The sequence below is a fragment of the Vipera ursinii genome, assembly GCF_947247035.1.
Source record: "Vipera ursinii genome assembly, chromosome: 2".
NCBI lineage: Eukaryota > Metazoa > Chordata > Lepidosauria > Squamata > Viperidae > Vipera > Vipera ursinii.
This window is the reverse complement of record NC_139513.1, coordinates 148,168,249-148,240,337: the sequence shown is the minus strand read 5'-3', so window position 1 is coordinate 148,240,337 and position 72,089 is coordinate 148,168,249. Positions and strand designations below refer to the sequence as shown.

General features: G+C 43.1%; 1 protein-coding gene across 1 annotated transcript; it reads left to right on the top strand.

Moving 5' to 3' along the window:
* Positions 1–35,026: 35,026 nt before the first annotated feature.
* Positions 35,027–50,073, top strand: LOC310635774 (retinol dehydrogenase 16-like). The gene is made up of 5 exons (XM_083355035.1): positions 35,027–35,147; positions 38,817–39,150; positions 42,790–43,048; positions 48,194–48,357; positions 49,135–50,073. Exons 2-5 carry the CDS (start codon positions 38,838–38,840, stop codon positions 49,350–49,352), a joined length of 954 nt encoding a protein of 317 aa, XP_083211161.1. The 5' UTR covers positions 35,027–35,147; positions 38,817–38,837; the 3' UTR covers positions 49,353–50,073.
* The last annotated feature ends 22,016 nt before the right edge of the window (positions 50,074–72,089 follow it).

Genomic DNA, 72,089 nt, shown 5'->3' with positions numbered 1-72,089 from the left:
CATAAGTCAGTGGGGCTATCAGCCTTTGTTATGGGGGTGAGGGAACATGTATGCAGAAAATTGCCCTTGGTACTACCTTTGCCCCCGCCATGCCCCCTTCCTTGCCCCTTGCCCCTTACTTGATTGGGACCATGCTTGGGGGCTTGTTGTTGATGGGGGCAGTCTTTCTTGAGGTGCTCCTCAGAGCCACAGATGAAACACTTAAGTAGAGCATTAATCTGCTCTGAGTTGTGGCGCCCCCTTCTGGCTTGCTGAGTGGTGACTCTTGCGTATTCTCCTGCATCTTTTCTCCTCCTATCTTCTTCGATGAGTTTCCCTGTGAGGTAGGACAGAGTCATGGCTTCCTTCGTTGTCCCCTCCAGTGAAACAATGAAGCTGCTCCAACTTCTGTCCAGGGAAGCCAGAATGACAGCGACCATGTTCGCATCAGTTACAGGGTAGTCTCTGGACACCAGTTCTGCCCTGAGTGCCTTCAATTTCCCAAGATGTTCAGGCATGCTGGCTCCAAACCTCAGTCTGGAAGTGTAAAACTCAGTTGTAAGTCTGGTGATCGAACCGACGCTGTCGCTGTTGAATAAATTGTATAATAACTGCCAAACTTCACCAACTGTGAGTCCATCTGGAATGCTGGAGAACAAGTTGCCATCCAGTGAGCTCAGCAGAGTGGTGTATGCTTGTCTATGACGCCACTCTTCTCGGGGTCCCCAGGGGAGAGGTGGTGGGTTCTGAACCATCTCTAGAGTCCCATCCTTTAATAGACATACCTGCACATCTCTATTCCAACTGTTGTAATTCTCCCCCCCAAGTTGCAGCCTTTTAAAATCGTTCGAGAGGTTAGAGGCAGGTGAAAAACAATTCTTGTCAGTCCCATTTGCAAACATCTGAGAGCTGTCCATTGAGATGAATGGCAGAGGAATCCCCCTGGTGGTTGTTAGTGGGATTTTTCTCTGATTATTGGATAGCTCCGTCTGGGCATGCCCGGAAATCATGTGATCCGGGGGTGGGCGTTGCCCAAGTGTGCCGGCCGGCAGAAGCCCTGGAGATTTTTCCTGAGGATTGCAAGATGGAGGCTGGATGGCACATGGATTGCCCGGATTGCCTGAATTGCCTTGAGAAGCCCATCGCTGGTCCTGAAGACCTGAAGAGAAGGTGGGAGGCCCCAGGGGTTCATAGTTGGGAGGCTCCAGGCTGGACCCCTCCCGGCAGTTAGGCCCCAGGGAGAGGACAGGAGGCCTTGGGTGGTGAGGGAGGCTGGCTACCCCCGATGTTGGAGCTGCTGTCCTTTTGGCTTCCAGGGCTGCAACCAGGACCTGGATGGCTGCTTCAAGCCCTGCTGTAGCAGTTTCGGCTGGACAGGCTTTACTGCCATCATAGGACTTGAGGCTTTCTGGTGGGGAGGACCCAGGGGTTTGCATGCTGCTTTGGCTGGATGCCACAGATTGCTGGGCCTCCAGGCTTAGTTGAGGCCTATCTTTATTAGAACATGTGGGTGTTCTGGGGGCCGCCATCTTGTTTCCGGTATCGGGCCATGTGGTTGCCCTGGGGGCCGCCATCTTGCTTCCGGTTGCCTCACAGTTTGACGGGAAATTTCGCGCCAAAAGCTCTGGGGTCCCGGGGTCACTCAGGGTGGCGGGCACCATATTAGGGGGCCTCGTGGGCGCAGGGGGAGGGCTTACCCGGCATCCAGAGTCCCTCTGCACTGGGATCCCTGGTGGAGAGGCTTGTGGCATCTTTTGTGTTGCAAGGAACTTTAGAAGCAGCTCTTCGCGTTCCTGTTCAGTCATCTGGCTCACGCGGCGTTTGGCTTGAGCCAGGGCAGTTTCTGCTGCATCTGGGGAGTCTTGGGCAGACTGCAAGCTTTCCATGCTTCCCTCTGTGGCGTGTAGTTGTAGGGAGGCATGCGAAGGAGTCCCTGGTGCTCTGCTGGATCCTCTAGGGGAATGGAGATCATCTGTGCTCTCACCTGGAGCGGAGTTCGCATCAGGGGCTGGATGCAGGGTTGCTGATCTTGATTGAAGACTCCTGGTCACAATCTGGGATCTCCTGCCATCCATTTTAAATGGGTTTGTGCTGGAACTCCCAGACATCTTGTAGTAGCCGCTGGCTTGGAAGTGTTGCCTTAAACCATCCTCTTGCTTCCAACTTGTGAAATGGTCTCACGAGGTCGATGGATCGTTAAGGTGCTTCCAAGTAAAAGGCATCAGGCAGAGATGCAATCATATGATCTTTATTTATCGATAGATTAGAGAGAAAGAATTACTTGGCATGGAGGCATCCATGCCTGCATGAGAGAGAGAACAAAATAAGAGAGGTAGACTAGAACAAGAACTAGAAGCAGAACTAGAACAAAGAGCAGCCCCTTGAGCAGAGGTATTTATGGGGGGTCTCAGCCCTTCCCTAACCATAAAACTCTCTCGCCAATGGGGTTGCAGGGGTCTGGGACCCCTGACTCATCAGTGGAAGCAAAGAAGCCTCTTTGCTCCCATCTGATGACCTTTTTGGGGAACTGCCATGGCTGGCACAAAACATCTAACAGAGCCAAAACACCTACTTAGTCTTTGAAGAGCCTTTCTGGCTCACATCCAGAAAGTCATGTCAGAATTTGATTTGTTCTCTTTTACATTTAATTAAAATTAATTATAGCGTTTCCTCCCATGCCATACAGTTATTATTCTCCGGTTAGTTGTTCAGACATGTTACAAATTAATAGCAACTTTCACCAGTCTCTAAAGGCATCCACCTTTGGCCTTAGGCTCTGCACCTCTGCTTTAGCAGAACAGTTGCTAATCAGTCTAACAGTGATAAAGCACCAATGAGGAAATGTTATCCTAAAATATACCTAAGTCTCTAACTTGAGCTGACATTTGCCATCCTGATACAGGTAGTCCTTGCTTAACATTCATTAACTAAGTTGCCCTTTGAATTTACGATGGTGCTGAGCAAAAGTGACAAAAGTCTGGTCTTGTGGTCACATAAACAAATTTCCAGCCCACTAAGGGCCACCCATATTTATGATTGCTCTTTGACTGACCACTTAACCACTTCCACCACCTGGCCCTGCCTATAGTCACCCCAACTGCCACACTGTGCACCATCACTACAGCAGCCGGAGTGTTAAGATATTAAATTTAATAGCTGGAACAGTGAAGTGTAAAATGGGCCAGAACACAAAATTGTAGTTGATTGGTTGGAGAGAGCTGGCTCCTGCCTGAGGCGATCTGCACTATGATTGGTTCCTGTGGGTGTAAAGGAGACTCCCTTTTTCCCTCCTGATACCAGGGTTAGGGATGAGGGGGGCTGGGAGGCCAATATTTTTTTAAACCCAAATGCTAAAATGGATGCCAGGAGAAGATTTGGATTGGAATTTCATGCTTAAAACTGATGTTGGTTGCTGTTTTTAAAAATCAACCATTTTTGGCCCCCCTGAAGAAAATTCCTGATGCCGGGGTCAGTCATTTTCAACCCAAATGCTAAAGAAATGCCAGGACAAGATCCTGGATGGAATTTGATGGTTAAAAATGGTGCTGGTGCATGGTTAAAAATCAACCATGACTGGTCCCTGGCGAAGAAAATTTCTGATGGGATCTGGGTGTCCGGGAGGCCAAACTTTTTTTCAACCCAAATGCTAAAAGAGACACTGGGAGGAAATTTGGGGTTGAATTTCATACTTGAAAATGGTGTTGGTTGCTGTTTTTTTTAAGAAAGAGAGAGAGAGAGAGAGAGAGAGAGAGAGAGAGAGAGAGAGAGAACTGTGGATGACATACATGACAAAACTTGACATGACAAATACATGACAAAACTTGAGCTGGCATAGCACAATCTGTTACACACTACTGACTATCTTTTTGTCTAGAGTTATGCAAACCCAGTGGTTATAGTTAATTTACAATTCAGTGTGTTATACAAATACAGGAAGTTGGATCAATTCAGTCAATCCATGGATAGCTGTATTTGAAAACAAACACATAGATTTATTGAGTCCTAACATCTATATGCACTTTGTCTAATTTTATTAAAAGGCATGGATTGCAACCTACTCCATCAGAGACATGGAGTCACTAGAACACAGTTTCTCAGCCATAACAGTTTGAAGATGTGTGAACTTCAACTCGCAGAATTCCCAAGCCAATACTGGGCTAGGCTGGATGCAGTGTTAAATTGGGATGACACAAGGAGGGGAAGACAGGCTGGTTGTACAGATGCAGGATACATGTGAAACAAATTTCAAGTATTTTATCAATTAAACAACTGTGATGTGCTAGAATTCATTGTGTTTGTTGAGTCCTTTTCAAATTACATGAAATCTTTTGAAGTATCTGAATTCTCACCCAGTTACAGAATTACAGAATAACAGAGTTGGAAGGGACCTTGGAAATTGTCTAGTCCAAGGGTCTTTAAACTTGGCCTTTTTATGACTTGTGGACGTCACGCTGGCTGAGGAATTCTGGGAATTGAAGTCCACAAGTCATAAAAGGGCCAAGTTTGAAGACCCCTGTTCTAGTCTAATTCCTGTTCAAGGAAGAGCCTAAATCATTCTGGTCAAATAGCTGTCCAATCTCTTCTTAAATACCTCCAGTGATGGAGCACCCACAGCTTCTGGAGGCAAGTTGTTAATTGTTTTCACTGACAAGAAATTTCCCCTTAATTTTAGGTTGGAATTAGTTGAGCTGTAAAGTCTCCTGTTCCCAAGGTGGCCACTGCAGGAGTGTGTCCTGGGAGGTTGAAACACACTGATATTACTTTGTCCTTGATAGGAGTCTTAATGTTAAATGCCCATGCATTCTTTTGTGTCAATTTTGTTCCATTTGTCTTATGTACTGTAGAATCCACAGGGTTATTCCTAGCTGGTGATAGCATATATTAGATTGGTGGAAAAGTATGTGAAGGCACCTCTGATCTTGTATGTTTACTTAGAATAGAATAGAGCCGGAAGGGACCTTGGAGGTCTTCTAGTCCAGCCCCCTGCTCAAGCAGGAAGAACCTCTACCATTTCAGACAAATGACTGTCTAGTCTCTTCTTAAAAATCTCCAGTGATTTCTGAAAGCAAGCTGTTCCACTGGTTTGAGCCTGTGATGGTGCTGAACAGGTAGGTGTGTGTGGGAGTAGATATTTGGTTTGTTGTGATGTTTGGTTCCCAAGTTAACATTGTTGTCTTGATATTTCTTGTTGCTTCTGAAAATCTGCCTCAGGCTGAATCTCGAGTGAGATTCAAGGTTTTGGTAATGGTTTTCAAGGCCCTACATGGCATGGGTCTGGAGTACCTCAGGGATCACCTGCTGCCGGCATCAACTTCCCTCCGCCCTGTGCGTTCCCACAGAGAGGGCCGCCTCAGGGTGCCACCGGTCAGAGAATGTCGTCTGGTGGCCCCCAGGGGGAGGGCCTTCTCTGTGGGCGCCCCGGACTTATGGAATCAGTTGCCGGTTGAGCTCCGGACGGCGCCTGACCTTCGCTCCTTCCGACGTGATCTGAAGACCTATTTATTTGAACAAGCCGGCCTGGCCTGATGGGGGATGTGTTGGGGTTTTTTATTGTGGTTTTTTTACATTATTATTTATTGTTTTAGCTTGGGCTTTGTATTTAATTCTTTTTTAACTTTTGTACCTTGTATTTTATATGTGCCCTGTTCACCGCCTTGAGTCCTTCGGGAGAAGGGCGGTATACAAATATAATAAACTATAAACTATAAACTATAAATTATGCTGTTTGGGTGCTGGATGGGCTTGCCGCCCAATGCTTGAGAAAGTGCAGTGTCATGGTGAAATATGGGCTGTAGTTTATTAATAATGCATTTGATTGGTTTGCACCGTGAGCTATAGGTGACAATTATTGACGTTCTGTCTGTGTTTTAATAGGTCCTCCCTGGGAATTAATCTGGCTCTATTGATTTGTGCATTGATTTTGTAGGGTAAGTAGTTTGCTCTCCTGAATGCCTGGCTTAATTCTACCATCTTTGTCAAGTGATTAGAACAAATGTGGTTTTATCAATATAGCCTGGCTATAGATTATAGATTTAAGGAGTTGTTCTGGGTGGGAATGGAAGCATGAATATGCATGGCAATCTGTAGGTTTTCTTTATAACGTGGTGCTTGTGGGTCCGTTGTGTAGTTTTATCATGACATCAGGGAAATGAACTCGTTCTATAGATAGGCTGAGGTTAAGATTGATGGTGGATGCAAGTTGTTGAAGTCATTGTGGAGTTTGATGAGAGATTCATTTCCATGAGTCAAGATAAAAACATCATCAGTGAATCTCAAGCTTATTTATTTATTTATTTTATTTATTTTATTTATTTATTTGTTTTTATATACCGCCCTTCTCCCGAGGGACTCGGGGCGGTGTACAGAGGAAGGTAGGTATACAATTAAACAATAGTAAAAACAAATGAAACCCCAAGAGCTATCAGGCCAGGCCGGACTGCTGGAACAAGTAAGTTTTTAAGTCGCGCCGGAAGCTGCGAAGGTCGGGGGCCATCCGGATTTCAGTAGGCAGGCAGTTCCAGAGGGTTGGCGCACCCACTGAGAATGCCCTCCCCCTGGGGGCCACCAGCCGGCATTCTTTGACCGGTGGCACCCTGAGGAGACCCTCTCTGTGGGAGCGCACAGGACGGAGGGGTGTTGACGTTGGCAGAAGGTGCTCCCGTAGGTAATCCGGACCCATGCCATGTAGGTGTCGGGCCTGGCATGCCCGACATTCAGAGGGGCCACGGAGCGACCTGCCCGGGCCCGAAAACCACCGCCGGCGCCCGCGGAGCGCCCCGCCAGGCCCCGAAATCAACCGCCAGCGCCCGCGTCTTCCTAGAAGGCCGGGACAATGCTCGGCCGTCCCCTCGCCTCAGAAACTGCCCGCCCAACGTCCGGAGAAGCCGAAAAGCACCCTACCGGCCTCCAGGGACTCCCTGCGGCCTCTTCCTGACTCTTCCTCCCTCGGTGGCGCCCGGAATGGAGAGCAGCGACGACGAGGCACCGGCTGCAGCCTCCCAGCCTGGGGCCCGCTTGCCAGCACGTCCCACAGCGCCGCGCCGCTCCTGCCGGCTCCCGGAAGCGACCAGTGAGTCGGGAGGGAGCGCAGTTGGCGTGCAAGGCCATGGAGCGGCCAGCTGACTTTCGGGAGCTGGAGGGGAGGGCGAGAGTGCCGTCGCGGCTTGAAAGCCTCCGAGGCCGACCAGAGGGCCAGGGAGCAGCTCAAACGGCAGGACAAGGACGGGTGCCAGGAGGGTTCAAGGGGTGGTGGAGACTGCCGACGAGTTAGGGAGGGGCTCGGGGCACAGCTCACGGCGGACTGGAGAGATGGGGGGGAAATGAAATTATGTGGAGCTCTGGGGGAAAGGACGTGCTGGCAAGCGGGCCCCAGGCTGGGAGGCTGCTAGGAAGTTCTAGGAAGACGCGGGCGCTGGCGGTTGATTTCGGGGCCTGGCGGGGCGCTCCGCGGGCGCCGGTGGTGGTTTTCGGGCCTGGGCAGGTCACTCCGCAGCCCCTCCAAATGTCGGGCATGCCAGGCCCGACAGTAGGGCTTTGTATGTCATCATTAGTACCTTGAATTTCAGTCGGAAGGCAACCGGAAGCCAGTGCAGCTCACGGAGGAGAGGTGTGATATGGGAGTATCGGGAGGCCCCCAAAAGTGTTCGTGCAGCTGCACTCTGCACCAGTTGAAGCTTCCGAGTGGCTCTCAAGGGCAGCCCCATGTAGAGAGCGTTACAGTAGTCAAGGCGAGAGGTCACAAGTGCTTTTATTATGCTTTTAATAAAATGTGTTAGTTAGACAAGATCCTAATTTTTCTTCTTTTTTGGCTACTCTAGACTATTGTAACTCTCCTACAGTCGCTGATGTGGAATGGATCATCTTCAAACATATCCTGACTAGGGGAAAAAAGACTACAGAAAATCTGACACTTCTAAAATCTCTTGGTTTCTTGCTAGTTTTTAAAACTTGAGGTACCTTAAAGACACAATATGCCCTTGTAACCACAACAATGTTTTAAAGAACTAGATCTACAGTAGATATCTACAAAGCTGACGATGTTGTTTTCCAACCCCAGTGATCTTAATCCTTTTATGTCTGAGTTCAGACCTGATTTCGAAACACAACACTTAGTCATCTCTTGCAGGAGACAACTCTTTTTCTGCTCCTTTAAAAATGACAGTGTAGTGGTTATCAACACATCATTTCAAAAGCAGTCCTTCATATCTGCCTTGTTATCCGTTCTTTTTCATGGTTACATTAAAGTGCTTGCTTCCTGCACTTGAGTTGGAAAGAAAACATTTTGAAATAAATTGGGTCTACCTCATGATTGCTGTTCTCACACGATTAATTGCAGGGTGGTTTCAGGGAGTATTAACATAATGTGCTCTGAAAAACTAGGTTAGAGACAGATAATCATGAAGAAAATCTATCAATGTGATCACTAAGAATGGACAATGACCTGATGGCATAATCAATCAAAATTAACATAGCAAGTTGAAGGATTAAGTTACATCTGCATTCATAGTACATGGATCATAGGTGTTTGCAAAGTAAAGAGGGTAATAAATGCCAAGAGGGCAGCCACATCCAATCAAAACTATCCAAGCCCTAACCCTTTGATATATGAGTTTATTTATTTATATTTATATGCCGCCTTTATTATTATTTTTATAAATAACTCAAGGTGGCAAACTTATTTAATACTGCTTCTTCCTCCTATTTTCCCCATAACAACAAACCTGTGATGTGGATAGAGTTGAGAGAATGATTGGTCTAAAGTCACTCAGCTGGCTTTCATGTCTAAGGCAGAACTAGAATTCATGGTCTCCTGGTTTCTAGTTTGGCACCTCAACCATTACATCAAACTGGCTCTGTTAACTTCACATGCGTGCACAAAAGGATGGAACTTTGATCACATGGTCCTAGCTACCATTTTGACGCGTTTTGAACCCCTGCGGATGCTACTGATATAGATCCTTTTTTCTCTTCAGTTTTAATTCACATTAATCAATGTGAATTACTGTTGTCATCACTGTTGCATTTTTTCATACATTAGTTTTTGGTTGTATTTTATTAGGCAAGATCGTTTCTAAGTAATGGGCTTTTTTATTCCTTCTATTGTACATACTATTGCTGATAAGACTATTGCTTTCCTATAGATCTGCTGCCATCTAGAGTTCTTTCAAATCCTGGGCGATCTCTTGTCCCATCAGAGAAATAGAAGAGTGATACCCTATGTCAGGACTTGGCAACCTTAAACACTCAGAGCCATTTGGACCAGTTTCCCACAGAAAACACCGGGAGCCACAAAACCCTGCTGCTTCCTCCCCCCCGCCCTCCATGGAGTGCCCCACTGCCACTGCTTCCCCCCACCACACAATGGAGTGCTCCACCACCGCTGTGGCTTTCCCCCACACACAAAGTGTCCTGCCGCCACTGCTTCCCCCCCCAAAGAAGTGTTCCGCCGCCATTGCTGCTTCCCCCACACACAAAGTGCCCCGCCGCCAGCCACTACTTCCCCCCCACCCCCCGACAGAGCGCTCCACCGCTGCTGCTGCTTCCCCGCACACAAAGCACCCCGCTGCCACTGCTTCCCCCAGTCACCCGATGGAGTGCTCCACTGCTGCTGTTGCTTCCCCCCTGCACGAAGCACCCTGCCGCAAGCCACTGCTTCTCTCCCCCCAACAGAGTGCCCCACCACTGCTGCTGTTTCCCCCCAGGATGGAGCGCTCTGCCGCTACTTCACCCAGTGGCGAAGGTAGAGTTTAGAAGGCAGCGGCAGGCAGCGGCAGGGCGTAGCCCAGCAGCAGCAGCAAAGCTCATCCTCCCCACTCAAGTGGCCACCAGCAGCTTGGGCGTTCTGCTCCATCTGAGTTGAAGAAAGCGGAGGCGCAGCAGCGGGATTGCTATCAATAAGGCGGGTACACATGAGCGAGCAGCGTACCTGGCTCTTATTTTTTGAGAGAAATCCCACTGCTGCACCTCCACTTTCTTCAACTCAGATGGAGCAGAGCCACCCAAGCCACTGGCAGCCAATTGAGTGGGGAGGAGGAGGAGGAGGAGGAGGAGAGCATGAGGCTAACTGGCCAGGTGAGGAATAGGTCAGGCAATAGTGGTTGGCGGGCTGGGGCTGGGGAGGGGGGAATCATGGCCACTCAGTGGGGGGAATCTGCCAAGCCTCATGGCAGCGGCATTGGCAGCTCCCCCCACGTGGCCTGTTTCCCTGGCTCTGTACAAGATGCTTGGCAGAAACCCCCGCCCCGCCCCCTGCCCCCCTGATTGGACGCATGTGGCATCTTTCCAGCTCCATCCCGGTCCTCCATCACTCCCAAGTTTGTGGGCAGTTCCACAAACAAAAGAAGTTTGTAGGCAGTCCCACAAACAAAAGAAGTCGAACTAAAAAAGTTCAATCAATCAATTCCAACTTTGCGAGATCTTTTTTTTTCCTGCGAGAAGTTGGAATTGATTGATTGAACATTTTTAGTCCCGCTTCTTTTGTTTGTGGGACTGCACATGGCAGCGGAGGACTGGGAGCCAGTGCAGAGGGATGAAAGAGCTGCAAGCAGCTCCGGAGCTGCGGGTTGCTGACCCCTGCCCTATGTTGAACAACCAAGACATTATTGCCAGATTGATCAGAAAAGCTGATTAGAATACAAAGCAGAGAATTCTCTATCACAGGGGTGTCAAACTGCCAGCCCATGGGCTGGATGTGTCATCCGGAAGCCGCGCCCACCCCATTGCGAGCAATGGCAAAACCATCCCAATACGTTGCGCAACGTCACGTGACGTCACAAGTTTGACATGTCTGCTCTATCAGAATTTTCTCAGTGCTATTCTGTCTCTGAATATTTATGTATAGGGAAGATCTATGGTTCTGTGTGTCGGAGGTCCAGGAGAATATAAGAAAAACTGGAAAAACATGGTCAAATTCCTTTGACCTGTGACCCCTAATGACTGTGCATATTTCATCCCAGCACAGATTACAAAATCAGCAGCTCACATATTCAGGTCTGCAGGGTTCCTATTTAACATCATTATAAGCAAATGGAGCTTCCTGTGCAGACACAACTTATTTTGGGGGAGGGGTATCAGCTATTCTTCCCTGCTTTATTCTTCTTCCAATGCATCCTAAATTTACTAGTTCTTTTCCCATATTACTGAAGGGATTAAGTCTTTCAGATGAAGCTCAGTTGAGATTAACCTTTACTTGACCAGAGGCATACATTGTTTGAAAGTCTTCCTGTTTATACACCTCAAAGCTTTTGTTAAGTGGCTGTAACTCAATAAGGACTGTGAATCGTTGTACTAGTACTGTTCTTAATTGCTGTTAATAGTTCAACCTCATGACCCCCAAATCCTATTAGGATGGGCCCTCTGCCATTGTTTCCATAGATTCCTTTGTTTATATTAACTTTAAGGATTATGTATACAGAGGAATTGTATTTAAAACAGTTTCAAAAATGTGAGCAGGGGAAAAATTGTCTTAGTAAAATACAGTTACCTTACCACTGCTTTCTCCCATGCAGTACAAAATTATGCATTTATCAAAATCACTAAAGAGAACAACCGTCCCCAGCAACTTCCTATATCTTCCTACCTAATATATGTGCCCACTTCCTTATAGGAAAGTACTATGACATATATGTCTTTTGTTGTGTATTTCTTGTAGTACTTTTAAAAATGGAACTTTCTTTACTCTGCAGGTCTGTGCATGTTTTGATTATAGAGTTTATGCCTTGAGATGAATGTAATTATTTTTCAACCTTTTCCAACCATAGTTTGTTACAGATGTACGTAGAAAGGAAGACTTTACATCTTCCAAATACTTCGCCTTGGATACCTGGGCATCAATAGACAAAGCACACATAAAGCAAATTGACTATAGAGGAACATTTGGAATCCCTTTGAAATCCTGAACCTGAGGAACCAGAGGAACTGGAGGATGAGATCAAATAAGTTCAAGTCACTTTGCACAAAAGATGTTGAGACTTTGGAAAAAGTGCAGAGAAGAGCAACTAAGATTATTAAAGGCCAGGAGAATAAAACATACAAAGAATGGTTAGAGGAACTGGGTATGGTTAGTCTAGAGAAAAAACGGACTAGAGTGTGACATGATATCAGTATTCCAGTATTTGAGGGGCTGCCACAAAGAAAAGGGGGTCAATTTATTTTCCAAGGCACCAGAAGGCAAAACGAGAAATAATGGATGGAAATTAATACAGAGAGAAGCAACCTGGAATTAAGGAGAAACTGCCTAATAGTAAGAACAATTAACCAGTGGAACAGCTTGCCTTCAGAAGTTGTGGGTACTTCATCACTGGAGGTTTTTAAGAAGAGACTGGACAGCCACTTGTCTCAAATGATATAGGGCCGTGGTGGTGAACCTATGGCACAGGTGCCAAAGGTGGCACGCAGAGCCCTCTCTATGGGCACGTGCGCCATCGCCCCAGTCGTAGGTCTTCTGCTTGGTTTTATAAAACCTTTTTGCTTTAGGCCTCTGCCGCCGTGTGCAAGGAAAAAAAAAGCTTCAATCAATCAATTTCAACTTCTGATGGGGGAAAAAAGATCTCGCAAAGTTGGAATTGATTGATTGAACTTTTTAGTCCCACCCAGTCTGCCGTTACCACTGCAGCCACGCCCACCCAAAGGGCCACACCCACCCAAAGGGCCACGCCCACCCAGCACCCAATGATACATAAGTGGGTTTTGGGTTGCAGTTTGGGCACTCGGTCTCTAAAAGGTTCGCCATCACTGATATAGGGTCTCCTGCTTGAGCAGGCGGATTGACTAGAAGATCTCCAAGGTCCCCTTTAGCTCTATTCTGATTGAAGTGGTTAAGAATGTATTTAAAAAGAGACTTCCAAAGACCAAGCAACCAAGCTGGATGCCAAAACAAATGGTGGAGATTGCAAAAGAACAAAACAGAAACCAAAGCCAGGAAAAACAAGAATCTCAGGAAAGAACTAAACAATTTCAGACACCTGTTAGAGGTTACAAGAAGCTTCTATAGATCCCCTGTGATATAAAGAGATACTTTCTAGTCATGAATAATGCCCCATGCTATCAGTTAAGTAAGCCATATTCTGGGAACATAATACCTTAGCTTCTCTCACCCATTAAATAATTTTGCTTTGCAACACACCCATTTTCTTTCAGTCTAATTACTTTCTAGATTAAAGCCAGGATGAACAAGGAGCTAGGGGGAAGGGTGTTCCTGGACCAAGCTTTCAGGAACAGGAAAAGTGAGCCTAAATAAGAATAGGACAACCTAAATAATATCTGTTAGAATTGCAAGTACTGTGAATATCCAGCCTACTATAGTTTAACAAGAAGTACAATAATCAGATACCTATTTCCTTTTAACATGTATCAAGAATTCTCTCTCTTTTTTCTTTGTCTACCTGGTTAAAACTACAGTAATTGGTAAGGAAGCAACTCTTCATTAAAATGGCTGTTTCCATGTGTTTTCTTGTGAGCAATTTCCCATCACTGATAGACTGGATTATCCACAAAGGTCGGTCAAATTGCTTTGTTGTGAGGTTGGATAGTATTCCATTATGGAAGCAGAAAGCATGGCTACTGCCAGATCCAGAGAAATCTTCTGCATAGGTAATCCTTTGCAAACATACTCATGATTGGAACATCCTTGGGCGTGTGTGTGTCTAAATAGATTCTGGGGGAACTGAATACAGGAAATCCTTGACCACAATTGAACCCAAAATTTATGTTGTTACGTGAGACCTTTGTTAACTGAGTTTTGATCCGTTTTTACAAACTTTCTTGCCACAGTTATTAAGTGAATCTGGCTTCTCCATTGACTTTGCTTGTCAGAAGATCGCAAAAGGTGATCTCATGACTTTGGGACTCAGCAGTGGTTATAAATATGAACCAGTTGCCAAGCATCTGAATTTTGATCACATGATCCTGGGGATGCTGCAAAAGTTGCAGCTGTGAAAAATGGCCATAAGTCACATTTTTCAATGCTGTCATAACATGGTGGTTAGCTTATCTGGCTTCCCCATTGACTTGTTAATAATAATAATAATAATAATAATAATAATAATAATAATAATAATAATAATAATAATAATAATAATAATAATAATAGAAGGTTATTGGAAGGTTGCAAAAGATGATCACATGACCCTGGGACACTGCAACCATCATATATACATGCCAATTGCCAAGCTTCCAAATTTTGATTCTGGGACTAAGAGGATGCTGCAATGGTCATGAAAAATGCTCGTAAGTCAGTTTTTTCAATGCTGTTGTAACTTTGAATGATTGTAAGTCAAGGACTACCTGTAAAAACAGTGAGATGGGGGTAATTCAGAAATCATTTGCCCTACTTTCTACTGCAAAATCTCCTCTGTACTATATGTGAATAAGAGCTACAAAAGGAAATACTGAAATAAACAATAATGCATGTTCTGTCTGGGTTCATTAAAATCACACTGGGCCTTCGTATAGTCCTCAGGGTGTCTGCTACAATGGATAGTGTACAACGGTAAAGTTGCATAGCCAGGCTCCATTATATTCACTTTTTTCTTTTGTTGTATCTTCTGTCTTCTGATCGGAGGGCTGCCCAGATAGTGATATAACTTCTTCAACATATAAACAAGGGCTGTTTCAGTCCCACTAGTGGATGGGATTTCTAATTGCCCCCATTCCTAAAATGGTATACAGATAATCCTTGACTTATGACAACAATTGGACTAGAATTTCCATTGCTAAGTGATATGATCATAAAGCATGACAATGTTCCTTAGCCATGAAAATCTTGCAGTCCCCGCTGCTATCAATAATTGAATGTCACAGTCATTAGGTAAGGCTACTAATTGTTGACTTCCCATAACAAAGGTCAGAGGGGAAGCCAGCAGGAATCTCTGTTGCCTGGTGAAGGAGGGAGCAAGAGATGTACAAGTAGTCCTTGCTTACAACAGTTCATTTAGTAATTCTTCAAAGTCACAACAGCACTGAAAAAAACCTGACTTATGACTGTTTCTCACACTTATGATCATTGCAGCATCCCTATGGTCATGTGATCAAAATTCAACGGACTTCTATTTATGACAGTTGCAGTTTCCCAGGGTCCACCTTTTGTGACCTTTTTACTAGCAAGGTCAATGGGGAAGCCAGGTTCACTTAATGACCACATCTCTGACTTAACAACTGCAGTGTTTCACTTAACCACTGTGGCAAAAAAGGTTGTAAAAGGGAGCAAAATTTACTTAGTAAATGCTTTACTTAGCAACAGAAATGTTGGACTCAATTATAGTCATACGTCAAGAACTACCTACAGGGGGACTTCCGGTGGCGACGCGACGCCGAAGACAGCCGTTTTCGGGCTGCCCGCTCCGCAGCTGTGTTTTTCCATCATAAACAGCGCCGATCAGCTGTTTAGATGGACTTGAAGCCCCCTCCTCGGGAGAAGAGGGGGTGAGGCCCCAGGTAGGGGTTGAGCTCTCCGGGGCCGCCTGAGCTGAGAGCTTGGGCGGCTGAAGGATGAGCCCCCCCCCCGAAGCCTGGGTTGCTCCGAGCTGCGCAGCGCCTTTGCTCCGGGATTTTTGGAGCCAGGCGTTAGCAACCACCCCTGCCAAAAGGAAATACTTTTGATTATCAAGATGCAGGCAGAGCGGTACAGGAGGTCAAGGTGAAGTGGACTCTTTATTTTTACTCTCTAGCTCAATGGATTTTATAGCTTTCCTCTCAGGGTTGGTGGTTGAATTCCCAAAACTCATGGTCTTGGGCGACTTTAACCTACCGTCCCTGGGAGGATCGTCCGATCTGGCTCGGGAGTTCATGGCTTCCATGGCGGCCATGGACCTGTCGCAAATAATTTCTGGACCGACTCATGAGAGAGGCCACACCCCAGACTTGGTGTTCTTGTCTGGACGGTGGCGCGATGATATCGGTGGGGGTGCCACGGCTGTTACGCCCCTGTCATGGACCGATCATCACCTCCTGCGGCTAGACTTCCCCTTTGCCACCCCCCGCCGTGGGTGCGCGGTGCCAACCAGATGGTACCACCCTAGGCGCCTAATGGACCCTGATAGGTTCCAGGCAGCGCTTGGGGACGCACATGCACTCCCTGCTCACAGCTCGGCGGATGCCTTAGTGGAAGCCTGGGAAAAGGCAGCCACGGAGGCTCTGGACCGAGTTGTACCCTTGCGGCCTCTGACCCGGCGCAGATCCCAGCGAGCCCCATGGTTCACCGCGGAGCTCCGGGAGATGAAGCATCGGAGACAGGGCCTAGAGAGCCGTTGGAGATCCAGTCGATCCGAATCCGACCGATTGCGATTAAGAATCCTCACCAGGTCTTATCTCGCTGCGATAAGGGTGGCAAAATCCAACTACTTTTCCACCCTCATCGCGTCCGCAGATAATCGCCCGGCTGCCTTGTTCAGGGTGACTTGCTCCCTACTGAACCAAGAGGTGAGGGAGGAACCCTTGCAGGGTCGAGCCGAGGAATTCGGTCAATATCTGCTGGATAAAATTGCTCGGATTCAGACCGGCCTGGACTCCAACTGGGCTGAGCTGGAAGAACAAGACATGGACAGTCTTGTCGACATCATCTGGGAGGAATTTGATCCTGTGACTCCTAAGGAAGTGGACAGGATTATGAGGAGGTTGAGCTCCTCCACATGCTTACTGGACCCGTGCCCTTCGTGGCTGGCTTATGCAGCTCGAGAGGGGACACGAGGCTGGTTCCTGGCGGTCATCTCTGCTTCTCTGAGTGAGGGTCACTTCCCCACCGCCTTGAAGGAGGCGGTGGTGAGACCTCTCCTCAAGAAGCCCACCTTGGACCCATCCTCATTGAATAACTTTCGTCCAGTCTCCAATCTTCGCTTCCTTGCGAAGGTTGTTGAGAGCGTGGTGGCGCACCAACTTCCTCAGATCCTGGATGAAGCAGTTTATCTAGACCCGTACCAATCGGGCTTCAGGCCGGGCTACAGCACAGAGACGGCATTGGTCGCTCTGATAAATGATCTCTGGAGAGCCCGGGACAGGGGATATTCCTCTGTCCTAGTCTTATTAGACCTCTCGGCGGCTTTCGATACCATCAACCATGGTATCTTGCTGCGGCGTCTCAGGGGATTGGGAGTGGGAGGCACAGTTCTTCAGTGGTTCTCCTCCTTTCTCCAGGGTCGCTCGCAGTCGGTGCTGGCAGGGGGACAGAGGTCGACCCTGAGGCCTCTCGCTTGCGGAGTCCCTCAGGGGTCGGTCCTCTCGCCTCTCCTGTTCAACATCTACATGAAACCGCTGGGTGAGATCATTCGCAGCTTTGGAGTAGGGTACCATCAGTATGCTGATGACACCCAGCTTTTCATCTCAACTCCAAACATCAGTGATGCCCTCGACGTGATGTCCCGCTGCCTGAAAGCGGTCTGGGAATGGATGGGGAGGAACAGGCTTCAACTGAACCCGGACAAGACTGAATGGCTGTACGTATCGGCAAGCCAGGATACTCAGAACATCCCATCCCTTAACATCGGGGACAAGTTACTACCCCCTGTTGATAGGGCCCGCAACCTGGGTGTCCTCCTAGACTCGCAGCTCTCCCTGGAAGATCACATAGGAGCTGTGACCAAGGGGGCCTTCTCCCGGGTTCGACTAGTTCGCCAATTACGGCCTTATCTGGACCTGGATGCCTTACGTACAGTCACCCATGCCCTTGTGACCTCTCGCCTAGACTACTGTAACGCTCTCTACATGGGGCTGCCCTTGAGATCCACTCGGAAGCTTCAACTGGTGCAAAGTGCAGCGGCACGGACACTCTTGGGAGCCTCCCGATACTCCCATATCACACCTCTCCTCCGTGCGCTGCACTGGCTTCCAGTTGCCTTCCGTGTGAAGTTCAAGGTGCTAACAATGACATACAAAGCCCTACATGGCATGGGTCCGGACTACCTACGGGAGCACCTTCTGCCAATGTCAGCACCCCACCGTCCTGTGCGCTCCCACAGAGGGCCTCCTCAGGGTGCCACCGCTCAAGGAATGTCGGCTGGTGGCCCCCAGGGGGAGGGCATTCTCAGTGGGTGCGCCAGCCCTCTGGAACTGCTTGCCAACCGAAATCCAGATGGCCCCCGACCTCCGCACCTTCTGGCGCGACTTAAAAACTTACCTGTTCCAGCAGTCCGGCCTGGCCTGATAGCTCTAATTGGGGTCCCAGTTTGTTTTTACTATTGTTTTTTCACTATTGTTCAATCTGTATACCTACCTTACTCTGTACACCGCCCCGAGTCCCTCGGGAGAAGGGCGGTTTATAAAAACAAATAAATAAATAAATAAATAAATAAGTGAAAGTGGGGGAAGATGGCGGCTAAAACTTCTAAAGCTCTTCGGAATGCGGGGTCTTCCCTGGTGCAAGAGACCTCATTGCAAGCTTTGCTTCCTCCTGCATCTCCCCCGGTATTGACGCTTAAGGATTTACAGGATGCTCTTGGAAAGCATGCACAATTGATGTCTGATATGATGGATGAAAAGTTGAAAAAGCTGGAGGAGAAAATGGAGGAGAAAATGGAGAAATTGGAGAAGAAGATGGAAGAGAAGTTGAGAGCAATGAGGGTGGACATCTTGTCTATGGTTGAATCCGTAGCTGAATGTGTACAACAGCTGGATGTAAAAGTGGAGGATCTCAGTCAAAAGAACTCTATATTAGAAGCAAGGGTATTAGAAAATGAAAATATAAGGGATAAAATGGACGAAGAATCGAGCCTTGTTCAGTATCATCAGATGCAGTATGCTATTAGAATCAGGGGTTTAAAGGAGAATGGTAAAGAAGATTTAAAGCAGCTGATTTCTGAGGCTCTGGAAGGGGTACTGGGCCAGCCAGCATCTGAAATTGAGGGAAATATGGACAAAGTTTTTCGTGTAAATTCATGGATTGCAAGACAGAGGAAGTTACCCAGAGATGTGGTGGTCTACTTTACAAAGAGAGTAATTAGAGATGAAGTCATTCAAGCTGCTTATGATACTAAATTGATAGTGGCTGAGCAAAAAGTTTTGGTTTTAAAAGAGATCCCTCTGAAGATCCTAAGGAGAAGGAAAGATTTTGCATTTCTAGTACAGGAACTTAAGAAACGTGATATTAAGTTTAGATGGGAGATTCCAGATGGATTGGTGGCGACGCACGAAGGTAAAAGACATCGTTTGGTTACTGTGGCTCAGGCACGTGATTTTTATAGTAATGTGTTAAAAGCAACCCCCCTATCATTTTTGGAAGCTGCAAAAGGATACGGTGTGGGAAAGCTTCAAGATGTTGCAGATAGATAGACAGAGGACAATGGTGTTGGAGGGGATCAAGTCACAGTCTCATCGGTTGCTGCAGGAGGCCAGAAGATGACGCGTGCCGCCCTAAGAAGAGCGAGACGAGAGCAAGAGCAAGACCAGCAGAAAGTTATGGAATCTCCAAAGTGTGCTTACAATGAAGATGGGGGAGGGGAGCGGTCTAAAGAAGTTTTGGGGGTCATGACAGATGTGCTCCAAAAGTTTTGGGGCGTTAAGATTGCAGATTAAAATTTTAAATTAGAATGTCAATGGAGTAAAATTATTATAGAGGAGAAAGAAAGTTTTTTTTAATATTTTACACAATTTAAGATTGATGTTATTTGCTTGCTAGAAAAGTATATTAGGGTTATGGACTTAAAGTATGTGTTGAACTAAGAATGGGCACGCAAGCTCCTAATTAACAACAAGTTGTCTTAGAGACTGCCTAAACCTTCTTTTTACACTCTTTTTATTTGAACTCAAGGATGATTTGGAACTGCGAGACATTTGGCGTGATATATGCAAGAACTATTTTTGATCATAGTTTAGTTTGGCCGGAGATTATTAAGGTTAACAGAGATAGGCGCTTTTGGCGCATAACTGAGAATTTGTTTGGAAATTAGAGAAAGGTGGGAGAATGCAAATAGCAGGTGAAAGTTTTTTTTCTTTTCTTTTTTTTTGAAGTTAATATGAATAAGGACTGGGATTAAGAAAATTTATTCTGAGTAAAGTTCTTTTTTTGTTTTCCTCTTTTTCTTTTGTACTTTATTTGTAATATTAATATTGTTTGTATTCATTTTATGTGAGCTAGAGGGAGATAGAATTTATAGTTTATTGTTGCTAACATAGGGGTGTTTACGTTTGTTTTTCGATTTTATACCCTGTATTTAGCTCTGGGAAGTCGGGGGGGGGAGGAGGGAATGGGGGAGAGGGATAGGGAGGGTTGGATAGGGGTGGGGGAGGGGGGATTAAAGTCAAAATGTATTGTAAAACTTTTTAAATAAAAAAAAAGAACTACCTACAGGGGAGTGTGGGAAAGGGTTGGGGAGGATACACAAGAGACATGACATGGGTCAGGGAGGGTGCAAGGAAAGTACAAGAGATCCACATGGGGTGGAGAGGATACCTGGGGCTGAACAAGGGTGTGGTGGAGGTTGGGGGTAGTATGTGGGGTGTACAAGTAACCAGCAAGATATAAGCACAGAGGGGTCGAAGGAGGATGGTTGTGGGGGAAAAACATACCCCAGCAATTTGTGACCTTCCCTGCTGACTTCCCCATTGATTTGGGGGGTGGGGGGAAGCTGGCTGGGAAGGTTGCATATGGCGATCATATGATTGTGTGGGTGCTGGGACAGCTGGAAATCTGAGAACTAATTATAACTACTATTCTGTTCAGCATTGTTGTTCAGGTGATCAAATGGTAGTAGGCAACCTGTACCCACATTATGTTGTGTGAAGGGGAGCAATTGCTACATTGATAGATTAAGCAATCATTTCATTTACTCCACCTCCTTTCCACTGTCCCCAAAAGATGACATGGGGACTAGAATGATCAACAGCCTAAGACCAGATAGGCCCATTATAATAACAATGCACAGATGTTAATCATTTTTCCAAATAAAGAATCATCCAGCTCTCAGACTGTTGGGGTACACAGGTAGGCAAGAAAACACACTACCTGAGGTTATCCGTCCATCAGCTGATAATTGGCAGTTCTTGGTTTTCTGTTCTAGCTATCGATTTTCTGGTATCTATATACTGAAACTCTTATCATGACCTTGAGCTGAATGAAATAGTGCATCATAGGGCAACAACATGTGAACCAAAATACTTCAAATGGGCTAACTTACAGAATATGTCTAAAGGCCAAGACCCCTGACTCCCAAGGGAAATAAAAATTGGGAAACTTGTGGGTGCTTTTCTGTTACTGGCTGCTGCTATACTACTGCTGCAGTTAAGTGATGTTTATTTTCAAAGTTCCATGCCAGTTTCCCAACCAGTCTCATTAATTAATACTTTGGGAAGAGAAGGTGAGAGGGAGGGAGGGAGGGAGGGAGGGAGAGACAGGGAAGGACAGAAACCTGGAATGGGGAAACTCAATGGTGAAACCGGCAGAAAAGTTGGAAGTCACTCACAGTGCTTTTTTGCCTGCCCTTGGTCATTCCGTTAGTCTATTTATGTAAGAAAATATCTTTGAAATTATGACCCAATGGAGCACGGGTTGTCTATCCTGTACTAAAACTAGCTTAACAAAGAGCTGGATCCTTGAATCTCTGCCTATTATCCTAAGTGGAGGCTGACAGAAATCATCTGAAATGCCCATTCCCTTCACCCATTCATCAGTGATGTGAAACAGCACAGATCCTTCAGAATACCGTAGTATAGCTTAAGAACATTCATGTGGCGATCCCAGGAACTAATTTGAATTCCTGGGAACTGAACCGCATAGTAAACAATCCACCAATTGTCCTTCCTTTGGTATAGTCCTCCTTAAACACTCTGGGTTTCTTTTTTTTTGCACCATTTTGAAGTCTACAAGCACAATCAATTCTCCTACTGATTTGAAGAATCAGAAGAATTGATTGTGCTTGCAGACCCTAAACTGGTAACTGTAAGATATACAATAGACATGGCTGCAGCGAGTTTCAGTGCTACCAGTGTGTTGACACAGGTGCATTGATATAATCGCCTAAATGCTGTCGTTGGATATTTGTATCCTAACATGTGATGCAAATGCTAACTTGTGGCATTTGGGTAATGTCACACCCAGATCTCCATGCAACCCATGGCCTTCTAACTCCAAAACACCATTTCAAAACAGGTAAACAATTTTTTTCCATTCTTTTGCATCATGTAAAATGTTATATTTAACTCATGTTTTTCCTCTACATGTAGATATATCCTTTTGCCACGGTTTAAGTGGAGTATCAATGGTCAAAACAGGTATTATTGGGGGAAAAAAGTATAGGCAAGACATTCTTTTTTTAATCACACAAATTCTCCCCAGCAATAACAATTATAATTTCTCTCATCTTAACATGTCTTTCTTAACCTCATTCCATGTCTTAACATAGTTATTTTGAAACAGCACACAATTTGTATTTGTCCTATTGATACCCAAATGTTTTACTATCTTCTCAATCGCGAAACTAGTTTTATTCATCAATTCTTTTTGATGTTCTATTTTCATGTTTTTTAACATCTTCATCTATTTGTTGATCTTAAGCCTGCTAGCAGACCAAATTCTTTTAGTTTTCCTTTTAACGTTTCAATTCCATTTAAAGGATCTTCCAAAATGAACACCAGGCCATGTGCAAAAGCCTTTAACGTATACATTTCTTTTTTAATCTTTAGTCCCACAATCCTCTCAACTTCTGTTATATCTCTATTCAGTATTTCAAGAACCAAAATAAATAAGAAAGGAGATAATACAACAACAATACCGATAAATATTCATATTCTGGCTTGTGTTCTCACAGATATTTTCAATCTCTCATTGCAGCAGGCAGTGGTCCCATCATGTTTTAAGATGGCCATCATCTTGTCAGTGCCAAAAAAGTCCACAATTACAGGCCTCAATGATTACCGTCCGGTTGCACTGACAACCACCATTATGAAATGCTTTGAGAAGCTGATAAAGGACTTTATTGTATTTAGCCTCCCACCAGCATTTGACCCGCTTCAGTTTGCTTACCGACCAAATCGCTCTATGGAGGATGCTATCTCTTCCATTCTCCATCTGAGCTTGAAGCACTTAGAGGAAAGAAATACTCATGGGCGTTTGTTGTTTGTTGACTTCAGTTTGGCATTTAACACAATCATTCCCCAGCATCTAGTAAACAAACTGGGCCTTTTAGGCTTAAACACGCCTTTGTGCAACTGGATTCTTGATTTTCTTACCAACAGGCCCCAATATGTGCGAGGTGGAACAAATACCTCTAGTACCATTTTCTTGACCACAGGGCTGCGTCCTAAGTCTGCTGCTGTTCACCCTGTTGACTCATGACTGATGTGCTAGGTTTGCCACCAACCATATTGTGAAGTTCGCAGATGATACAACAGTAGTGGGCCTTAATCATGATGACAATGTGAAAGCTTACTGCAAGGAGGTTGAGGGGTTGGTGAACTGGTGTAAGGAAAACAGCCTAATTTTAAATCCAAAAAGCCAAAGAGATTATTGTTGATTTCAGAAAAGGCAGGCACAGCCACACTTCTCTGTGCATTAATGATTCAACTGTGGAGATGGTGTGTGCAGCTAACAAGTAGGCTGGCTTGGTCGCTCAACAGTGAGAAACTGGTGAAGTGGGCACAGCAGCGCCTGCACTTTCTGCGTCGCATGAGAAAAGTTCATCTTCCTTCCCCTGTTCTGACCACTTTCTACAGAGGGACGATCGAGAGCATCCTGTCATACAGCATCACAGTCTGGTTTGGAAGCATCACTGCTTCAGACAGGAAGGCGATGCAGAAAGTGGTGAGGATGGCTGAAAAGATCATTGGCAGTTCCCTCCCTCCCATCCAGGACATAGCACAGAAGCATTGCTTGAACAGGATCCGTAAGATTGTCTGGGACACTACTCATCCTCTTCACAACCTGTTTTCTTTGTTACCTTCTGGGAGGAGGCTCCGTGGTATCCAAAGCAGAACATCCAGATTCAGCCACAGTTTCATTCCATACACCATTAACCTTGTGAACTCTCAGGCTTCCTCCTTCCATTATATATTCAAGATGGACAGTATTTAACATTTATTTGTTATGTATATGTAGGGGTGTGGGTCTATACGTATGTTGTATATAGTATGGTTAGGTGTGTGTCATGTATGTGTTCCACTTTGAGAGCGGGCAACTAAATTTCCTTTTTGGTGTGTGCCCTTGTGCCCACAGTAAAAAAAATGACAATAAAGATTTATCTTCTCTTCTCTTCTCTTCTCTTCTCTTCTCTTCTCTTCTCTTCTCTTCTCTTCTCTTCTCTTCTCTTCTCATCTCATCTCATCTCATCTCATCTCATCTCATCTATTTTCTCCAGCGAAATATCTTGTCCTTTATACTAGAAGATGTATAAAGAATAGTATTTATTAAATGCTTTGCATAGCCACATTATCACTTAATAGTGCATTAATAGTAACTGTCACTATTATCAATTAATAGTGTATTAATAGTAATTTGTTTCGGTTCCTCAGTAATCCTCAGTAAATTTTGTTTCTTTGGAGATTTATCTATTTTCTCCAGAAAGATGTCACTTGCTTTATAGAGGTTAGAATAATATTGATGAAATAGTTTTTGCATGGCCATGCTAAATACAGGACCTATATTTTGTAGTTCCAATAACATTTGTTTTTAATTTCTTTTTCTAATCCAAATAATATCTATTCTTGAAAAGGATCCATGTCTTTCAGAAAGCAAAGTCTGATCTCTTGAATTGCCATACTTCTGGTCTCCATAAAGTATGTCAACAAACTCTAAATTGTCCATCAAATCAAAGAAAACTTTTAGTAATTTGACTTGAATAATTTTAATATTTTTCTCAGAAGTACTATCTAATTTGGGGAGATCACTCTGTTCCAATCCCATCAAAGCCCATCTAAATAGCCTAATCAAGGAACCAGCAAGAACACTCCCACCAACATGGATAGACAAGCCACTGGTATATAAATATAAGAGTAAACCCCACTCCCTTCTAGCACTCATGATGTTACCTAGTTTAGTAATGAAATGTCTGCAAGAAAACCACCAAGTTCAGAGAGCATTGACCCTCCTCCCCCGATCTAGATAGCAATGGAAAAGGATATGAACTGTTAGGCGATCCAAGAGAATTAGCATGACCCTACCATGCTCTGCCTTCTCTCAGCCAAGGCCATCCTACACAGTAGCCAAAGCAATCTGTTTTCCAAAACCCATGTGGAAGCCTGGTCGACATGGATCTAAACAATTTATAGAATACAATAGGGTTGGGAGGGACCTTGGAAGTTTTCTAGTCCATCCCCCTGCTAATGGCAGGAGATCCTATAGTATTTCCAAAAAATGGCTGTCCAGTCTCTTCTTGAAAACATCTAGTGATGGAGCATTCACAATTCCCAAAGGCAAGCTGTTCCACTGATCAATTGTTCTCATTGTCAGGAAACTTCTCTTTAGGTCTAGGTTGAAACTCTCTGTTACTTTTTATCCTGCCTTCAGGTGCTTTGATGCCTTTTCTCTGTGACAACCCAAATACTGATAGACTGCTATCATATCACCCCTAGTCCTTCTCTTCATCAGATTAGATATACCTTGTTCCTTCAGTCATTCATCATGTGGTTTGATCTCTAGATCTCTTCTCTGCACTTTTTCTAGCATCCCAAAATCTTTTTTGTATCTTGGTCACCAGAATTGGATGCAATTCTGTTGCATTTATATGCAATATATATCCCTGCTACCCATAACCTTCTTGCCATCTTCTCCCATTAGTGGTTCAACATTTCCTGGACTATTGTTTCTTGTTTCTTACCAGTTGAAAGAAACTTGTTTTTTTTAGTATCGTTGGCATTTGTTGCAAGTGTTCACTAATTAGAGGAATTGGTGGTGGCAAAACCTGAGTGGGGGAGAAATGTAGCTGTTGCTGCAGCAGCAACAGAGAAGCTTTGAGAGAGCTCCGGTGGCTGAAGCTGAGTGGCTGAAGCTGAGTGACTGGCTGAGAGGAGCAGACCAGACAGCGGACTGAGCCAACTGGAAAGCTGCACGGAGGCCTGAACAGAGCAGAGACGAGCACTGAAAGGCAGAAGGGAGCCGGCAGAGAAAACAACAAGAGACTGGAGCAGCGAGCAATGGAAGTGAAGACAACAATTAAGTTTGAGGTCCCAATAGGAAGGGAGGGAAGACCCCCAGTAAAGAATAAAAAGGAATTGGAGCTCAAAATGTTTTTTTAAAAAAATAGAGGGAAGAAAAGGATAAGTAAAACTAACATAATAGTAAGAAGGTTAAATAAATAAACAGGGTAGAAAAACGAGCAAAAACAGACAGAAAAAGATAGGAAAAAAAATAGTCACAATTACCTACAACAGAGAAGGAAGAAACAAGGCTAGCAGCAAAGCACATCCACCGACTAAAAAGAGGGATTTTCAACCAACAAACTCATGGAACAGGCAACTGATACTTATTGTGGTATGCAATACATGTTCCGTGTATGTGCTTATGCCCCAAAAACATCCTGATTATATATCATTAGATGTAAACTATGTGAACTGCTAGAGGAAAAGGTAAGGCACCTAGAAGCAACTCTAGCTAAACTCCAAACTACACAAGAAAGCTACACCCAAAGCAAACCAAATAATGAACAAATAACTCCCAGAGGATTTAGCCCTACTGATAAACCCTTGGAGGAAAAGAAATGGAGGCATTTGACATATACATAGAAGGAAACACAATAAAGAAAGAAGCAGCATACATCTAACAAATCCCTACTGCCCAATCAAACCCAACCAGAAGCAGACCCATTAAAACTGAGCAACTGATTCCTCTCCCTAGATGGAAATACGCAGGCCCACAATCTCCCCCTCAAAGAAAATATGCAGACATCTAGCAAAGAAACAACACCAAACTTCCCTAAAAGAGTCACATCAACAAACACACCTGAGATAAACAGAAAAGCACTCCAGACTGCACGTCTCAAAAAAGGAAGGTGAGTGTTGGTAATAGGAGATTCTATCCTCAAAGGAACAGAATCCGCCATCTGCAGATGGGACATACAAACCAGGGAGGTAAGTTGTCTCCCTGGAACAAAAATCAAAGATGTGGCTGAGAACCTAAGCAAAATAATTAGGCCCACAGATTACTACCCTTTCCTCCTCCTTCACATTGGGATGAATGACACAACAAAGAACCCAAGTACAGTATTGAGAAATTATAAGCAACTAGGCCAGGGGTCAGCAACCTGAAACAGTGAAAGAGCCACTCGGAACCGGTTCCCTCACAAAAGGAAAAGCTGGGAGCCGCAAAAAATGTGTGCACATGCGCATACATGCGCACATGCGCAGAACAGGGTTTGACTGAAGAGTGGAGCCAAGGTGAGATATGCACCTACCCTGCATATTTGAATTGATTGGTTGAACTTTTTTAGTCGCACTTTTTTTAGGGGGGGGACTGCTCATGGCAGAGGACTGGGAGCCGCAGGAGATGGCTGAAAGAGCAGCATGAGGCTCCGGAGCCGCGGGTTGCAGACCTTTGAACTAGGAAATAAAATTAAGGAGCTAGGAGCACAAGTAGAGTTGTCATCACCAATGAAAAGCCAACCCCAATTGAGGGAAAAAGAATTCTAGAAATAAGGTAAAGGTAAAGGTTCCCCCGCACATGCGTGCTAGTCGTTTTCAACTCTAGGGGCCGGTGCTCATCTCCGTTTCAAAGCCGAAGAGCCAGCGCTTGTCCGAGGATGTCTCCGTGGTCATGTGGCCGGCATGACTAGGCACCAAAGGCGCACAGAATGCTGTTATCTTCCCACTGTAGTGGTCCCTATTTTTCTACTTGCATTTTTACGTGCTTTCGAACTGCTAGGTTGGCAGAAGCTGGGCCGAGTAACAGGCGCTCACTCTGTTACGCGGCACTCGGGATTCTTCTGATCGACAAGCTCAGCGTCCTAACCCACTGAGCCACTGCGTTCCTTCTAGAAACCACTGGCAAAAGGGTTGGTGTCACCAAGAAAACTTTGGTTTCCTGGATCATGGACTGCATTTCTTCTGCAAAGGACTCTTGGCAAGGGATGGACTGCACCTCACTAAAACAGGGAAAATGTACCTGGAAAAAGACTGGCCCAACTCATCAGGATGGCTTTAAACTAAAATTGAAGGGGAAGGGTGACCAATCTTTAGAATCTCTAGAACATAAAACCAGTCATAAATCCCAAGAAAACAAATCAAACAATGAGGTAGGAGGGATGAGAAGAAAGAAAAACTCCAAAAACAATCAGGAGATGCAAGAAACATACCCACCAACAGGCATAAAGGTCTTAAATGCTTATATACAAATGCTCAAAGGTTGGGGAATAAACAGGGTGAACTAGAAGCAATAATACATGAGGGCAGTTATGACATAGTTGGCATTACAGAAACCTAGTGAGATGAAACCCATGACGAATGTACTGATGGTTTCATACAAATTGTTCAAAAGAAATATATCTACAAAAAGAGGAGGGGGAGTTGCGCTATATGTAAGAGAACACTACATATCTACAGAAATGCATGTGATCAAAGATAAAATCCATCCAGAATGTATGTGGGTCAATATAAAAGGGGGGGAAGTGACATTGCCATAGGTGTATATTATAGGCCACCCCAACCAATCAGAAGAAATAGATGAACTCTTTGCCAACTAGTTAGCAAACGTGTGTAGGAAGCATACCACAGTAGTAATGGGAGACTTCAACTATCCAGATATTAACTAAGAGACAAATTCTGCAGCAAGTGGGAGATCAAACAGATTCTTAACCAACCTAGCTGACAACCTTATCATCCAAAAGGTAGAGGAGGGAACCAGAAGTAAAGCTATACTAGACCTAATCCTTACTAATCTAGAAGAAGTGATAGAGGGAGTTGAAGTTGCCGGAACCTTGGGTGAAAGTGACCGTGTCATGCTGAAATTCAATATAATGCAAACACAAACAATAGAAAATAATCCAAACAGAGTCTTAAACTTCAAGAGCTGATTTTAACAAACTCAGAGAGAACCTAGGAAAGATTCCATGGACGAAAATCCTAAAGGGGAAAACAACCCAAGAAGCATGAGAAACTCTGAAAAATGTGATCATAAAGCCCAGTCCAGTACAATACCACTGAAAATGAAAAACAAGAAATTCAAGAAAAAACCAGCATGGCTGCACAAAGCTCTCTCTGACAAACTGAAAGACAAAAAGGACAAGTACAAAAAATGGAAAGAGGGACACATAACTAAGGCCGATTATCAGCAGACAGCCAGAACATGCAAAGATGAAGTCAGCAAAGCAAAGACTCAGAATGGACAAAGACTTGTAACAGAAATCAAGGACAATAAAAAAAGTTTCTTCCAACATATTAATAACAAGAAAAAAGTCAAGGAAGCTGTGTGTCCACTAAAGAGAGAAGATGGCAAGGAAGTAATAGTCAGTAGGGAGAAAGCAGAGCTCCTTAACCCTTTCTTTGCATCAGTCTTCACACAAAAAGAAATTATAGCCCAACATACCAAAAAAACTGCAAAAGACAAACTAGAAACAAAAATTAAAATCAAAATAAGCAAGAAAATGGTAAGAGAACATTATCCGACCTTGACGAATATAAATCATCGGGACCCAACAGATTACATCCCAGAGTACTGAAGGAACTGGCAGATGTTATCTCAGAACCATTGCACTATATCTTTCAAAAATCCTGGAGCACCGGGGAAGTACCTGATGATGGAAAAGGGCTGATGTGGTTCCCATCTTCAAGAAAGGAAAAAATAACAGACCCAGGAAACTTCAGACCAATCAGTCTAACATCAATACCTGGGAAGATCCTGGAAAAGATAATAAAAAGACATCTGCAAACAACTAGAAACAAACAAAGTTATAACCAGTAGCCAGCATGGGTTTGTCAAAAACAGATCATGCCAAACCAATCTTATTTCATTCTTTGATAAAGTGACTAAATTAGTAGGCCAGCGAAACGCTGTGGTCATAGTATACTTAGATTTCAGTAAGCCATTTGACAAAGTAGACCACAACCTGCTGCTTATTAAGCTAGAAAAAGATGAGATAGACAACAACACCATGAGATGGATCTGTAACTGGCGGGCAAACCGTATTCAGCGAGTAGTCCACATAGAGAGAAGTAAGCAGTGGGATACCACAAGGCTCCTTTTTAGGACCAGTACTCTTCAATATCTTCATTAATGAAGAGGGAATAGAAGGGGAACTCATCAAATCTGCAGATGACACTATAAACTGGCAAGAATAGCCAACACCCCAGAAGACAAACTCAGGATCCAAAAAGATCTTGATAAACTTGAACAATGGGCCCTATCCAACAAAGTGGAGGAAAGCAAAGTTTTACATTTAGGCAGGAAAAACCAAAGATACAAGTACATATTAGGCGAGACCTGGCTCAAAAATAGTAACTGTGAGAGGGACCTTGGAGTCCTAGTGGATGATCACTTGACTATGAGCCAGCAGTGTGCAGCCGCCGCCAAAAAAGCTAATACAATCCTGGGTTGCATAAACAGAGGCATAAAATCAAGATCACGTGACATATTAGTACCACTTTATAAAACCCTAATAAGACCACATCTGGAATACTTCAACCAATTCTGGTCACCATACTACAAAAAAGATATTGAAACCTTGGAAAAAGTTCAGAGAAGAGCAACTAAAATGATCAAAGGCCCAGAGACTAAAACATATGAAGAACGGATGCAGGACTTGGGTTTGGCTAGTCTAAAGAAAAGAAGAAATAGGGGAGACATGATAGCAGTATTCCAGTATTTGAGGGGCTGCCACAAAGAAGAGGGCGTCAAGCTATTCTCCAAAGCATCAGAGGGCAGGACAAGAAACAATGGTTGGAAACTGATCAAAGAGAGAATTAAGGAGAAATTTCTTAACAGTGAGGACAATTAACCAGTGGAACAGCTTGCCTTCTGAAATCATGGGTGGACAGTCACTTGTCTGAGATGGTATAGGCCAGGGGTCGGCAACCCGAAAAAGGAAAAGAGCCACTGGGAACCGGTTCCATCACACACGCAAAAAAGTGGGAGCCGCATGCGTGCATCCATGCACGCGCATGCGCAAAAAAGTCTTGCGCATGTGCGAAACAGGTTTTTCTTGCGCATGCGCGGATGCCCCACAGTTGCCACCTTCCTGTGTGTGTGATGGAACCGGTTCCCAGTGGCAGCGGCGCTGCCGCCTTCGGCAGCCTGTAAACGTGCCGCGGCAGCTCTCCCAAAGAGAGGAGGGCGGCGGCCTGCAAACGGGCCGCGGCAGCTTTCCTCCTCTTTGGGGGAGCTGCCGTGGCATGTTTGCAGGCTGCCGAAGGCGGCAGCTCTGCAGGCGGGCCGCGGCAGCTGTTGCGGCCTATGGGCGTGACATTCGGCAGGGCCCCTCTTCGCAGTACGGCGCGAGGCCCTCACCCCCCACAGACACACCCTCCTCACCACGGGAGCCACCCCCACCATCCTCGCACACCACTAGCGCAGGCCTACCTCATCTTGGGGGCCTGCCCTCCACACACCGGCTGCATCCTCCGATCGACCGACGCCGCCAGGGAGACTGCCCGGTGTCGGGCTCGACATGCCCGACACCCGGTGAGGCCACGGAGGGACTCACCGGGCCCCGTGATGCAGTGGGCCGAGGAAGAGCACAGGGGTGGGGCAGGAGCGAGCATGCCTGTCCTGCTCCTTTTCTCTTCCAAGCGGCGCTGCTCAGCGGAGACGGTGACGACGACATCGGGGCTTGAGATCTCGCTTCCCCCCCTCTTCCTCCCTCTCTCGTGCTTTACATACACACACACACACACACACACACACACACAAAAGCACAGAGTTCCCCTTCCCCCTTGTACAAGAATGAAAGGCCCCCCGAAGGAAGCCCGGCCTCTTCACCGCACCGATCCGCTTAGGAGGTTTTTTCAAGCGGGAGACGGGCAGAGCAAGATAGCCGAAGAAGAGACTCCTCAGACGGCACCGTCTTTTTCTTCCCCTCCAGCTGCTGGCTCTGAGCCCCAGCTCGCGGGTCTGCCTGGTGGCTTTGCGCGAAGCTTGCCGGGGTCGTTTTGAAATTTACACGTGTCGTTCTCGGGGGGGAAAGGGGTACCCGACCTATTCCCCCCCATTGAACGAGCCAGGGGAGGGCAAGAGCCTCTGCGGGCAGGGAGGGAGGAGCGGCGAGAAAGGGACGTTTGGGTGTAAGCCGAGCAACCCCGAAAATCGGTTTGAGTAGAAAAGGAGGAGATTTGGCAGGGAGGGAAGTGAGGTTGGAAAAGCAGGCCGGGCAAAGGAAGGGAGTGGAGGCGGCAGCTTTGCAGATGGGCCGCGGCAGCTTTCGCAACAAGCGGGGCCGCTGCCCGTTCACGCGGAGGTACGGAGACCTGCCGACGCTTGGGGAGGTTTGGGGAGGTGCGCGCGCACCTCCCCAAACCTCCCCAAACGTCGGCAGGTTTGGGGAGGTGCGTGCGCACCTCTCGGAATGGGTAGCGGCCCCGCTTGTTCCGAAAGCAGACGGGTCTGCAAAGCAGACGGGTCTGCAAAGCTGCCGCTTTCGGCAGCTTTGCAGACGGGCCGCGGTAGCTTTCGCAACAAGCGGGGTCGCTGCCCATTCGCGCGGAGGTACGGAGACCTGCCGACGCTTGGGGAGGTTTGGGGAGGTGCGCGCGCACCTCCCCAAACCTCCCCAAACGTCGGCAGGTTTGGGGAGGTGCGCGCGTACCTCTCAGAATGTGTAGCGGCCCCGCTTGTTACGAAAGCTGCCGCGGCCTGTCTGCAAAGCTGCCGTGAATGCAGCAGGTCTCCGGACGAGACGGCGGCGGCTTTGGGAGGTGCGCGCGCACCTCCGCCCTTCGGAAAGGTGTGCACGCACCTCTCAGAACGGGCGGTGCCACTCTCCATTTGGAGAGGTGCGCGCGCACCACTGCCCGTTCAAAGAGGTGCGCGCGCACCGGGTGGCTAGGAGCCGCAGGAGACAGCTCAAAGAGCTGCATGCAGCTCCGGAGCCGCAGGTTGCCGACCCGTGGTATAGGCTCTCCTGCTCGAGCAGGGGGCTGGATTAGAAGATCTCCAAGGCCCCTTCCAATTCTATTCTATTCTACAGTTGCAAGAAAAAGTATGTGAACCCTTTGGGATTACGTGGAGTTTTGCATGAATTGGCCATAAAATGCACCAAACATTTGAACATAAGATGGAAAAATTCACAGTGCAGGGTGGAAAAAGTATGTGAACCCCTAGCCTAATGACTTCTCCAAGAGCTAATTGGAGCCAGGAGTGAGCCAACCTTGACTCCAACCAGTGTGATGATATTGGATGTGTTGCTGACAGCTGTCCTGCCCTTTAAAAACACACACCTGTTTTGGGTTTACTGGTCTCAAGAAGCACTGTCTGATGTGAACCATGCCTCGCAGAAAAGAGCTCTCAGAAGACCTACGATCAAGAATTGTTGACTTGCATGAAGCTGGAAAGGGTTACAAAAGTATCTCCAAAAGCCTTGATGTTCATGCGTCCACGGTAAGACAGACTGTCTACAAATGGAGAAAGTTTAGCACTGTTGCTACTCTCCCTAGGCGTGGTCGTCCTGTAAAAATGACTGCAAGAGCACAGTGCATAATGCTTAATGAGGTAAAGTAAAATCCTAGAGTGTCAGCTAAAGACCTACAGAAATCTCTGGCACATGCTAACATTTTTGTTGACACATCTACAATAAGGAAAACATTAAACAAGAATGGAGTACATGGGAGGACACCACGGAGGAAGCCATTGCTGTCCAAAAAAATATTGCAGCACGTTTGAAGTTTGCAAAAGAGCACCTGGATGTTCCACAGCACTACTGGCAAAATATACTGTGGACAGATGAAATCAAAATTGAGTTGTTTGGGAAAAACACACAACACTATGTGTGGAGAAAAAAAGGCACAGCACACCAACATCAAAACCTCATCCCCACTGTAAAACATGGCAGAGGGAGCATCATGGTTTGGGTCTGCTTTGCTGCCTCAGGGCCTGGACGGATTGTTGTCATTGATGGGAAAATGAATTCCAGAGTTTATCAGGACATTTTGCAGGAAAACGTGCGACCCTCTGTCCGCCAACTGAAGCTCTGCAGAGGATGGGTGATGCAACAGGACAATGACCCAAAGCATACAAGTAATTCAACAAAACAATGGCTTCAACAGAACAGAATGCGCCTTCAGAGTCCTGACCTCAACCCGATTGAAATGCTGTGGCATGACCTTAAGAGAATGATTCACACCAGACATCCCAAGAATATTGCTACACTGAAACAGTTTTGTGCAGAGGAGTGGTCCAAAATTACTCCGGATCGTTGTGCAGGTCTGATCTGCAACTACAGGAAACATTTGGTTGAGGTTATTGCTGCCAAAGGAGGGTCAACCAGTTATTAAGTCCAAAGGTTCACATACTTTTTCCACCCTGCACTGTGAATGTTTCCATCTTATGTTCAATTAAAACATGACAACAGCTAATGTTTGTGTAGTATTATTTTAAGCAGACTGTGTTTTTCTATTGTTGTGACTTACATGACGTTTAGAGCGCATTTTATGGCCAATTCATGCAAAACTCCACGTAATCCCAAAGGGTTCACATACTTTTTCTTGCAACTCTATTCTATTCTATTCTATTCTATTCTATTCTATTCTATTCTATTCTATTCTATTCCATTCTATTCTATTCTATTCTATTTCTGAGACTTAGCTTTCCTGACTTCGTCCTTGCAGATTCAGACTATACACTAGTATTCTGTTTTGGCTATATACCCCTCTTTCCATTTTATATTTATAAATTTATAAATATAAATTCCATCACATTTATAAATCGATGTAAAATATAAATTACAACTACCATTAAAATTATATAAAGTTTATATTCACGTAGCCCAGCCTTATCAAGACTCGATCATCTACATCTCTACTGTTACAGTTCTGCACAATGGCTTCATAGGTCTTGCGGTCACATTTTTGTTCTACCGTCTCTCCTCTTATCTAGTCTAATGAGTATGTTTTGCTTTTTTTTGAAAACTATTACGCAACGGATTAATCACAAGCGGGTACTGGCAGGATCCCCTGTCAGGTCTCTGCCCACTATTTCCAGTTGAGTGGGCGGGCACTGAGGGCAGTCAACACCTACTTTCACCATTTTTTTAAATGCAAATCGGCAAAACCAAATCAGACGATCGTGGTCCCTGAAACGTTTGCCGGAGCTTCGGCTAAGAGGGAACGTTTGAGAGGTATCTTCTTTTAGGAGGGGTGGGTGGGTGGGTGGTTTACGGTGATTTAAAACGGTGTGGTATTGTTGGGTGTATATCGGCTCCCCTCTTTTTTTAGCTAAGAAGAAATGGCGAAAAGAGCTCTCTGGTCGTAAAATTGAACCAGGCGGCTATTTTCAAAGTAGAGTAAAGTTGGTCTCTTTCGTCTCCCCGTCTCTCCCCGAAAACCATAATCCTGCTGCGGTTCGCTGAGCTCGCTGGAAAAGTGGGGAGAAGGATTATAGTTTTAAGTCATGCTTCAAGCCAGCGTTTTATTAATTTTTCAACTCTAATAAGTCGTCTGAAAGAGAAATCTTTTAGCGTCCAGGGTTTTGTTTTTATAAAAAAATTTTTTACTAGTTTTATATCCAGTCTTTCCTTCACCAGATTTCTTTCTCGTAGCCCAAAACTCCGTCTCAGCTGGGGAAAGATAAAACAGAAGTAGCGAGACCCACCATATGCCGCCTTGAACTCCCCTTGCTTTGGTTTTGTTCAAGGAGTGCTAGACCATCAAACTCGGTTGCAATTTGTTGTTTGCTTGTATTTTTAAATGCCGAGAGAATGAATCCGGGAATGTCTGTTGAATGTCCTACTGCTTGAAACCAGCCTTCAGTCATTTTTGGTGAGATTGAAGTTCAGTGCCTTGGGAGGGCATTCAGGTAGAAAAGGTTATGTTTATTTAATTTTAATTATGATCAAATCTTTGTTATTTTTGTAAATGGCTCAAGGTGGCAAACAAGCCTAATCCTATTTTGTTCCTATTTTCCTCACAACAACAACCCTGTGAGGTGGGTTGGGCTGAAAAAGAATGAGTGGCTCAAAATAGCCCAGCCAACTTTCATGCCTTCAAGTGGGATTAGAACTCACCCATCTCCTTAACCTGGTCCCGTAACCATTACCAAGGCTAGGCAATCTTGGCTCGTGGACTCGTGGACTTCAACTCCCTGGCTCAGGAATTCTGGGAGTTGAAGTCCACGAGTCATAAAAGAACCAAGGTTGCCTACCCCTGCATTAGACCATACTGATTCCCATATCAATCTGATTCTGAGATTATTAACCCAGTCAGTGACTTTCAGACCCTGCGATGCTTTGAATTGGTAGAGTAATTAAAAGCACCAGGCTAAAAAATGAGAGACTGTGAGTTCTAGTCCCACCTTAGTCCCGAAGCTCACTCAGTGCCCTTGGGACTTTCTTTCTCAGCCCTGTGAAAGAGGCAAGGGCAATTCACTTCTGGAAATCTTGCCAAGAAAACTGCAGTTTTTCTTGTTCAGGCGGTTGCCATGAGTCTCAACTGCCTCAACAACAACAACAACAACAATAATTCAAAAACAAACAACTGATTACCAGCTGTCCTATTTAAGCAGTTAGACATAGGCAGGAAAATGTATCCCTTTGTAGAGCAACATTTGCAGCTTCCTTGCTCAGTGAATTGAGATATTGTGTTGAAAATGGCTATACATCTTGTAGTGTAGGCTTTGGCCACCTGCACTGGTGGGAAGCCCAGGTTTAAATCTATTGGTCACCATTCACCGGGGCAGGTATAAGAGACGCCAGGTAACCCCTTTGCTCCAGCTTCATTTCTGACTCAATAAAGAAATACTACCCAGCTCAAGTGTCCGTCTCTCCGTTCAACCACGCAACATTGCACATCTGGTGCTGTGGTTTGCAAAAAGTATCACTGTTTTCTCAGGGTTTCAAAGGGAATAAAACAAGACAAAGTTACATGATCATAGCTGACCCATTTACAAATGAATGGTGGAGCTCAGCTAGCATGCGGAAATACAAACGTAATTGTGCCCTTGGAGAGAAAAGGGTGATTAACTCCTGCTCCAATGTTTGTCATTCAATGGCTGTTGTTATATGGTAGATTTATACCGAATGCCAGACAAGATGATTAAATGACAGCTGTCTCTTGGTTTGGACAGCAATGTAGGCACTTGATAGCCATAACAAGAAAGATTTTCTAAGGCTATGCTTTTATTAATGCTATATTTACCATATTATATATACCAGAAAGAGGGACGCGGTGGCTCAGTGGGTTAGGATGCTGAGCTTGTCGATCGGAAGGTCGGCAGTTTGGCGGGTCGAATCCCGAGTGCCGCGTAACAGAGTGAGCGCCTGTTACTCGGCCCAGCTTCTGCCAACCTAGCAGTTCGAAAGCACGTAAAAATGCAAGTAGAAAAATAGGGACCACTCCAGTGGGAAGGTAACAGGGTTCCGTGCGCCTTTGGCGTCCAGTCATGCCGGCCACATGACCACGGAGACATCCTCGGACAAGCGCTGGCTCTTCGGCTTTGAAACGGAGATGAGCACCGGCCCCTAGAGTCGGAAACGACTAGCACGCATGTGCGGGGGAACCTTTACCTTTACCTTATATACCAGAAAACCAGAGCTGGACCTCAGTCACCTTTCTCTGCCTCATGGATTTTTTTAAATAAGATTTTTATTGATTTTTTTCATACATTCAATAGTATTTGTTCAACAAAAGTGTTGTCTGAGTTTTACATTCACTAATACAGATTTAATTCCTAATCCTTTATTCTTTCATCTAGTCTAGCCATTGATAAAATACATCCCAAGTTTGATAATATTCTGTTTCTTCTTTTTCTTTCAACCTCAAAGTCAATCTATCCATCTCCGCACATTCTAGTATTTTTAAAAATTATTTCCTCATCTGATGGTATTTCTTCATTTTTCCAATATTGTGCGAATATAATTCTTGCCGCTCTTGTTACATGTAAAATTAAATATATGCTTTGTTCATCAGTCTTTTCTGGCATTATACCTAATTAAAAAAAACGTTCAGGTTTAACATCTACATGTTTTCCCAACATCTTTTCTATAGCCACGTATGTATTTTTTCCCCAATAACTCTTTGCTTTGGCACATGTCCACCAAACATGGTAATAAGAACCTGGCTTGTGTTCACACTTCCATCATCTATCTGACATGTTTTTTAAACATTTTTGCAAATCTTGCTGATGGTATTCCACAGAGCAGCCACAGAGATAAAGTGGTGGTGATGGCGCTGTGTGTGTGAGTGCGCGTGTGAAAGAGAAGAGATTCATGCATAATCTCAAGGGTTTTTTTTAAAGTAAGAAACAAATATAATAGCATTCTTTTGGAGTCTTTACCATACTCTATAAACAGAATGCAATGTAATTCAGCAAGGAAGGAGTCCCTTGCTAAAGTCCACTTTGTTTATTCCTGGCCAAATGTCACCTTTCAGCTGGGGATTTTGAAATCACAGCTCACCCTCTTTGCAGCTCTTGCATGCAAGGTCAGATTGGCAATGGCATTTAATTAATTAATTATATTTATTTGCCTCCCATCTCGTATCCAACGACTCTGGGCAGCTTACAGTATAGCAACATTGAAAACATTAAAAATCATTCATTATAAAAACACAGCAGGTTAAAAACTGCTTTCGTTAACAAATAACGATGCTAAGTCATCATTGTTCAGGTGCTTGGATTGTGGTAGTGTGGGAACTCTTGGCCACTGTGGTTTGTAAAACCTGGGTCATAAGACAGCGTGCGTGAATCCAAGCACTTGTGGTTTATTCAATAAATAATTGTTTATTGATTATTTTCGTCTCTTCTCCCTCCACTTGGTTGGTAATCAAACATCAGCAATGTTCTTCTTTTCCAGCCACAGAAGTATTGAAAGACCATGTGGTTTTATGTGGTGGCCTTGCTGGCGTCCTATCTCCTGTTCCGTTGGTATCGTGAAAAACAGATTTTGCCAAACCTGACAGAGAAATATGTCTTCATAACTGGTTGTGACTCCGGATTTGGCAATCTCCTGGCTCGACAGTTGGATGCGAAAGGTCTTCGGGTCTTGGCAGGTTGTTTGACCCAGCAGGCTGCAGAGAAGCTGAAAGAAGCCACGTCAGAGCGGTTGCAGACCACCCTCATAGATGTCAGCAGCACGGAAAGTTTGGACAAAGCAACGGAATGGGTGAAAAGCCAAGTGGGAGACAAAGGTTGGCACAGAAGTCAGGCACTCTTGGGTTTTCTTTAGGGTTTGAATAAAATAGAATAATAAACGTATTTATTCTACTTGTGTAAATTTGGGTGAATTTACAGAAGGGATAGCCCCACTTTTTTTTTTATCACTACAGACCTCTGAAACTGATAAATAAAAAAAAAAGTTACTAAGCAGGAGATTTTGACTCTAGCTTCTCTAGGTTTGAAGTCCATTTTCTTTATCGCTGTACATATTAGGCCATGTGACTGTTGAGCAACCCTTTTCTTTCAATGAAAAATGTTCCTTGCTATGTATCGGAGGCAAAAGTTACTAAACTGGACTGAACTGTTGCGCTATTGCCCTGCAGATGTTTTAGACCGCAACTCCCATCAGCCTGAGCACAGACGATGGCAAACAATTGCAGGAGTTGTCCATAACCCCTGCAAGGTTGCTTGCCCTGCACTACATACAGTTTTGTTCTTGCTCATTGTGTCTTCTGAGGCTGCTACCGAACTCTCCTCACAAGGGGTTTCAGAAAATGGTGCCCATTGCCATTGGCTTGGTAATAAAGATGCAAATGGCTGACCACAGGGTGAATCAGGTTGTGGTGGCCATCTAGATGTTGTGTAAGTTCTATGCAGCCCCAGCCAACACAGCCATGTGTTAGCAACAACAGGAAAGCCCAATTTTCCTGCCCCACTAATCTTGAAATGTAGTACACAGGTCCCATAAGATTAGCCTTCACTTTTATTAACATTTGCTGGCTTTAATATTAAATGCAATCCGCATTTACAGTCTGGATTTATGGTAATTTTATGACAGTTAATTGTTATGCTATATGTTATGTGTGATATTGTTATTATGTTATAGCAGGGTCTTCAAAATTGGCCCTTTTTTGACTTGTGGACAGCATGCCTGGCTGAGGAATTCTGGGAGTTGAAGTCCACAAGTCATAAAAGGGCCAAGTTTGAAGTCCCCTGTGTTATAGTGATTGGGGCTTCCAACTTCAAAAATCATCCATAGAAATGCATTAAAATAAGGTAATTGGCTTTTGATACGGCCAGCTTTGTTTTATCTAGAAAACAATATACCAACTTAAATACTGAAGTGGTTTTGCTTGCCCATCCAGATTCAATGCTAGCTGCTTATCCATTTTATTATCAGTAGTCTTTGTTTAGCAATTGCCTTGGCAGTTAGGATGATGATGAAAAAGCAATTTTGCAGCCAGTGCCTTTATTTGCAATTTTCACAGGTTTGTAAAGCAGAGGAAAGTTGAAGTAAGAACAGGGTCTCACTTAATGACTGCTTCACCTAACAACCATTTTGTCAGTTTCATTTTTTTTCAAGTTTTCGTCCTGCCTTTATTAGTTTTTTATAAATGACTGAAGACAGTGAACATACTGTACCTAATATTCCTTCCTCTTCCTCTTTTCCCCCACAACAACCCTGTGAGATGAATTGACCTCAGAGAAGCTGAACTCACATCTTCTGGTTTCTAACATGGTGTCGTAACCACTAGACCAGATTTACAGCAAATCATTCTCACTAAACAAGGATTAACTGCACTATTACTTCTTTCAGCAGCTGTGGATGATTGTCATGCCAGGCATATATCAGATTGATTAATTTCACAATATTTGGAGGCTGTCCCAATTTTTATGGACTTGCAAGAGGTGACTTCTAACATTACCTTCATTAGAAGGTTGCTGTAACAGAATTGAAAGCACATTTCCTCTCCTTGCCTTTACTTTCTAGGGCAGAGGTCCCCAACCTTTTGGGCATCAGGGACCAATTCCGTGGAGAGAGCTTTTTCTACGGACCAGATGGGGTGTGGTTTTGTGTGCTGCCTGCATCCTGTGGATGGGGCTTTTTCTTGTTTGTGCGGACCGGTTGCTGGCATGCCGCGGCCTGGTACTGGTCCACGGCCCTGGGATTGGGGACCCCTTTTTCTAGGGGATTCAAGACAGTCTCTTCTAAGACATTTTTCCACATCTCCAGTCCTTCTGTGGACGGAGATGTCTCTTATCTGACCGTTTTCCTGGCAGCAGTCTTCCTCCTCCTGTCTCCCAAGGATATTCCCACAGACGATTCCCACAAATAAGACTTATGAAAAATGACCACAAGTACCGGGAAGTTTTTATTAGTAGCTATCAAATGCCAAGGCAAATAAAAACATGTCCATCGCATTTAAGTTGGTTGCTGCATGAAATCAGCAACCAACTTGCTGATCAGATTAAGAGTAAGGTTAAGAGTAGGAAAGCCTAGCTTCCAGATTATTCTCATTTTGTGACTTTGGGCCAGTCACTCTCCTCTAATCTTTTTCGAGGATTATTCTTGTAGGGAAAAGGAAAGAGAACTCTGAGTACCCCAGTGTGAGTCACAAAACAGGCTTTAATGTGAACATTGCACATTAGAAGGAAAATGAATGGCCTTTCTAAGCAAACAAAACTCTAAAAGAAGTGACCAAGATGAATATTGCAATGTGTCTTATTGTTTACTAAGGAGATGTGCCAAAAATATGTAACCTTTCCAGGTCTGTAAATTGAGATTAGGCTTCCATAAATCCTAGCTGTTGAGAGCTAAATTGGACCCTGCATACCTTAGCTCAGTTTATTTCTCTGTGTCATATGTGTGTGCATATGTGGGTATGTGCAAAATGTTTTTTTTTCCTTGAATGCAACAAAATTTCATTTTAAAGTAAGCTGATTAGTGCAGAGTTCCCCAACATTTCTGGCTTTGTGGACCAGCGGGAGTAGGAGGGGATGGTTTGCGCAAGTGGCTGGTAAGCATCTGCACACAGCTCCATTTGCGCAAGTGGCATGTACGCACACCTGCCATTCACACAAATGGAGCGAGTCCGCATGCTCTCACCCACTGTTTATGCAAGTGAGAATGTGCGTGCGCATGCAAACTCACCAACTATTTCCATGGCCTAGTTGCAAACCGCTCATGGCCCACTAATGGACCCCTGGATTAGTGTACATTTAAAGTGACAATAAAGATTCTATTTCTATTATTTATTTCTATTCTACCCTACCCTACCCTATTAATATTGTATTGTATTGTATTATTAGTATTGTATTATCATTTACATTAACATCTATTAGCCTGGGCCTCTCTGTTCCTCACCCTACAGCTTAACAGTTGACCCCTGAGATAATATCTGTTAGGTTTGTTTGTGCTGTCTTTTTTCTCCTTACTTTTATAAACATTCAGTGAGTTTTACGTTTGATGTAACAAAGCAGAGGATGTTGAAGGACAGAAATATTTATCAGTTACTTAATTTTGTTCTGTTTTCAGGGAATACAGTTGGGTTATCTTAGGTCAGTGGCCCCCAATATTTTGGGCACCAGGGACCGCTTCCGTGGAGAGAGGTTTTTCTGCCGACCGGAGTGGGCACGGTTTCGCATGCTGCTTGCATTCCGCAGATGGGGCTTTGCTGGTTTGCGCAGACCAGTTTCTGGCATTCCACGGACCATTGCTGGTCAATGGACCAGGGGACTCTGTCTTAGATAATCTCTAAGCTGTCTTCTTCACATGTTTAAAGAACAAGATTTGCGTGCCTAATGTATAACAAGAGAGGGTATTCCAGAGGGATGCTGTAGAGGCCTTTTATCACTTAGTTGATGTCTCTTGTTTTTCTTTTTCTTATTAGGACTTTGGGGATTGGTAAACAACGCCGGTGTTTCTATCCCGACAGGCCCAAATGAGTGGCTAACCAAGGAGGATTTCAAGAAAATCTTAGATATCAATCTACTTGGTTTGATTGATGTGACCGTACACATGATACCATTACTGAGAAAAGCCAAGGGACGTATTGTCAACATTGCCAGCATAATGGGTCGATTAAGTGTGTTTGGTGGAGCCTACTGTCCTTCAAAATATGGGGTGGAATCTTTCTCTGATAGCCTCAGGTAAGTGCTGTTTTCTGTTAATCGTATTGGTAAAAATTCAAATGTTTCTGGGACGTTGGGGTACATTCTTTCATAAAACAGGGTATTTCAGAATATAAAAACTAGTGTCACAGTAATAATTACAGTATTAGTCTACAGAAGTGTCACAGGATACAACACTAGCGTAACTGCAGACTGATCAACCTTCTCATATGGCACCAAAGTTAAATACAGTATCTTTAAATATCGTACTTTTATAAGTACCAACATTTCAAAATGCTGAGCAAATTTTTACGTTCTAATCAGGGATTTTGACTCCCCCCCCAAATGCATCATTCATGACCCAATTGTTTTATTTTTTAAAAAAAAGTTAACAGTGAGAAATAAGTTGGTACATAAAAAGATGATTGATCAGTACCAATTAACAGGGAAGTTTTACCATCACCATGTTGAAATTCCTCTGCTGAAAGTAACAGAGAATGTCTCGTTAAACTGAACTAAACCTTTGCAAATGGAAGGGGACTGATTTGTGAGTAAAACTGAGCGAGCTCTCCTTTAAAAGAGCTGATGGTTAGATCCAGGTGTATGAGAGAGACATAACATACATGTAAAACATCAGTGTAAATCTTACTGGTTAAAAAGCAAAGTGGAATACATGTGGACCTTGACTTATGATCTGTCGCTTACTACCTCTTAAAAATTATGGCAGACCTTTCCAAGGCTACTTACAACCTGGATTTGAAGTTCTGATGGTGCGCGTGCACACACATACACACACACACACACACATGTCACATAATTGCATTTTAGGTACTCAGCCACTGGCTCACATTTATACCTGATTCCACTGCAATTTGTGACTTTTTTGCTGGAAAGCCATATTTACTTCTGGTTTCTGGCAAAAATACCCATTGCAGACAATGGATTCACTGAACAAATGGTGTGTTCCCGAAGTAACTATGGTGATTCACTTAATGCCCACGACAAAAAAAGGTTATAAAATCGGGTTCACTCATGTGGTGTCCTGCTTAACGACCAACACAAGTTACAACTGTAATCTCAGACTCAATTATGGTTGTATGTCGAGCACTACCTGTACCTGCAGGTAAAACTTTATTAAATATACACCAGTGCATACATTCTGAAAAATGAAGTTCACATAGCATCATAAATGTCAATTTCTCCCAAAGTTGTTACAGTGCCAACAACTTATTCCCATTGAAACAAATGTTTGTCACCCATTTGCATCCAAAATATAGAAATATTTCACACAGAATACCCTGCTTTTCCATCCAGCTTTCCACCTGCTTCAAGCACATGCTTTTCTGAAATCAAGCAATTCCCCAGCATAGGTGGGTTTTGATCTGCAAAACCATATTTGTAGTATTTGCAATCCTGTCTGCTCTAGTCATTATAAAATGCCACAATAAAATGCCTTGTGTTAGAAGCCAAGATAGGATCTGCTCTCTGGAGTGCTTAAGTGATTAGCAACTGTTTTGCTTGTCATAACTATAGCAGGCCAGATTTTTTTTGCCATTGTTAAAAATGCAATTGGAGGGTTATGTTTAAAAAAATATGACCCCTTTCATCAAAGGGCCCTGACATGACATTACAAACCTACAGCGATTGAGTTCATGCCTCACACTGAATTTCAAACAAAACACCTTATGGTTAGCACATTGTGAATCAGTGATTTTCAAACTTGGCCCCTTTTATGAATGGTGGACTTCAACTCCCAGAATTCCTCAGCCAGGCATATGTCTGTCTGTCTGACTGTCTGTCTGTCTATCGATCGATCTGATCTGATCTGATCTGATCTAATCTAATCTAATCTAATCTATATTGTATGTTGCTATCTCTCCAAAGATGGGTTTAGGTAATTTACAGATATTGAATGAAATGAGTGTAAAACATTAAAACAATAGAGATCTTAGTTATATTTCAAGTGAAATAAAATTTCAGTCAAAATAAAACTAAGCAGGATGGAGAGGGAGGGAGCAAAGTGCACACAGGGAGGGGGTGTAGTGTTGTCTATATCCCATTAGACACCTCCAACTTGCCACACTCCCATTGGGGCCCCATTCTAATTAGAATAGCCACATCTTCAAGGACTCTCAGAAGGACCAAAAGGGTGGGAAGCAGCTGGTCTCAGTGGGCATGATGTTCTAGGAGGCAGGAGCCATGGCAGAAAAGGCTCTTCTGGAATCTGCCAGCCAAAATTCCTTGGCTGATGGAGCCCACAGCATGCTCCTTCTGTCGGCACAGCTGGAGCAGGCTAATGCCATTGGGGTGAGCCAGTTTCTCAAGATAGCTTGGACCCATGGCACGAAGGGCTTTAAAGGCTATAACCAACCCCTCGAATTGGATGTGGAAGCAAACTTGCAACCGGTGCATCTCGTGGAACAGCAGTGTAACGTGGGCCATGCCTGTGCAGCGATGTTCTGCACCAGCTGAATTTTCTGGATACTCTTTTAAGGGTAGTTCTACACAGAGTTCATTGCAGCAGTCCAAGTGTGAGAGGGCTTGCGAGACTGAACAGAGGAGCTCCAGAGCCAGGAAAGGGCACAACTGGCACACAACATGAAATTGCGCAGAGGCTGCCCTAGTCACAAAAGGCCACCTACTCAATAGTTTTGAGCCATAAAGCCCACCATGGCATAGGGCCTAGTTATTCAAGTGACCACCTGTCCCTGGTTGTTTCTGCCCATCTGGTGAGATTGGTGTGGATGCCATTAATCTAGCAGTGTCATATTGCAGGAAGCATGCCTTCTTTGCATGCCTGCAATTTTCTTAAACAATCTGCTCTTTCACAATGGGCCATGCCTCCCCTCTGTAATTATATTCCCCTAGAGATTTAGGAGGTTCTCACTGGGTGATGTTCAAGAAGTTATTAAAGACCTGGCTGCCCTCCTAGAGTGTGGGGCAAACTGAAAGTTGAGCCCCTTATTCATTGAGGTTTTGGCTTTTATGTTATTTTTGGAGAGCTCACGATTTTTTTCTTTTGTAATTTTTAAAAACATTTTAATTGTAAACTATTCAGAGATGTGAGTCAGGCAGCCTATAAATAAGATAAAAATAGCATTTTTTTTAAAAAACAATGGGCCATCTCTTCTTACTTTACTATACATAGTAAGTACACATACCCATGCACACACACAAAAAGACAATACTTAAATACATCATTCCCACTCCAATTTTACATTTTTATGCATTATATCCAATTCTCACTTCCATATAATAGATTTGACAGAAGAATAGTAAATATCCTATCAAGGCACATAAATTAATTGACAAAGTCTAGTTTCTTTCTGTGTAGATATAACTTTCATTTCCCCCATCAAACCTAACTTTTGTCACTCAGTTTTCAGATTTGTATTTGTTCCATCTTATCCTTTCGTCGCCTACTTCCACAACATTTTTTTTATATCTATCATAATCATTCTGCAGTTTCTCTATCTCTTTTATCCTGGACCATTCCTAACTCCTATATTATATTCTTTACAATCCCCCCCACCTTTTTTTCAAAACACATTGTCACATTTTTTTTCTCTCCCTCATTTTTCCCCCCATCCCTCATTCACAATTTTTTTTTGTTTCATCATTTCACCAAGCATCCTTATTTAGACTTCCCATTCATGTAACACCACATACAGGTCGTCCTCGACATATGACCACAATTGAGCCCAAATTTCTGTTGTTAAGACATTTGTTAAGTGGGTTTTCACCCATTTTACGACCTTTCTTGCCATAGTTGTTAAGTGAATCACTGCAGTTGATAAGTTAGTAACCTGGTTGTTAAGTGAATCTGGCTTCACCATTGACTTTGACAGCAACCGTCATAAATAAGAGTCCTTTGCCAAGTGTCTGAATTTTGATTACATGATCGTGGGAGTTCTTCAAAGGTCTTTAACTGTGAAAGATGGTCATAAGTCACTTTTTTTTAGTGCTGTTTGAACTTTGAACAGTCACTAAATGAACTGTTGTAAGTCGAGGACTACCTGTAGGTCTGTAACACAGAACAGAATTCTTTTTTACTTTCAAGTAAAAAGAATTCTATTCTGTGCTATAGAAGTGTAGTGTATAGAAGTCAGAGTAAAATAACATTATTTTCCATGCTTTCTTTTGGGAGATTACTCCTAGAATTAATACTTTTTCATACAGATAGGGACGCAGTGGCTCAGTGGGTTAGGACGCTGAGCTTGTCGATCAGAAGGTCGGCAGTTTGGCGGATCGAATCCCGGGTGCCGTGTAGCAGAGTGAGCACCTGTTACTTGTCCCAGCTTCTGCCAAGCTATTCTCCAAAGCACCTGAAAGCAGGACAAGAAGCAACGGATGGAAACTAGTCAAGGAGAGAAGCAACCTAGAACTAAGGAGAAACTTCCTGACAGTTAGAACAGTTAACCAGTGGAACAACCTGCCTCCAGAGGTGGTGAATGCTCCAACACTGGAGGTTTTTAAGAAGAGACTGGCCAGCCATTTGTCTGAAATGGTATAGGGTTTCCTGCCTGAGCAGGGGGTTGGACTAGATGACCTCCAAGGTCCCTTCCATCATCATCATCATCATCTTCTTCTTCTTCTTCTTCTTCTTCTTCTTCTTCTTCTTCTTCTTCTTCTTCTTCTTCTTCTTCTTCTTCTTCTTCTTCTTCTTCTTCTTCTTTTTTTTCTTTTTCTTTTTCTTTTTCTTTTTCTTCTTCTTCTTCTTCTTCTTCTTCTTCTTCTTCTTCTTCTTATTATTATTATTATTATTATTATTATTATTATTCTAGCAGTTCGAAAGCACGTAAAAATGCAAGTAGAAAAATAGGGACCACTACGGTGGGAAGGTAACAGCGTTCCGTGCGCCTTTGGCGTCTAGTCATGCCGGCCACATGACCACGGAGACATCCTCGGACAAGCGCTGGCTCTTTGGCTTTGAAACGGAGATGAGCACCGGCCCCTAGAGTTGGAAATGACTAGCACGCATGTGCGGGGGAACCTTTACCTTTTACCTTTACCATACAGAATACAGAATTTGTACTTTCTCATTTTGTATTTTTCTCCTTCCATGTTCATTTCCTCTCAGTGCTTTCCTTTTGTCCCTGCTCCTGCATTTTTTTAAGATGTCACATCCATAATTGTCTTTCAGGATCTGAGGTAGATAATATTAATTTCTCCCCCCCTCCCCAGGATTGAACTCTCCCCCTTTGGAGTGAAAGTCTGCATAATAGAGCCAGGTTACTTCAAAACTTCAATCACCAATGAAAAAATCTTGCACGAGAATTTCAGGAACATCTGGGAGCGCCTTCCCAAAGAAACCAAGGAAGCGTATGGAGAGCGTTATTTTAACTCAAGTGAGTGTGATTCTCCTATTTTCTCAAAAACCTGATGTCAAACAGTACAGAGTCCGGGACTTCTAGTTCAACTGCAGGGAGCTGACCGTCTTTCTTAACAGATGGGCAGTCGGACCCTGTGGTTGTTAACTTGAATGCTTGGTTTGCTTCTCCCTTAAATGGGACTTTAATTCAAGGAGGCCTGTCAAAGAAATTTAAGAAACCTATTTCCTTATCTAGGAAATAAAATATAATTCTATTAGATGATATCTGCCTTGCTTCTGTCTCATGAGTCAAAAATTAGACCCAGTTTTGGCATGCTTGATTTTTGTTTTCTAATAACTAACTTATATGAACTATCCTAGTTTTCTGAACTGTCCTAGCTTTCTTTGGGAACTCCTGGGGGTTGCTAAGCTTCTGGGTGGATGATGTATGCCTGGGTGGGAGTTACTTAGAACCTCCCCTTTTAATTGGATGAAAGAGATTATTAACCTTCTGAGCCACATAGTTACAGAAAGTCTTCTACATATTCTAATTATGCTGTTACCCTGAGCGTTATTTCTGGCTGGATGCATTCTTACCACATTGACTATTTTATAAACGAAACCCACAATTCTCTGGATGTTAACTCCAGGCTCCTAAATTTCTAACGAGCAAAAGGTATCGTTGCAAAGAATAGGTATGGTCTGGGCCATTTGTATACAAGATAGTTAAATGAGAGGTTAGGATGGTTCTAATTTATATGTTGTGAAGGACTAGTGTATTCTTATTTCATTTTTTCCCCTTCTCTTTCTGTAGTGATCAAAGGAACTAGTAAGTTGCAAGCCAACTGCAGTTCTAAACTTTATCTGGTTACCAACTGCATGGAACATGCATTGACTGCTGTGAATCCTCGCTTCCGCTACTCAGTTGGTTGGGATGCAAAACTCTTTTACCTCCCTGTAAGCTACCTGCCAACGAGGCTAACAGATCAACTGTTTTTGTGGTCTTATCCTCAACCAGAACAGAGCTCTTAAGGTGGAGATATTACAAGGGGAAAGTTTGACACTGATGGATTGGGTTTGAAAATTTATTGTTTTTTGAATCTTTCATTCTTGGGTGGATTTTTATATGCTCCTTTTTTATTATACAATGCTTGTTTCCAGAATATATCCTAAATTATCTTTCATCAGGTCAGGGCAGTTTCCTTGTTACTTAGTTATGTGTGGGTACGTGTATTCCCACCCTCCACCTGTTCTATCTGTTATAGAAGTGATGATCATCTAGGTTTTGACTCTAAAGTATTATCAGGGGGAAAGCATGCAACATTTTCCTAAATCAAATAGGACCATTGATCTGTCCAACTTAGTAGGTTACCTTGGATCTTTGAGGTCCTGATAACTGGAAGCTTGTACCTCCAAATGTCTGTTCACTAAGCTATAGTTGGGAACTGCCATAGCTGTGCAAAAATAGAGTATAGATCCCATTGTTCAGGATGGCTTCAGACTGGAGAGGATTCCAGGCAGATTATTCCATTAGTCTGTAAGCAGATGGTCCTCCTGACTGCGTTCTGTTAATTGGAGAACTACTTGCTCTGAGAATATTTCAGGCACACTTGGGAAATTCTTACACTTTTGCACATTTTTTAAAAAAAATATTTTTAAATTATTTTTCCAATATTACAATTAACATATTTGAAAAGCAATGTGGCGGCTGAGCACAACAATTCCATCACATTTAAGTGTCATCAATATAAATCTCAAAATATTACAACAACCATTTCCCTCTCCTTCCCCCTTTATTTACACTGTCTCATATTCAAGCCAAGACTGCTCCCATTCTATCGATCAAACAGCAAACAGCTTTCTAATATTCATCAATAATGCAAACTAGTCAAGGAGAGAAGCAACCTAGAACTAAGGAGAAACTTCCTGACAGTTAGAACAATTAACCAGTGGAACAACCTGCCTCCAGAAGCAGTGAATGCTCCAACACTGGAGGTTTTTAAGAAGAGACTGGACAGCCATTTGCCTGAAATGGTATAAGGTTTCCTGCCTGAGCAGGGGGTTGGACTAGATGGCCTCCAAGGTCCCTTCCAACTTATTATTATTATTATAATCTTCAATTCATGTATATGTTAATTAATTTAACATTTCATCTTTTAAACAATCAATGACCTAATAGTTTTTCTTAATTTTGGTTTTCCATTAAGTATTTTCAAATTAACATTTATTCTTCATCATTTCCAAGTTCCAAATGACCCCAATTTCTATCACATTTCCCCCACAATTTGTAGTTCTGAATACACTTATCTATACAGACTTCTCACCGTCTAATCAACCCATTAATAATACAGATGATATTCTTATTTTCTAGTAATTCTCAGCTTTCTTAAAATCTCCAATTTAATAGCAAAAATTACTTCTTTTTTTCCCCCACCCTTATTTCATCGCAATATTTTATATTCAATATCTTTTGCACATTTTTTACTCACTTGGTTTTCTACTACAGGGTCATTCCCAGACACTTCATCATAATTTGGTCTGCCGGCGCCCTTGTGAAGGCCAACTTTACTATTTGTTGCTTAGCCTATTAGCAGCTCTTTCAGAGTTACTTTTTAATGCCGATCACCTAACCAAATTAATCTTGTTTGAGCAATTTCATAATCTGCCTTTTGTCTATACTGTTTGAATCACAATATTAACAATTTATGTTTTAGCTTCATGTTTAAATGATCGGGTTTTTTTAAAAAAAAAAACTGGTAACTTCTCATCATGGAATAAAACAGAATAATTAAATTGATGCAGCACATATGAACCTCTCTTCCTTTGAAACTGAAGCAATCTGATAACTTTAAAAATTATAATGATCCAGGGGGGAAAAAGCAGGGGAGGAAAATACAGAGCTGTTTTTAAAGCCATGCTGGTACTAGACTATAACTGAATGCAGTATGATGGACATCTGAAAACATATAAAGTGGGCTATATCAAAAGCGGTGCTGCCAGATTGCAGCAAGGACTTTCCAAAACCATCTGGGAAGGAGGCAAAAGGCAAATCATTGCTCCACATTTTCTGAAGTCTAAAATCTATCAAAATAAAATCGGGAGGGTTGGAAGAGAACCAAAACCTGTAGTTGTTTGATATCTATTAAACGGGCACATGACAGTGATTTAATAGCCAGCTTTCCTCAACTGGATGGCATTTTATTCTTAGCATTGTCAATCGATAGGTGACCAAGTGGAGCAATAAAAATGCAAGTTTTGGTCCAAAATGTTTGGCATGTACTAGGATAGATGAACATTGTAATTTTTTGTATTTGAAACATTTATATTCAAGCATAGATTTTAGAAAAATTCATATAAAATTACAGCAATGTTTCAAGGTTAGCAATAAAATTTGTGCATTTGGAAATCTAAAAGCATATGATAAAATCTCGCACCAAAAATCCAATCCTTGGAAATATTCGTAAATGTAGGATACGGAGGCAGCATATCAGTTAAAGTAAAAACAAATAACACAGATGAGACAAATATGTCCTGAAAGAGCTGCAGAAGCTAAGCCTTCTTCAATTGTCTTACGGAACTTGTGAAATTGATTGAGGGTTGTGGAAAAGCAATCTGATTGACTGCAGCTCAGCCAGTATGAACAATGGTGAAAAGCGTTGAGAACTGCAGTTTAGAAATATTCGGAAAGCCAATGTACGTAGTCCCTGACTTACAACCGGTTGCTTAGCAACCATTTGAAGTTATGACATACCTGAAAAATGGACTTACGATGCAGATGTGACGTTCCAATGGTCACCACCCCCTTGTGGTGGTGTGACCTCAGCTTGAGCATTCGGCAACAAGGTTAGGGCCACTGTTTGTAGTATCCCGCAGTCAGGTGACTTCACTTTAAGGTTTTCAGCAAAACTGCACCACAATGACCACCACCAAAAAAGGAATCACAAAATCAGGTTGGCAATGTTTTACAACCATTACAACTTACAATCACAATAGGCAGGCTCCATTATGGTTGTAACTTGAGGACTCTGCAATCCCCATTCTTTTGATAAACCTTCCCTTGTCAATGCTAATCCCTGGCTTGTGTGCTCTGATGGTGATGGGATGCTAGTACATTTAGTTCTTCGTGAGACCATACATTGCCAAACATATCAATGCTTTTCAACATTTTCTTTCATTCTTAGTTTATTAAAAGGTAAGTCATTGCGATAGATAAAATGAATAAAATTATAGATTTCTTTATGCTTCATCTTTTTTTTAAGTTAATGGGAATGTTGCAAGAATGCAGGAAATGCTGTCCCCAAGTGGCCATCACAAGGATTGGCTATCAAAATGGGCATAGACATTAGAAAACAAGATGCTGCCACATTAGCCACTGCTTATCTCAGCCTTCTTTTCCACTTTGCATGTGAGCACTCTTTCAAACAAAGCTATGGTTTTTAGTCATTCCTCATTTTTATTTTATAAAAATGCCTTTGGGTCCTATGTGCAGCTAAAGGATGGTAGCACTTTGTTTTGAAGCTTATCTGACTCTTAAAAGAATTTCAAAAATAACCTGGGAATAGCAACAGCACTTAGACTTATATATTGCTTCACAGCCCTCTCTAAGCACTTTAAAGAGTTAGCATATTGCCCCCCAGCAATCTGGGTCCTCATTTTACCGACCTCGGAAGGATGGAAGGCTGAGTCAACCTTGAGCCCGGTGAAACTTGAATTGCCAAACTGCTGTCAGCTGGCAGTCAACATAAGTAGCCTGCAGTACTGCATTCTAACCACTGTGCCACCAGGACTCAGTGAGTCTTGGCAGAGGCCAAGGGAAATATGTGTGGACAAACTAATACCAAAGAATATCTTGTTGCCTATCTATAACTTATCATCTTTCATGCCATATACCTTGAAATCTTTTGGCATTTATGACACACATGCCTTGGCATTCAGGGAAACTTCAAATCATGTTGAGCTATTTGTGGCGTGATTTAAGATCTGCCAATTCCTCTTCTGGGGCTGGAAGCGTCTGCCTCCTTTTTTCTCTTCAGGTGGGGATCAGCTGGGGTTGGGCAGCTCCTCTTCCTCACCCACAAAGGAGAGGAGAGCTGGCAGATCTTCTCCTGGGGTGGGGGGAAGGAGCCAAGATGGCGGACAGACAGCAAAGGCTGTAAAGAGCTCCTCCAAAAGTAAAAGCTTTCTTTTCTTTTATTTTTATTTTTACTTTTTAACACTGCATTTTAACCTACTTTAAACCCATTTTAACCTATTTTTAACCCATTTTAACCTATTTTTAAACCTGTTTTAACCCTTGTTTGACTTTATAATAGTCAAGACTTTTTATAAAGGATATATACTGGAGAGGCTACCTTTGTTTTACCTACATTTTAACAACACTACAAACCAGGATTACCAAGAATGGGGAAAAGGAGAAAGAGACAGTGTGTTCACTCGGCAGCAGAGTTCTTCCAAGCCACTGAAGCAGCAGAAAATGGAAGATTTCGCTGTAAATAGACTGTCTGCTCCAGTAAGTAACTTATCTATATGTGACCCATTGGAATGGGATTTTCAAACCTAACTTGAAAGCAAACAGCATATAGAACTTTCTCTCACAGAAAATAGCTCTCCTCCCTGGAATTCAGCATCCGCTTTTCCTGCACAGGATGGGATAGTAACAAACTTAGTAAGGGAGAATGAAATAGATCTCCTTTCCAGACAATGTTTGCTCACAGCTCAAACTGTAAATTCAATCTACAAACTTTTATCAATTGTCACAAATAAGGTTGACTGCTTGAATGAGTCTTTTGCAAAGTTTATCAGCAGTCAAACAAACTTTGCAGAAGGACCCAGGAGGACACATAATGACAGACATGGGATGGCTAATGCAGAAATGGAAACTAGAATAGGCTCCTCTCTCCCTTCTATAAACGAGAGAGGAAAAAATATCCACAAAGAAAACAACACTCAGATAGTTCTAGAGGTGACCATTATAACCTCACTTTACAGACCAACAAGTTTACCTTGCAAATCTATGACAACAGAAGAAATAGAGGACGTTGGAGTGATAGAAAAGCTGTTAGGCAGTCTCTGAGCCAGCTGCTCTGCTGTGAGTATACTCAGATTGATTTATTACATGCAGAGTGGTTGCCAGCAAGAAGGCAATGTATGCAAATTTTGTTATCCTTCAAGCAGTCCATAATTCCTCCAATGCTTTTTAGAATGAAGCAGTTCCTGAGCAGTTTTTCAATATTTCCAATATGTGTCTTCTGTTCAGGCAACCTGCTCCCACTCCTGGTTCAGTCTCTCCATGAGGGAACTATTGCTTTAACTCCAAGTGGCAACAGACCTCATACTGAATTGACCTTGAGAAAGCAGAGAAGTGATCTACAAACTGAGTTACCCTCAGTCACTGAATCTGCTGAGGGCATGCCAGAAGAAATGTTGATAGATTTTAACGGTGTATTGCCAGAATCTGAGCAAGCTGAGCAATACACGGATGGTTTAAAATAAGCATTGACAACAACAACTCAATCTAATGCATCAAATAACAATTATTATAACTATCTTCCAACAAGTGCTCCTATGGAGAACACGAGCTGGCTATATAAAGGCCAGTGCAAGAAAAACACTTTAAACACTTTAAACATCATGTCATGGAATGTAGCCAGTTGGTATTGATTTAGAGGCCTTAATCACTCTGATCCTCTGAAAGGTAAGGATATTATATTGGTGCAAGAGACTTGGACTGTTGATGATCTCCTGCTTAATGGCTATTATTCATATAAGCTGGAAACAAGGCCAAGCAGAGGCCCAGGAAGACGGAAAGGAGGGCTGGGTATATTTATTTCTACCAACTTGAGAGCAGAGTCCACACTTATTACCCCTTTAAACCATTCAGCTATGGTCCTTCTCCTCAAATGGACTTGGTCCTGCTTTTGATAATTAATGTTTATCTTCCTCCTTCACTAAGAAAAGCTGAAACCACTGCTGTATGGCTGGAGTTGGTATGCTACATTAATAAACAACTCATGGAACACCCAAATGCCAGGGCCCTACTAGGGGGAGACTTTAATGCCAGATTGGGACCAGATGATTATACATTATTCATGAAACATCATCATTACCCACCATTGGAGGTCCATATACAAACCAACACCCCCCTCATACGACTCTCTAAAGACATTAGAGCTAACTATGCTGGTCTCTGTCTTGCCAAGTTGGCAAATATATTTAACTTCTTCATATCTAACAGCTCATTTCCTGGTAACTATCCTGGCGAGTTTACATTTATGGCAGAGTCCAAAACTAGCACCATTGACTACATCATAACTTCTATGGACTTAGTACATTATATAGAAAAATTTGAAGTCCTGCCTTACCTAGAAAGTGATCATCTATCTGAAGCCCTTTATCAGGCAGATACCCTCCAAGGGCCATTTTATCCCTGCAATCTCTACAGCAGGCCTAACAAGATGTCGGGTCAAATGGACCCAACAACTTGATCAGAAGGTAAAGAGAGCCCTAGCAGAGGATAATTTTCAAAAAATCTGCACAGCCTTTATGTCAGCCAACCCAACTCAAGACTTATTAAAAATATATAAAAGTTTAGTTTGAGCTACAGCCATTATTAGCACATGACCGAAATTTCTCAGTTAAGAGGTCCTGCACCACCTCCAAACCATGGTTTGATAAGGATTGCATAGAAGCTAAGAAAGCTCTTAACTTGGCACACAAAGAGTACAAAAGCGAGACTGGATATGGCAATAAAGCAATTCTTAAACAGTTCTTACACTCAAAAAACAATTCAAGCAACTGACTGCATTCAAGAAGAGACAAGACAAACAAGATCTTCCTGGGAACAGCTCATTGAGGCAGCAAAGCAAAAGAACTCTTTATTTTGGCATCTAATAGCTTGCCACTCTGAAAGAATCTATACCCCATTAGATTGTCATATATCTCCTATAATCTGGGAACTTCACTTTTGGAGAAGTGAAGTAAAATGGAGTAAGATGGAGGGTTTGTTGTCACTGTGTGTTAGGGGGTGGGAGCACAAAGAGAGGCTCAGCTAATCTCAATGTACACATAGTTGTACTTTGACAATAAAGGTTCATGTCATTTCATTTCAATGTATGAAGACCCCTCCAGTGAGAATACAAGGTCTATAATGAAGGATTTATCATAGTGGCCTCCAGTTTATGAGTCTGAAATTAAATCCCACATTGGCCAACTCAATATCGGGAAGGCTCCAGGAGCTGAATTTCGGCTGAATTACTAAAGAAAAAAATGGACTGGTGGATACCCATCCTGCCAGCGTTATTCACCTACAGTATATTGACTCCACTGGACATGTCCTAGAGGATTGGGGCTTGGCAATTGTGGTCCCAATTTATAAAAAGGAAAGAGAGATGACCCTGCCAATTATAGACCAATAAGTCTACTAAATATAATCAGCAAACACCTTCAAGATAAATTAAAGGAGTGGCTGGATCTTGAGAACCTGATTGCTGAAGAACAAGCCGGGTTTAGAGAGGGGAGAGAAACCATAGATCAGTGCTTAGTTCTTCATCATTTGATTGAAAAATATGCACCAGATAGACCTGTATCATTATACACTGCCTTTATACATCTTAAGGAAGCTTTTGACACAGTTACAAGAACTAAGCTATGGGAGAAGCTGGAAGCTGCCTCAATTGATCACAGACTCCACCAACTGTTATGTGCCTTACATACCAAAACATCCCTCAAGGTGAGGTGTAATATGGAAGGGTCTCTCTCGTGGTCAGTTGAAACCCCAAAGGGGGTTAAACAGGGGTGCATTTTGGCCCCCTTTCTCTTCAATTTTTACATAAATCATATGGTTAAATGGTTAAATAATCCAAATTACCACCCCCCAAAAAATAGGTGACCGAAGCATTGCTCTGCTGCTCTATGCAGATGACACTATGATCCTTAAAAGAGCCTTGTGAACCCTTGTCCAGTATTGCAAATATAATAAACTGGACACAAATTATGAGAAAACAAAGGTTATGGCTTTTGCAAAAAGGCCAAAATGGTACTCATGTTATTTAAATAGCCAGGTAACCACCTTTAAGTATCTAGGGGTGGTCATCCATGCCACTGGCTCACAAAAGCCCATGGAGAATACGCGGCTGCCTCTGGCCAACAATCAGTGAATGCCATTCTTAATTTTTTCTGCACAAAGGGAGGACACTATGTTCCATCTGCAATTAAGCTCTTTCTGGCCAAGTCTCTAGCACAGCTTCTCTACAGGACCTTGCTCGGATCCTCAGCTTCGTGCTTTACACCACTGGAAAGAGTTCAATCCAAATTTATCAAAAAAAATTCTCCAGATGCTGCACTGTGTCCCAAATGCACTTCTGCACCTGGAGACAGGATTGATAAAAGTCGAAGCAAGAATATGTATAGCTTCTTTAAACATCTGGCTAAGGCTTAACTACTTTCTGCAAGGCCTTGCTCCATTAATTCTTCAAGATAAATTCTCCTCTTCATGGATCAAGGCAGTCGAGTCCAACCTTGCCAAACTAGGCTTCTTGTCAGCCTCAATTCTCAAATTAGACTACGACCAAGCAAAACAAACCTTGTGTCAAAAGGTAGAGGACATTGAGAGGCAAGCAGACTTAGATATAGCTCTGCTGTTTTTGGCTCCAAACTCTATTAGATATGTGGTTACACTTGCCAGGTATCTTAGTCAGTTTGAGTTCGTAAATCACTGGAAAGCATTCTCGCGTGCACGGTGCCATGTGTTTCCATCAGCCATCCTGTACGGCAAGTATAAAAAGACACCATTGGCTGAAAGACTCTGCTCCTGTGGTTCAGAAGAGGTGGAGATCATTGGACACATACTCCTTCGATGTTCCTTCTATAGAGCTATTCAGAAAAACCATATCCTCCCCATAATTGATAGGTATCCTGGTTGTTCGGAAAGTATTTATCTCCAGTGGCTGCTTAAGGAGGATCAGGCAGTGATCATGGCAAAGGTGGCTAGATTCTGCACAGCAGCATTGGGGATTCACCAGAAACATAAACATTTTAGATCTTTTTAATAATCTTTTATAATTAATTTTATTACGTGTTTTTATCCAGCATTAGACCAGGGCTTTTCAACCAGTGACATGGGTACCACCTGTGTTACATTGGTACCTGGCAGGTGGTACGTGACCATCCTAGAAAAGTGGTAACAGGGGAGGGGAATGAGCTGAACCGGTGGCAGCACCGCACATGCCTGAGCAAGAGATGGCTGGAGCTGCAGGGCTGTCAGGGCTTAGCGAAAGCACCAGGATCAGTGCTTCTTCAGGGCTGTCAGGGCTCAGTGGAAGTGCCAGGATCAGCACCAGGCTCCAGCTGGAGCTCAGTGCTGATCCTGGCGCTTCTGCTGAGCCCAGAAGAGCCCATCAGCTGGAATGTTGCAGCATCCCCAGGGTCTTGTGATTTACATTCAGATGCTTAGCAACTGATTCATATTTATGACGGTCACAGTGTCCCAGGGTCATGTGAAGTGACCAAAACCTGCTACAACCACCCAGCAGATGGGGGGAATAAAAACCAAACACCCCCAACCCACCCCCGCTGCCAATCCTCAACAGAAATGCTCACAACAATGAAAACCTCAGACTGGAGGAAGAGTGCCACTGGGCGGGCAGGTAGGTGTCTTGCTCGGCTGTGGCTTGGGGGGCACTTTTTCAGTGCCATTGTAACTTCGAACAGTCACTAAGCGAACTGTTGTAAGTTGAGGACTACCTGTACTTCATCACTTTTTTCCTTCTTTTTTTTTTGGTCATCAAGTTTTTGACACCTTGCTAGGCGACTGGTGGTACTCGGATGTTGCCATATCCTAAAAGTGGTACAATGGGTGAAAACATTATTAGACTATACTCAATGTATTTTTATTGTCAGGTCAATATGTTTCAGTTTTTCTGAAGGTAGTTAGGTTTAGTTTTACTGTCTGTAAAACTAGGCACACCTTGGTCACCCATTGATTACATCATTAATTGTAATATATTGCTATGCCTTCTTGTGTTTGGTTCTGTTTAGTTTTGTTTTATTTGAATGTTTAATTTATGTGTTGGCCTTTGGCTGTAATATTAAATTGATTAATTGATTATTTGTAGCATTATGGAAAACATCCTGTTCTTCCCAAGATACCCACCTCCAGGTATGCTGGAATACAAGTAGTCCTCAACATATGAACATTTGTTGAATGATGGTTTGAAGCACATGATCACAATTTGCAACCTTTCCAGCCAGCTTCTGCCAAGCAAAGTCAATGGGAGAAGTTCAATTCACTTAATAACCACAGTAAAAAATTATAACATTGAGACCAATCATATGATGGCTTGTTTAATGGCTGCATCCCTTAGCAACCAAAATGTTATGTACTCAGCATACATATATATATTCCCCTCACAATCAAAAGGGAATCCCGGCAGCCATTGACAGCCGTCAAAAGGCTGCCGCAGCTTTCCCCCCCCACTGACGCGGCAAGCGGCCGATTCTGACAGCTGTCAAACTGCCGCGCATGCGCAGTACACTGACAGCTGTCAAACCAGCCTGACCGCGCATGCGCAGTCCAGCCGGAGCTGTCAAAAGCTGCCAGCTGGCCCCAGCAACAACCCGCTGTCAGCCGCGCCTACCTCAGCCGGTCTCTTCCGATTGGGTGTTATCGTTAGGCGGGAGAACCCCGCCTGTTTATTGGTTCTGAATTAAGTTGTTAATGTTGTTGTTCCCTATAAATAGCGGGGATTCCCGGCGGTGCCTCACCCGGGACCTCTGCCCAATAAATTAATTCTCTGACCGTGCCTACTGTCTCCTGTCGTCCCTCAAGATAATACACCAATCCCAAATGTAGTTGTAAGTCAAGGACTACCTGTACATTTGTAATCCCTTGGCCCCTTCAGTCACAATGGGAGATTGTGGATTATGGATAGAGAATGCTAGATTGTGGAAGACTGACACACGTACATGTAAGAGATCCATTTAGCAATCCCAACTCTTAATAGTTACTTGTCAGAGCATGCACAGTGAGATAACCTGTGGGATTCAGAGACCAGTCATTGCAGGGTGTCCCAAAATGTCTGTCTGCCTACGCAGTGTTTATTGTCTTTTATACAGTTTTAACAAGCAGGAAATAATGCACAGCAAAAGCATTGTTTATTGGTGTACTCCCTAGTCCACAGGTCTGCAACCCGCGGCTCCGGAGCCGCATGCGGCTCTTTCAGCTGTCTCCTGCGGCTCCCGGTCTTCTGCCATGTGCAGTCCAAAAAAAAAGTGGGACTAAAAAGTTCAACCAATCAATTCAAATATGCAGGGTAGGTGCATATCTCGCCTTGGCTCCACTCTTCAGTCAAACCCTGTTCTGCGCATGCACGCATGTAAGCGCATGCACACATATTTTTTGCGGCTCCCAGTTTTTCCTTTTGTGAGGGAACCAGTTCCGAGTGGCTCTTTCACTCTTTCAGACTGCTGACCCCTACCCTAGTCAATCTTAGAGAACATCCGAACATCCCAGCCAAGGCAGAGTCTTTCATATCTAACTGGTTCCTGGCAGTCCTTGGCAGTGCTAATTGGAATGACATGCGGATAACAGGATACTAAGGCAGCAGTTTTCTGCACATGGTCCCTTCGTATCCTTGACCTCCATCTCTACATCTCACTCTTTTCTTTTTTGTTAGCCAAGGACTTGTAAAGAGTTAATGGATGAGTCATAATGGATGTAACTCTTGTTAATTAACTCTTGTAAAGAGTTAATGGATGAGTCAGGAGAGGAATATCCTTGCAATTGCATATACAAGGCATATACCTGACCTTGAGGCAGTGTGGGAGGGGGTTTAGGGCAAAAAGCTGTGATACATATGTTGCAAAAGAAAGGGAGACACTGAACAAAACAGCACCCATCAATCAAAATAGCACAAATAATGACTAAATAGCATAGGACATTTCCCAATAAACTTGTCGGTAGCCAAGCTCAAAGGCTTTCCCACCAAGATCCTAAAGTATCAATTTTCAAATCAGAGGCCAAATTATGTAAAATATTGAGCTGGTGCTGGATGGTTCGTGATTCATCTGAAATGTTAAAACAAAACTTTCACAACCCAAATGCTGACGCAGCATGATTTTGTAAAATACCTTTATGCAAAGCTTGCAGCTTGTCGTTGATTGCTGAAATAGCTATAGAAGTAGCATTAATTGTTCTTACCAAATTACACGCAACAGCGTTAATGTTAAGATGAGCATGAGCAGCAAGTGCTGGCACACCCACTATAGATATAGCCAAAGCTACGTATTCTGCTTTATTAAGTAAAGCTGTTTCAGAGTCACAGGTGCTATCTAGCATGACTCCTCGTCAAGAATGGTTTGAGTGAATTTTCTGTTTGGAAAGCAAAACAGGAATCAACCGGCTGAGACAACACTGTGCTTCACTGATATTAGCAGGAATGTGATTAAAAGTTTCTTGACCACATGTAAAAAACCATCCTTGCGGAAGCCAAACATGAGCAAAATTAAAGGAAGTTTCCTCAAAAGCTGTACAATTTAAAACAGGTGAACTAACACAAAAACAGTGAGGTTTTTTACTTGAAAATGTACAATTAACTATTTTTGCACATGTTATATTCTCAGGAACTGCTACTATCGGGGTGTGCAAAGCAATTACACCAGGTGGTAGATCACAGGCAGTCAACCCCCAACTAGATATAGTCCCATAGTTAAAGTTTTTATTCAATAGAAATTTGCTCAAGCCAGTGAAGTTTTGAATTGCTGCAGAAGGGGTACAAACAGGGATCAGACATGTAGAAAGCAAATTTTCCATGTCATACGATTCAGATAAGCAAAAGACTTCATTTTGTGTGATGTTAGCTAGCTGCACCCATAGGTTTTGCTTCATTCGCTGCTCAAGTGAATGTTTGGGTGAGATGACAGCTGCTGTCGCTAAAGGGCAACAATAATCAAGCATAAACAAATAATGCCTAAGGAATTGGCAGTTAAAACCGCAAAAACGGTAGTGCATAAATTCTCGGGTGTTTGCTCCACATGCTGCTTTTGCAGCACTGCCTGCGCTTTGGTGGTCAGGCTTTTCACATCTCCCCACGTTATTGGATGGCTGGTCCAGCAAGATATTGGCCACTGTGCCGTCTGTAAAGTCATTTTGGCCATTTCTGGAACCAGATTCGAGGACTGATGCCACGACGTCCTTAGCTGGGCGGATGCAACATGCTGGAATCCACAAGGGTCCTGTAGGAGCAAGCACAGCAGCGTATCTTCCTCCCCAAGTAATCAGAGGGGCTGGCCCTAACCATGTTTTGTCTGGTAATGCCCGATAATATACTAGAAGGGGAGGCAAGCTTGTTTTCTGTTGAAAGTGTCTCTGATAAGCGGTCAAATTTTGAATAGAGACATTCAACTGATTTAAGGTAAATAAAACTTTTTTAACCTGTTGTGTTACCCACAACAAATTGGGTACCCGAGATCCCTCCTTTTTTATTTGTTTGTGAAAACAGTCCTTAAAGGACTGATTAGCACGTTCCACGATGGCTTGACCTGTGGAATTGTAGGGTAGCCCATGAGTAAGAACAATATTCCAGGTTGTACAAAATTGCAAAAATTCCAATGAAGAATAGGCCGGGCCGTTATCAGTTTTTAAAGAGGGGGCTTTGCCCAAGGCAGTAATGGCTGAAAAAAAAGAAATAACATGATTAGCTGTTTCCCCTAATTGATGTGTGGCCCAAAGTGCTCCTGAATAGGTATCAATAGATAAATGAATATACTTCCAGGGAGCCAAGGAGGGAACATGGGTGACATCCATTTGCCAATAGTTGATTAGAGGCAAAACCACGGGGATTAACTCCCATGTCCCCCGAGGGGGATGCCCCAGAACATTGGGGACAGGATGAAACAATTTGCTTGGCTTGGTCAAGTGGAATATGGCAAGCTTGTGCCAGCTCCATGGCATTTTGATGAAAAAAAGAGTGACTGAAGAAAGGATCTGAAAACAAAGCGGGTAAAACATGAACAGCAGCATCAACACGACTATTGCCTTCAGAAAGAGGTCCAGGAAGAGACGAGTGACTGTGTATGTGAGAAACAAAATATAAATGCTTTCTGTCTTGTAGTAGTTGCTGTAAAGTTAAAAACAGAGTCATAAGATTGGAGTCAATCCTGGGTATAATGTAAGCACCTAGAAGATTAAAAATAAATTGACACACATAATGAGAGTCAGAGATTAAATTAAAAGGCTGGAGAAAAGGTATAAAAAGCTAAAATAGCAGCAGACAATTCTGAGCGTTGCAGAGACGACTGTATTGCAGTGTAGGACACCTTCCATGTATCATCATGAGAATCCTTGTAAGCAATCACTACTCTCATTCGCCCTCCATCTGAAACAGTCAGAGCTTGCAAAAGCAGAGAAGACAAAAGCAATGGGCGGATAGGAAAAAAAAGTCATTAAACACACAAGCCGAGGATCTTTAGGCAAATGATATACAGCCCACATAGTCAGTTAACATCTTAACATATACATCTTTAGGCAAATACAGCCCACATAGTCAGTTAAAGCACACTGAAGAGATAGGTTATTCTGAAAATAAAATTGAAAATCAGATTCCAATCAGATGGAAACAAACTTCCATCAAGTAGGTTAAAACTTACAAATCTAAACAAAACAAGCAGAGTAATTTCTTTTAAAACTCAAAACCTTAGGAATCACCTGCTGCCAGCGTCAACTTCCCTCCGCCCAGTGCGCTCCCACAGAGAGGGCCTCCTAAGGGTGCCGCCGTTCGGAGAATGCCGTCTGGTGGCTCCCAGGGGGAGGGCGTTCTCTGTGGGCGCACCTGACCTATGGAACCGTTTACCGGTTGAGCTCCGGATGGCTCCCGACCTCCGCTCCTTCCGACGCGACCTAAAAACCTATCTGTTTGAGCAATCCGGTCTGGTCTGACGGGTTTTGTTTTAATTATTGTTTTAATGTAACTTATCTTCTGCATTTGGGCATTAGGGTTTAAATTTGTTTTCAATTTCTGTATTTGTGTATTTTGATATTTATGTCACTGTTCACCGCCCTGAGTCGTTGGGGAGAAGGGCGGTATACAAATCAAATCAAATAAATAAATAAATAAATAAATAAATAAATAAATAAATAAATAAATAAATAAATAAATAAATAAATAAATAAATAAATAAAAATAAAAGTTTCCAAAAAGAATTGTCCAACAAGTACTATCTCCACCTTCCAGGAAAAAAAAAACCTGCAAGCTGAAACTGCAAGAGTGGATATTAAATTTCACATCCACCCCCCCTTTCTCAGACCAGAATTCTAAGCAGAGAGAAAAAACAGTTAAAACGACCAGCCCCCCTTCTTCTGTCTCTTTCTCTCATTCTTAAAGTAACATAGTGGGGAGGGGGGGGAGAAAGAGATTGGAGGGGGAAAAGAAAAGGTAAAAGGAATTTTACAAAAATCGCACCACAAAAGAAAAATAGCTTGCTTTCCTTCACATGCATTTTCTATAAATTCACTCACAGATCCCCCATAAAACTCTTCTCATGCAAACACAACAATAAAATCAGCAATTTACTGTTCCTGTCACAGCCTGGGACGGAGGTGGGGGTGGTAGGGTTTTGAGGCTAACACACAGACATTTACACATCAGCAAATTAACTCATTCACGTCCATTCCAACTGCTGGCATAAACAATTTCACATACAAAAATTTCATTTCATACTTTCTCCAGGCAAACCAATCACTATTATTATAATTTCAGGCAGCTGTTCACAAGCCAATGAGCTCCTTGTTCCAAATCTCTTTTTGTTTGTTTGTTTGTTTTTAAATAAGACCTTTTTGTTTATTGTTATCAAAGGGAGTTTATACCCTCTTCCAAGTCTTGGAATAACACAGAACAACATAGACAGACATATATACACAGATACTAGTAAAACAACATTCATTTAGACATATGGCTTGTCCTGCATAATGGGGATAGTGAGTTAATTGATACAGAACATCACTGTCCCCGGCAATCTAAGAAAATAGGGGAAGCCAGGCACCACACAAGTTATGCAGCAAGTAAACACAGGGTCAGTCATAAAGGACTCAAATGTCTATACACCGATGCACAGAGTATGAACAGTAAGCAGGGTGAAATAGAAATTTAGGTAAATGAGGGCAGATATGATATTGTTGCCATTACAGAAACATGGTGGGATGAAACCTACAAATGGAACACACAGCTAGAGGGATTTAAACTATTTAAAAGAAACAGACTAAACAAAAGAGGAGGAGAGTTGCTCTCTATATAAGAAATAACTTTATCTCTACAGAAATAGAGCACAACAATGACGAAAACTGTAAACTTGAAAGCATTTGGGTCAATATAAAAGGGGGGGAAATGACATTGCCATAGGTGTATACTATAGGCCGCCCAACCAAGCAGAGGAAATAGATGAACTTTTTGCTAGTCAGCTAACTAAGGTATGTAAGAAGCACATCACAATAGTAATGGGGGACTTTAATTACCCTGATATCAACTCGTTTTTTGCATCTGTCTTTACACAAAGGGAAAAAACAGTCTAACCTACCCAAACCAGTGCCATAAAAAACAGAATAGAAACGCAAGTTAAGATAGGCAAGAAAATGGTAAGTGAGCACCTGTCCAGCCTAGACGAGTTCAAATCATCAGGACCAGATGGATTACACCCCAAGGTTCTCAAGGAACTGGCAGACGTGATCTCAGCAGCAGTTTTCTGCACACGGTCCCTTCATATCCTTGACCTCCATCTCTACAATAACCCAGGAGTAAATACAATAAACAGTGATCTATATTAAATGGTGGTTTATTTTACACTATCGACAATATCATACACCAGGAATAATATACATATACATGCTAATACAGCAGGATCCAACAAAGCACAGTTACAGCAGAGAAAGCACACATCTGTGGAGTCTTCCCTTTTATACAAAGCTCTTAAAGGGACACAGACCCTGCTGAGTCATTTCCATCATTACATCATACATCTTGCATTACATCAGCTGGTTAGCTTTTAAATCATTACCTTGACACTCCTCCCATTTAAAGCTAAACAGCTGTTAACCCAAATACTTTCACACATCCTTGATGCTTGATTGCATTTAAAGGCTTAGTCAACATATCGGCTATATTGTATCAGTAGAACAATGCTGTAAGTTTATCAGTTTATCCTTTACAACAGGGGTGTCAAACTGCCAGCCTGCGGGCTGGATGCGTCATCAGGAAACCGTGCCCACCCCATTGCTGGCAATGGAGAAAAGCTCCGATATGTTGCACAACATCATGTGATGTCATGAGTTTGACATGTCTGCTTTACAGCCTCCCTGATGTTACAATATTTTATGTCTATATGTTTGCTTCTGCTTCCAATATGTTCTCCTGTTGCCATCTTTATACATTCAACATTGTCCTCAAACATTGGCACAGCTTCTTTCACATCAGTATGTACAGCTCTGAGTAAGTGGACATACCAAGTTAATTCAGAACATGCTTCAGGCAATGCTATAAATTCAGCTTGAGCAGATGAGAGTGCTATTGAAGGTTGTTTTCTGGATTTCTATCCAATTAAGGTGCCAGCAAACAATATCATAAACCCTGAGTTTGACTTTCATTTGCCCAGTCACTGTCTACATAGCATTGTAATGATAGGATATCAGACGGTCTTATCTTTAGTCCTAGGTCCATTGTGCCTTTTAAATACGGTATCTAAATATTCTTTTTATCCTCAACCAGTGGTGTTGTTTGGTTGCTGAAATGTGCCAACTCAAATTGCTAATGCATTGGCTATATCTGGTCTTGACCATTGGGATTAATACAATAAGATACCTATAGCTTATTGGTACACTTCTTGGTCACATTCTGTGCCATCTGCTGAATCATTCTGGAAGCTTGGTGTCATAGGAGTTAATAGGAGTTACAGCCTAGCATATCGTGCTTCTCTAACAGCTGTTTCTTGCTGTTTTAACCCATATATGGCTTTATTCAATTTATATACATATCTAGAGTGCTTAGTTTCATAACCTGGAGCTTGTGCCATATATATGTCATCCTCTAATCCAGCGTTTAAATATGTAGTGGTTATATCCAAATTTTATATGGTATAGCTGCATGCAACTGCTAAAGCCAATGCTAGCCTTATGGTCTCACCTCTTACTATTGGTGCAAACACTTCATCATAATGCACATTTTTCTCTGTGTAAATCCTTGCGCAACTAACCATGCCTTATACTACAGTTCATTATTGTGTAAAACCTTTTTAAATACCCATTTACACCCCACACCCTTTTTCCTTCTGTAAACACCTGATGCATATTCATAGACTCCATTTCTCTGTCCATAGCCTCCTTCCATTTATCCTGTTCTACTTAAGGCAATGATAACATCTCTTGGTAATTATGGGGTTCATACCTTACACTATATGCTCTAATGCCACTTGCTGAGAATCGATCAGGAGGTACACCTTTATTGCTATATTCAGACCTCCTCGGTATCATCTTTCCTGTGTTTCTTTTTTCCCCAATTTTGTTTATTTGTGTATTAAGCAAACATTAAGTCAATAGCGGTTTACATCACATTGCGAGGGGGAAATAAGGTTGTCCTGTTACATATAAGAAAGCAACCACAAAGAAAGGAAAAATCATTGCATATAACAAGTAATAAAATTCAATTAATAGCTCTTTTTGACATCCAATTGTACCATTGACTCCAAGACAAATAGTAATCTGTGTCCCCTCGTCCCCTTAACATCATAGTAAGCCGATCTGATTCTGCACAGTTCAATATTTTCTGAATTACTATTTGGTCGGGTGGGCTAACATCCATCTTCCAATATTGGGCCCACGCCAATCTTGCAGCAGTGGTTATATTGAACAACAGGTACCACACAGTTCTGTTTATATTTTGTGGTCTTATCCCCAATAAAAATACCTCAGGACACAATTGTATATGGTATCCCAACATCTCACTTAGCCATTTCTGAATATTCTTCCAGAAATTCATAGCCCCTCGACAGGTCCACCATTGGTGGAAATATGTGCCTTCTTTGACACCACATTTCCAACAGTTTGGAGATGTTCCCAGAAACATTTTGGTGAGCCTGGTCAGCGATAAATGCCAACGATATGCCATTTTATATATATTTTCTTTATATGCTATTGACCGTGTTAACTTAATGTTCTTAACCCAAATTTTGCTCAACCTCTCAATATCTATTGAGCAACCTAAATCTCTCACCCAGGCATGGATCAAGGCCTTCACGCCCTCCTCAGTTACTTCATAGCCATAAAAAATTTATAACACTTAGATAAGATCTTATCATCCACTCCCAACAAAATTCTATCCAGGGTATGGAGCTCTCGACAAATTCCAGGCCTCTGCCTGTCCTTCGTGTATTTACTACTAATTTGCAGATAAGTCCATCAATCTAAATTTAACCCCTGTTCCTGAAGTGATAACTTTGTTTTTAAGTTCCCATTTAAATCTAATAACTCTTTATAAATCAACTTTTTCTCAAAATTGTACAAAGTCAGATAGATCACAGCTCCCAGGGGTGAGGTCCAGGGTGGCACTTTATTATAATATATTTTCCTAATTCTGGCCCAGATCTCAATCAAAACTCCACGTAAATAGTGTTTGGTAAAGTATTCTGGGGGTCTACCTCTTTCCCACCATAGGTGGGCATGCCACCCCTGCTGGAGATGGTGGCCTTCAATTACCAACAAACGTTTACGTGCCAATATGACCCATTCACGAATCCATACCAGGATCACTGAATTATAATAGTTTTGCCAATTTGGAACCCCGAATCCACCTTGTTCTTTCAGTTTCTGCATCATTTTTAATCTAATTCGGGGTTTCTTGCCCTGCCAAATAAATCTACTGGTACTCCTATCCAAATTCCTAAAAAAAGTTTTATCTAATCTAACCAGGGCCATCTGAAAAAGGAATACCAATCTAGGCAAGACCTGGGTTTTGATCAAACCTATCTGACCCATTAGCGAAAGTTGTAGCTTACCCGATTTCTCTAAGTCTTTCTCCAATTGTCCGACCAATTTTAAATGATTATGCACCTTTATTGAGGAACATTTATTGGACAGCCATATACCCAAATATTTAATTTTACAAACTATCTTGAAGCCCAAAGTATTTTGTAGTTCTAATCTCTGTATTCCCATCATGTTTTTAACTATAATATTCGTTTTTTCTTTATTTATTCGTAATCCAGCTACTTCACCAAATTTCTGTATCCTATCAATAAGTTGGCAGCCAGAAGTTAGTGGCTCTTCTAAGACAAAGACTAGGTCGTCTGCAAATGCCTGAACTTTATATTCTTGTTCTCTAACCTTCAGCCCTCTTATACCCAAATCCTCTCTTATTGACCTAAGCAGAGGTTCTATAGTGAATATAAACAACAGTGGAGAAAGTGGGCAACCTTGTCTTGTGCCTTTCGCTATCATCACTTCATCCGACTCTTCTCCATTAACCAAAATCTTAGCCTTCTGTTGACTGTAGATGGCCTGAATTACATTCAAGAAATAATCGCCAGCCTCCATATATTTCAATTGTAATATGAGATAATTCCAATTAACCCTGTTAAAGGCTTTCTGGGCATCTAAAAAGAGAAAGCGCCACCTGCTTTTCAGGATGGGCCTCATAATACTCCAAAACATCCATTATAATTTGCACATTGTCTTTTAGCTGTCTAGCAGGTAAAAAACCATTTTGATCAGTATGAATAAATTCATTGAGGTATCGCTTAAGTCTAGCCACCATTACAGCTGCAAAGATTTTGTAATCAGAGTTAAGAAGTGAAATGGGCCTATAGTTATGTATAAGAGTGTGGTCTGCCCCTTCTTTCAGTATCAAAGAAATATAGGCTTCTAACCATGACTTAGGAACTTTAGACGCCTTCAACACCATATTAAAGATATCCTTCATATATTTTATAAATAGATCTGTGAAGATTTTATAAATCTCTGCTGGTAGGCCATCAGTACCAGGGGTTTTCCCTGTCTTTTGTCCCTTGTTCGCAATCTCTATCTCTCCTTCCGTAACATCTTTATTTAGCAAATCCCTAGCTGATTCTGGAAATTTGGGGAGGTTCAAACAATCTAAGTATTCCTTAATTTTCTCATCAGATATCTGCTCATTTGCATAGAGTTGTGAGAAAAATTCCTGAGCAATTTCTTTTTTCCGTTCATTATCCACCTGTATAACTCCTCTTTTGTCTTGCAATTGATCTATCCATCTACTTTCCCTTTCCTTCTTTAATTTATAGGTGAGCTATCAAAACAATTGTTCTGTTTTTTTCTGGTAAGGGAAAAAATGTGCAAAAGACATGATAAACAGAAGAAAGCAATTACCGGTGGGCTTCCCATAAAATTACAAAAACTAGATAGGGTGATTTCACAATAATTGGAATCCTGTCTAGTATGCTGCCAGTAAGTACAAGACCCAACAGATTATTCTACGCAGGTTGCTAAACCCAGGCCAGGCCAATGCTTGAAATACTAATTAGAACATGCAGCTGCCAGTCTGGAACCCAAAGCTACAAACAGGAATAGAGCAAGCAAAATTTTGGAAAGGCTATTTGATGGATAATTATTGCATTATTTAGTAATTCATTTAAATCAGAGAAATGGGGCCCTTTGCCCAATAAAGCCAACAGTGGCTGAACCATGGCTGTCACTGGTTCAGCCTAATGGAGGCTACATTTCCATCCCTGGACCAGGTCTACCAGCTTGCATTTCTCTATCACATGCCTAGTTATCTATATTCCCCTCCCAGCAGCATTTATCTAAAAGCTATAGGTGTGTTTCCCCCAATGGGACTGTTGCTTTTTTTATGGTAACATTTGATGGTGGGAAGGGAGATCCTCAAATATGGCCAAGAAGATCCTACAAGCCTTTGGAAGGACAGCAATTTTGGGCTGTTGTCTTGACTATCAGTCAGACCTTTGAGTCCACTTTGCGTATTTTTGCTTCTGCTTCTAAACAGAAGGGACCATATTTTAGGTAGACAGCAGCAGACAGCCTTTATGAGGATCATGTTTTCACTGAGTCCTTGAGCAGCAAGAAAGATGCATTCCCCCCAAATGGAGTGTATGTGTGTATTCCAGGACAAGGGAGGAGGACAGATCAGGAGGAAAAAGTTGAACAAGCGGTAGAGGCAGGGCGGAGGCGTTGGCCCCATTTACAACGGTCGCCAACGGCCCAGGCGGCGGGGCGGAGAAGTCCCGGCGCCCCTACAGCTGATTCGGGAGGCAGTGGGCGGCACAATTGCCCAGCTCATCTGCCCGAACTTCTGACCCCACCCCAGGGGTCCGTTGACATCCCTGGGGGGCTCCTGGGGGGACGCCTTACCGTTGGGGGCTACGGAGCTCTCCCCAGCGCGTCCGCCATCTTTGGAGCCGGCAAAAAAAAAATGGTTTTCAAAGCCCTACACGGCATGGGGCCGGAGTATCTTAGGGATCACCTGCTGTTGGCGTCAACTTCCCTACGCCCTGTGCGTTCCCACAGAGAGGGCCTCCTCAGGGTGCCACCGGTCAGAGAATGTCGTCTGGTGGCCCCCAGGGGGAGGTCCTTCTCTGTGGGTGCCTCGGATTTATGGAATCGTTTGCCGGTTGAGCTCCGGATGGCGCCCAACCTTTGCCCCTTCTGACGCGATCTGAAGACTTATTTGTTTGAACAAGCCGGCCTGGCCTGATGGGGGATGGGTTTGGGTTTTATTGTCATTTTAAATGTATTTTAATCTA

Excerpts from the sequence above, each read along its gene's own strand:
- LOC310635774 (XM_083355035.1), top strand. The coding sequence starts at position 38,838 with ATGTGGTTTTATGTGGTGGCCTTGCTGGCGTCCTATCTCCTGTTCCGT. Across the intron at positions 43,049-48,193 it reads TCTTTCTCTGATAGCCTCAG|GATTGAACTCTCCCCCTTTG; the intron begins GTAAGTGCTGTT and ends CCCCCTCCCCAG. Across the intron at positions 48,358-49,134 it reads AGAGCGTTATTTTAACTCAA|TGATCAAAGGAACTAGTAAG; the intron begins GTGAGTGTGATT and ends CTCTTTCTGTAG.